This window comes from Lagenorhynchus albirostris, chromosome 18, assembly GCF_949774975.1.
Source record: "Lagenorhynchus albirostris chromosome 18, mLagAlb1.1, whole genome shotgun sequence".
NCBI lineage: Eukaryota > Metazoa > Chordata > Mammalia > Artiodactyla > Delphinidae > Lagenorhynchus > Lagenorhynchus albirostris.
In genome coordinates this window covers 74834147-74895094 of record NC_083112.1, presented here as the reverse complement: position 1 = coordinate 74895094, position 60948 = coordinate 74834147, and the positions used below count along the sequence as shown (strand labels likewise).

Sequence of the window (60948 nt, the reverse complement as noted above, 5' to 3'; positions counted from 1 at the left end):
AGTACTGTGGATTAAATGTGTGTCAGTTTGTAAAAAGAGGCTTTTGTACATTAGACAACTCCTAAGGGCACTTAAAAGCTCCAAAATGTATTCTCAGAGCCTGTTGTAGCAAAATTTCACTTTCATTTTAAAGCAATAATATTTTATGCTAAAATGAAGTAATTCTAAAAGTTGTCTCTTCCTACAGTTTATGAATAATTTCTCAATTCTCCATGGTGGAAGAGGACAAGCCATAGCAAGATACTGGTAGAAAGCCACAGCTCCTGGAAAGCCACACAAAAGGATTCGGGTTGTTTTCATTTCTCAATCCTCTGTATGTAGCACAATTTACAATATCATAGTAGGTGCTCAGGAGAGATTTGTGGAACAGTTTTATTTTGAATCCTTGAATAGAAATTAGGAGTCCATTGTTGATTTCTGAGTATGCAACTGTTTGTATTATGAATTATGTATTATTGTGAATTATGTATTATTTCTGTGTTAGGAGACAAGAGCTGACATCACAGTTGCACCATCATGAAAAACAAATAGGAAAGAACTGCCTTAGACAATTTTGCAGAAGCATATTTTTCCACCTAAATGAAACAGCAGACGATTTGGGAGGGAAGATGCCCTCCTCTCCCCTGGGTGCTTTCACAACCACGGAAATGAGTGATGGTACCACTCTTTACACATAGGGAGCAGAACTCTGAGAGGGTGTCACTTGCTAAGAGTAGCCTAAGCAGAGAGGCTCAGGCTCAAAGTCCCAGTAAGGAACCAGTGGACAAAGTATTTGGGGGTCTCCCTCAGCGACGAAATCCACTCTCGTGGGCCAACTTCAAAGAGCACCTGCTGCTGAGGCCAACCGGAGATGTGTTGGTAACCACACTGTAACCCCGGTTCCCTCTGGGCCTCTGCAGCCCAGCAAGGTGGGCGGTCCTCCCAGTGCCTCCAGAAAGGTACGGCGCCTGCGCACATCATCTCCCTGACGTCACAGCCTCTGGGCCCGCAGGTGGCGACGGCGCTCGCGTACAACGGCAGCGTGAAGTCAGGGCCGCTCCGTCCGCAGGAAGCGATTGCGCCTGCGCAGGGAGCAGCTGGCGGAACCGGCCCTCGGTGCTCCCGCTTCCGGTTTGGCGGCGGCGGCGGCAGCAGCTTCAGGCCCGGTTGGCGGTTTGTGTGACGGCCCGGGAGGGGCCTCGGATTCCACGGAGGATCCAGAGGTGGAGTCTGGGCAGGCGGAGGCTGGGTAGGTGTGGCCGAACAGGAGGGGGCCGTGTAGCGTCTTCTTAGTCCAGGAAATGCTACAGTCTTAAGAGTTCAGGTTTCTTCTTCGTCCTTCGGTTCATCCTCATCGGGTCCCCGGGTGAGGGCACCGACACCCTGGCGACCCGCCGCGTTAGAAGCCCGGTCCCCGGTTCGGGCTCTTGCTCTGGACCCCCCCTCCTGGGACGTGGGGCGAGGGGCCTGTAGTGTCCCCCGCCTTTGACGCTCAGGAGCCGTGTTGGCTGCTTGAATGGCCTGATTCCGGCGCCCGCCCCGCCAGCTGGAGACCCCTGGACTCAGAGGTAACGGTTTGCCCAGGGCCAGGGCTCCCCCGGCATCCGCTGATGAGGGTAGTGTGGACTGTCCATTGATTTTGCGGAGAGGGAGTAAGCTTGTTTCTCTTCTTACACCTTGTCTTTCACTAACTTCCTGCCTCCCACAGCTTTCTGGCTTTTTCTCACCACTAATTTCTTTCTCCTGAGGTTCTCCCAGAATATCACAAAGTGCTGTGGAAGGTGGGCTCCTGTCAACCCTTCTGTCTTGTCGAGGGTTGCACGGAGGAAACTTCACCTGTGCCATTCCTTTCTCTCCAGTAGAAGAGCATTGAATCATCTCCCATATTCACCGAATAAAACCTTGCTAGTGTGTCTTGTATAGAGACAGCAGCTGAATAGATGATGAGTCATTATTGTACCAATTATTTGTATATATTCTCTTGAAAGCTTTGCTTACCCTTGTCAAAATGAATCGTCCCCCTCTCTTCTTACCGGCTTAGTATTTTGTAATATTCATGTGTTCAGTGTCTTTTGGGTCCACAAGCATTATAGTACTAAAATCGATCAGGGGCTTATTAAATGCCAGGTACTGTGTTAAGCATCTTATGTGAGTTGTCAGGGATCATCCTAATTTCTACATAGTTATCAACCCCACTTAACACTTAAGGAAACTGAAACTTAGAGAAATTAAATAGCTGCCCCATATCACACAGCTATGAAGTGTTAGACTCCACATTTAAACTCAGATTATTGGACTCCAGAGCCTGAGCCCTCACCACAGACTTTTTTGTATTGCTTTTTCACAATTCAAAAGCATCAGCCAGAGTCCTCAGAATCCAGAAAATAAAATGAGAAGAGTATGTAAAAAGCAGTGGAAATGGTAATATTCGACTCGTTTGTACTATTTTAATAAGTAAAAATATTTGAAGTCTATTCATTTTATACTAATTTTGGAATCCTTGTTATCTATGGAGCAGTTTTACGATGCATATATATTTACATCATTACGTGGATTTCAACATTAGTATAAAGTAATTTGAGCCTTTGCCTGAGACTTGTTCAGGGAAATTTGGACTTTGAGACTGTAATAGAATCTACAGATAAATCAGAAACCCTATACCAATCTTGAACATTCGAAGAAGTATTTCTTAACGTACTTCGTTTGGTATATATTATATATGAATTGTAAGCAGGGCATTATATACTGTAATATAGGTGGAATATACTGTAATATATATACTGTATACTGTATACTGTAATATAGGTATACAGTATACAGTATATACTGTAATACACTGTAATACTGTAATTATATACTGTAATATAGGTTGAGGGAGCATGTTTTGAGAGATGAGAGAGTGAACAGACCTAACCAGGTGGTGCAGTCAGTTATTCAAATGAGACGCAGCAAGGGGAAGCAGTTCCTGTATTCAGAGATAAAAGACTCAGGATTGTGGTATCTCCTGGGTTTATCTCGGCCTAATGGACTCTGTAGACATTGGATTTCCTTTGTCAGCAATTAGACTGAGAGGTGAGGTTTTTTGCCCCATAGGCCCCCAAATGGATTTTGTTAACCTTCCCCAGAGTAGTCATAGCTGCTGGGTGTTTTTAACCAAACTACCCCATCGCTCTTGTGTGTGTGTGTGTGTGTGTGTGTGTGTGTGTGTGTGATCAGCTCCTGGCCTTCCCTGGTGTGCTTTTCCAGGAACTCAACTGTAGGTTTCAGTAATTCATTCAACAAACCAACCTACTATGCGCCAGGAGCTAGTGGCACAGATTACAACATGATTTCTAACCTCCAGAGACTGACAGTTTAGTTAACGTGGTGTTGTAGTTAACCATGTGATTTCTCCTGCTAGATAGTGTAGCCTCGTGCTGATAATACTGTGTGATTCTCTTTTGTTTGCTGGGCCGGGAATTTCATGGACTCTGCACCACAAGAGACCTCCCCACTCCCCAGAAGCTGCTCTGACTTCCTGCCCTCTGGGCTACATGGGGATATGCCAGGAGGTATCTGAAACCACAAGATAAAACATGGCTTAAATTCCTAGAGTACACATCTTACTTGAATCTTTTTTTGGAAAAGTTAGTATATTTTAGTGTTCCATTTAAACCATATTAGTTCTGATATCTTATAGATTCTAATAGAACTTGCATGATTATTTAAAACTTCAAAGAAATTTTATGCTTGTGGTGACCACTTTAGCAAATATTCTAGACCCTAGTCCAGGGTCTAGAATAAGGCCTCCATTATTTCCTCTTTGACTTTCCAGAGATATTTCAGTGAAAAGCTCTGTCTCATGACATTTTACTTTTGCTATATTTTTGTTAAAGCCCTTATCATTTTATAGTTGTTCCCATTACATCTCTTTTTCATTGCAAAATGTACTCCTGAGGCAGAAACATACTGTATTTGCCCATAGCACAATGCATGTCCCATACATAGTCAGCAAGTGGTTTGGGGATTACTGGCATGGGATTATCGGCCAAAAAAGTACACTAATGAATTTAAATTTATAAAACTGTAAGTAACTATGATAATAAGAGATAGGTAACGCGGGGGCTTCCCCGGTGGCACAGTGGTTGAGAGTCCACCTGCCGATGCAGGGGACACGGGTTCGTGCCCCGGTCCGGGAAGATCCCACATGCCGTGGAGCGGCTGGGCCCGTGAGCCATGGCCGCTGAGCCTGCGCGTCTGGAGCCTGTGCTCCGCAACAGGAGAGGCCACAACAGTGAGAGGCCTGCGTACCACAAAAAAAAAAAGAAAAGAGATAGGTAAAGTGAGAATTTCATGGGGAGGATGTTTTGATTTGGGTTTTGAATGCTAGAGTGATTTGTCATAGCAGTGAAGAAGTGACAGTAAACATAGTCATAGGCTTTGTCTGGAAGAAGAGGGTACTTATTTGGGGGAAAGGACCCTATCTACGTAGAAGTGCAGTTCAGCCAAATTCCAATTCAGTGAGCTAGCGCTTTGTTAAAAGCATGATTTTAGGAAGTTTTTTTTTTTACATACAATGGGTAAACAACAAGGTCCTACTGTATAGCACAGAGAACTATCTTCTCTATCCTGTAATCAACCGTAATGGAAAAGAATATAAAAAAGAATGTATACATATGTATAACTGAATCACTTTGCAGCAGAAATTAACACAATATTGTAAATCAACTATACTTCAATAAAAAATAAAACAATAAAATGGGGAAAATTGTTTGTAAATTGAAAAAAAAAATTTGTTTCTGGTGCTGTGTGGTGGTGGTCTGAAAGAAAAAGAGGAGAAATATAAGAAAAGACCTCAGGAGCCCAGAAGTGAAATGGGTTTGAAACAAAATAGTTGATTATCATTCAATGTAGAGGTTGAAAAGAGACATCGTTTGTAACATTGGTCTGTTTTCATTTAACACACATTATTAAACATTTATTATGAAGCAGGCACTTTCTGTAAGGTCTTTACATTAAAATTTAGTTGAATTTTATCCTTCACAGTTATTCTCTTTTTGCTTTATCAGATAAACCAGAAGATTCGCCGTCGCTTCCATGGCTGCCTCGCAAACTTCACAGACTGTTGCATCTCACGTTCCTTTTGCAGATTTATGTTCAACTTTAGAACGAATACAGAGAAGTAAAGGACGTGCAGAAAAAATCAGACACTTCAAAGAATTTTTAGATTCTTGGAGAAAGTTTCATGATGCCCTTCATAAGAACCAAAAAGATGTCACAGATTCTTTTTATCCAGCCATGAGACTTATTCTTCCTCAGCTGGAAAGAGAGAGAATGGCCTATGGCATCAAAGAAACGATGCTTGCTAAGCTTTATATTGAGTTGCTTAACTTACCTCGAGGAGGAAAAGATGCCCTCAAACTTCTAAACTACAGAACACCTACTGGAACTCGTGGAGATGCTGGAGACTTTGCGATGATTGCATACTTTGTGTTGAAACCCAGATGTTTACAGAAGGGAAGTTTAACCATACAGCAAGTAAATGACCTTTTAGACTCCATTGCCAACAATAATTCTGCCCAAAGGAAGGACCTAGTAAAGAAGAGTCTTCTTCAGCTTATAACTCAGAGTTCAGCACTTGAACAAAAGTGGCTGATACGGATGATTGTAAAGGACTTGAAGCTTGGTTTTACTCAGCAAACTGTGTTTTCTGTCTTTCATAATGATGCTGCTGAGTTGCATAATGTCACCACAGATCTGGAAAAGGTCTGTAGGCAACTGCATGATCCTTCAGTTGGACTCAGCGACATTTCTATCACTTTATTCTCTGCATTTAAACCCATGCTGGCCTCTATAGCAGATATCGAGCGAATTGAGAAGGACATGAAACACCAGAGTTTCTACATCGAAACCAAGCTAGACGGTGAGCGTATGCAGATGCACAAGGATGGGGACGTGTATCGGTACTTCTCCCGCAATGGATATAACTATGAGGATCAGTTTGGCTCTTCCCCACAGGAAGGTTCCCTGACACCGTTCATCCATAATGCATTCAAAACAGATGTTCAAAACTGCATCCTCGATGGTGAGATGATGGCCTACAACCCTGATACACAAACTTTTATGCAAAAGGGGAGTAAGTTTGATATTAAAAGAATGGTAGAAGATTCTGATCTGCACACTTGTTACTGTGTTTTTGATGTATTGATGGTTAATGATAAAAAGCTAGGACAGGAGACACTGAGAAAGAGGTATGAAATTCTTAATAGTGTTTTTACACCAATACCAGGTAGAATAGAAATAGTGCAAAAAACACAAGCTCATACTAAGAAAGAAGTAATTGATGCTTTGAATGAAGCAATAGATAAAAGAGAAGAGGGGATCATGATAAAACATCCTCTGTCCATTTACAAGCCAGATAAAAGAGGTGAAGGATGGTTGAAAATTAAACCAGAGTATGTAAACGGGCTGATGGATGAACTGGACATCTTAATCGTGGGGGGCTACTGGGGGAAAGGTTCCCGGGGTGGAATGATGTCTCATTTTTTGTGTGCGGTGTCAGAGAAACCCCCTCCTGGTGAAAAACCATCAGTGTTTCATACTCTCTGTCGTGTTGGCTCAGGTTACACCATGAAAGAACTGTATGACCTGGGTTTGAAGTTGGCCCAACACTGGAAGCCTTTTCATAAGAAAGCCCCACCCAGTTGCATTTTGTGTGGAACAGAGAAGCCAGAGGTCTACATCGAGCCTTGGAACTCGGTCATCGTTCAGGTTAAGGCCACAGAGATTGTCCCCAGTGGCATGTATAAAACTGGCTGCACGTTGCGTTTCCCACGAATTGAGAACATAAGAGAAAACAAAGAATGGCACGAATGTACATCTCTGGAGGACTTAGAACAACTCCGAGGGAAAGCCTCCGGAAAGCTTGCGTCTAAACACCTTTATGTGGGTGACGATGATGAACCACAAGAAAAAAAGCGGAAGGCTGCCCCAAAGACGAAGAAAGTTATTGGGATTATTGAGCACCTCAAAGCACCCAACCTTTCTAACGTAAACAAAGTCTCTAATATATTTGAAGATGTGGAGTTTTGTGTCATGAGTGGAACCAACAGCCATCCAAAGCCCGATCTGGAGAACAGAATCGCAGAATTTGGTGGTTACGTAGTCCAAAATCCAGGCCCAGACACATACTGTGTGATCGCAGGGTGTGAGAACATTCGAGTGAAAAACATCATCTCTTCTGATAAACACGATGTTGTCAAGCCTGAGTGGCTGTTAGAGTGTTTAGAGACCAAAAGCTGTGTGCCATGGCAGCCTCGCTTCATGATTCACATGTGCCCGTCAACAAAACAGCACTTTGCTCGGGAATACGACTGCTACGGGGATAGTTACTTTGTCGATACAGATTGGAACCAACTGAAGGAAGTGTTCTCGGGAATTAAAAATGCTGGTGAACAGACTCCTGGGGAAATGGATCCTGTGATTGCCGATTTGGAACACCGGTATTCCTGGGACAACACTCCTCTTAGCATGTTTCGACACCACACCGTTTTTTTGGACTTGTATACTGTTATTAATGACTTAAGCACTAAAATCGAGGGGGCAAGATTAGCTGTCACAGCCCTGGAGCTTCAATTTCATGGAGCAAAAGTAGTTTCATGCTTAGCTGAGGGAGTGTCTCATGTCATCATTGGGGAGGATCAGAGTCGGGTTGCAGACTTTAAAGCTTTTCGAAGAACTCTTAAGAGAAAGTTTAAAATCCTACAAGAACGTTGGGTAACTGAATCAATAGACAAGAGGGAATTACAGGAGGAAAATCAATATTTGCTTTGAAGCTAGCTTTCCTAGTGAGGGAAGGCCTCTGATCTGGCTGACTCATTAAACCACATTTTATTTTAATCTCTTAAAATCTGTGCTTAAACAGTATTATTAGATATAGAAACACAGTAATCGTAATTTTTGATATAGAAAAGACACCCAATGGCCCAATGTCAAGAAGGAAAATTTTCTAACAGTGTAGTGTTTGATTATTTTTATAACCAAGATGAAACAAAATGTTTAATGTTAACAGTCTCCTTATAGAAATCTAGAATTTTGACTCAGATATTAATAAAATAGATTTAGAAGCTTTTAGAGTCATTAAAAACAGTGACCTAACAGGATTTTCTGAAGTCAAATAAAAATTTTAATAATAGTTTTTGTCTAATAAAAGCATTGCAAGAAAAAAATCAGAATTGTTACAATTGGACTTGTAAATATATGTCTTTTTAAGTTGAAGGCTAAAATTCCTCTTTTAAATGTGAAATGTGAACAAATTTATTTTTTAAGGTTAAGTCAAGCTCATGAATACATACCTTGTTAATGATGTCATTAGCTAAATCAGGGGAAGTTGAATGAGATTTAATGGTCTAAAAACTTAAAGTTGGATCAGTTTGAGTTTTAAAATCTCTTGCAATTTTAAAAGTACTTGGCCCACACTTAATGTTTTTTTCTAAAATAGAGCGTGTTTTAAAGAAAATACTTTTATGTGAATTTGTACTTCAGTATAAATAGTATCCACAAAGAGTGATTTTCTTAAGTATAACCCATTGAATGTGTCAGAATGGCATGTGTGTTATAACTTTCTTTACAGAGAAGTACATTGCTTTGACTTTTTAAAGTGACTTCTATTTACCCTTAGGTTATGTAAAGTTTGTATAGTATGTGTATGTATTTATATATATATATTATGTCTGGATTTATATACCAAATATATAAATACCAAAATATACCAAATTTTGGAACGCAGCCTGTACATTTTGAAAAATATGTTTTTATGACATCAGTTAACTACTTGGAATTTGGTACCTGAGAAACTGTATGTAGATTATTTGTAAGTAGTTAAAAATTTTATCGAACCCATGGAACAAATGTATGTTATTTTGTTATATTTCTTAATTTAAATAAAATATTTAATGTACTATTAAAATAATTTCTTATCTTTATTTTCAAACAATTCATAATAGTTATTTCAGTCAAATAGACATTATGATATTAATATAATTTTTGATTCAAGTCAGTTCCTATTTCAGGTCCTTTGAATTTCATATTACTGAATGAGCTTCATTAAAATTTTTAAACTTGTATATTTTTATATAATGTCTATTGAGAAAAATTACAAAATACAGGTATGTGTAGTGAGAAGAAAAGTACATAATTTTACCACCAAAGATAACATCTATTTTAGGTTACCGATGGTAAGGAAAGCACAAAATGCATATTTGCAGTGTAACAAATAAATATAAAATAAGCTATAATGCTTTCTGTGACTAGCTTTTCTCACCTAATAAATTGTGAGAATATTTACAGGTCACTAAACTATATCTACATCATTTTTAATTGCTGCACAGTATTCCATTGATTGGTTTGTAATGTATCCAGCTGGCCCTTATTGTCTGGCTTTTAGGTTATGTCACTAAGTCACCCTCACTTCTTTACTGAGCTTTGTAATCAGTTGTTTACATTTGTAGAAATGGAATTACTGATTCATAGTTACGTATTTTCCAGTGACTTGAGACACATTGTAAAATTCTGGCAATGATGCCTTTCTGGTTTTTCTTGGAGAGTCCAGTTTCTTAGTACTAGACCTGTTCTCTCTCCTTTCAATTCATAGGCGTTCTCATCCTGCCCAGTGGTTTTAAATATGCTAATAACACCCACTTTTTTTAGCCCCGATTTCTTTGCTTAACTCTAGTTCACATATCTAACCATTTACATAACATCTCCACATGAAGTCTCATGGGCCTCTCAAACATAATGTGTCCAACCGTAACTTATTTTTTTAATCATAGAAATAATTTTAAATGCAACCAGGAGGATAGCATAATGAACCTGCATGCACATCACCCATTCTCAACAATTATCAATGATTAATCTTTTTTCATATTTATAGACCTCTGAATTATTTTGAAGTCATCTTACATCACATGATTTCATCTAAAGATGTTTTATAGTAGAATTCCTGACTTCTCAAACAAACATGATCTTTTTTTTTTAAATTTTTATTTTCTGTTGGAATACTGTGGGTTAACAATGTTGTGTTAGTTTCAGGTGTACAGCAAAGTGATTCAGTTAAACACATGGATGTATCTATTCTTTTTCAAATTTTTTCCCATTTAGGAAAATGTATCTGAGTTTCCTCTTGCATAAAATAGGGTAATAGTGGTAACTGGTTTATCCGGTGGTTGTAAGGACCCTGTGTGTGTGTGTGTGTGCGCACACACACATGTGCATACATATTATGACTGTGTAGAACACTATCTTATCAGTTATTTTTGTACGTAATGTGAGAAGGAAAAATAATACGTGCAGAGGTTCTGTGATACATGATAATAATAGAATGTGAATTGGAGAAAAGAACTGTGTTTGTAAGGGAAAACCCTGTAATGGGCATTACCAAACTTTTTCTGGCCCTTTCTCCTACGAAGTGGTTCACAGCTGGGGAAGATTTTTGCCCTTCTGGGGTTTGGCAACATCTGGAGACTTTTTGATTGTCAAGACGGGGTGGGGGGGCGGGGGGGAGGTGTGACTGGCATCGAGTGGGCAGAGGCCAGGTATGCCGTTAGATATCCTACTGCGAACAGAAAAGCTCCCACAAGTTACAATCCAGACCAAAATGTCAATAATGGTGAGGCTGACAGAGTCACCTGAAATGTAACGAAAGAAGACCTTATATTACTTATGAGTAACTCCAAAAGACCGTGCATAATCACAGCTTTGTTGCGAGCCAGTTTTTCATTCATAAAACGAAAGCTGATTCCCGCTTCTTCCTTTAAAAGCGTAAGTGGGTTAATTAGTGTTTGCAAAGTGCTTTGAAGATGTAAAATCGTATGTAAACGCTATGTGTTATTAATGACCATTCTGGAAGACCGTGCTGTGATCCTTGCTCATGACCACAGCCAAGCCTCAAAGGCCTAAGAGGCACTGCGTGATTTTTGACAAGCTGGAACATTTATAATGAGAAAGATGGGCATCAGGACCTAAGCCAGTTTTCAATGGCTGGGATGTGACTGTATATAACTTGGCTCATTAAGACTAAGAAAACTATAGGTTTTGCTTTGGGATATGTCTGCTAAACAGGAGTAAGTTTCTTCCAATTTCACAGCGCTGTATGCGGGGTGGGGGAGGGGAGTAGCAAGAATCCATAATACAATTTTAATTATTATAAAGAAACAATTAATTTATAGAAAAATTCTACTATTTATATTTATAAACTGGTTTTCTCTGGCCTGGGAGTCACTGTGTAACTCGGGCTGGGTCTGATAAAATGAAGACAATAAAATGAACTGCAAAAATCTGAAGAAACCAAGAAACTGAGTATAATACAGTATGCTTTTTTCTCTAGGTATGAAGTGTAAATCATGTCCCATAAATATAATTTTATCCTTTGACAGTATAAATGTCTTTAAATTTCAATATGGCTCTTGATTTTATCTAATGTGACCATTTTCCTGTTAGGAGGTAGAATCTAACCTCTAGATTTAAGTAACAATGTATCTTTAACTCAGCTTCAATCTGGATGAAGTATCTGTAGTGACATACTGGGGTAAATAATTCTGAGCTGTGAGATTTGGCTTTGCCAAATTCTGATGGACACACATGTGAACTTCAGTGTTTAATAAAGGTGACGTTTCATGTCAATGAGGGGAAACATGGATTATTTAATAAGTAGTTTGGAGACAACTGTGTAATCATCTAGAAAACAAACCCTCTCTTATTGCTTAAATACATCTCAGATAAAGCAGATATTTAAAAGTAAGAAAACAAAACCACACAAATAATACAAATCTAGGAGAAGGGTATTTTAAGTATCGAAAACAAAAATGAAAATAGAAGCCAGAGAAGAAAAGATTGCTAAATTTAATTTATATGATTGATAAAGATACTCTACAGTGATTGCCATAAGTCAAAGGTGGTGACACAGGAAAAATATTTGTACCAAAATAGCAGGAAAATGACTTTTTTCTTTATTATATGAAGAGCTCCCATAAGAAAGGCTATCAACTAGATAATAGATAAAAATAAAACTACATGTAAAACTGTTCAAAAATATAAAAAGATACAAAGATACGTCAAAGAAAACACAAGGCTTTTGAACTCATAAAAAGATATCCTCCCCATCCATTACAAAGACAATCTAAAGTTGTATTTTTTTTTGCTATCACAAACCAAAACTTTGATAATAAGTTGTGCTCATAAGAATGTGAGAAAAAAAAGTTATCCTCATGCTTTTTTGATGCAAATATTTATATTGTGTATATACTGATTTTCTGTAGGGGGAAATGGCAACATCTATCAAAATTTTAAATGTATTTATACTCTAGCCAACTTAATGAATTTTCAGGGATTTATCTTTCAGAAGTTGTTACCCACATACAAAACCATACATTTATAAGCATAGCATAGTTACTGCAAAACTACACTATAATGAAGGAGAGGGATTAAATTAAATGTAACAGACGTTTGGTTAAATAAATGATGGTATATCAGCCCATGATAACATAAAACTATTTTTAAAAAAACAAAGATACTTTCCTACTGTATTTACCAGTAGGGAAGTATCTTTCAGATACATTAAGCAGAATAAAACAAGAAATCTGCAGGACATGGTGGAGATTCTTTTACCATTCTTTTTTTTTTTAACATCTTTCTTGGAGTATAATTGCTTTACAATGGTGTGTTAGTTTCCGCTTTATAACAAAGTGAATCAGCTATACATATACATATATCCCCATATCTCTTCCCTCTTGCATCTCCCTCCCTCCCATCCTCCCTATCCCACCCCTCTAGGTGGTCACAAAGCACCAAGCTGATCTCCCTGTGCTATGCGGCTGCTTCCCACTAGCCATCTACCTTACGTTTGGTAGTGTATATATGTCCATGCCTCTCTCTCGCTTTGTCACAGCTTACCCTTCCCCCTCCCCACATCCTCAGGTCCATTCTCTATGTCTGCGTCTTTATTCCTGTCCTGCCCCTAGGTTCTTCAGAACCATTTATTTATTTACTTATTTATTTTAGATTCCATATATATGTGTTAGCATACGATATTTGTTTTTCTCTTTCTGACTTCCTTCACTCTGTATGACAGACTCTAGGTCCATCCACCTCACTACAAATAACTCAATTTCGTTTCTTTTTATGGCTGAGCAATATTCCATTGTATATATGTGCCACATCTTCTTTATCCATTCATCTGTCAATGGACACTTAGGTTGCTTCCATGTCCTGGCTATTGTACATAGTGCTGCAACGAACATTGTGGTACATGACTCTTTTTGAATTATCGTTTTCTCAGGGTATATGCCCAGTAGTGGGATTGTTGGGTCATATGGTAGTTCTATTTTTAGTTTTTTAAGGAACCTCCATAGTGTTCTCCATAGTGGCTGTATCAATTTACATTCCCACCAACAGTGCAAGAAGGTTCCCTTTTCTCCACACCCTCTCCAGCATTTATTGTTTGTAGATTTTTTGATGATGGCCATTCTGACTGGTGTGAGGTGATACCTCATTGTAGTTTTGATTTGTTCATTTATTGAAAAAATGCACACAAATGATACCAGTTTAATCATGGAGAAACATTACTGGAGTTAAGGATGTTATTTCATTGAAACAGCCTAGATGAAGAAGCCTTGACTATTTTCTTGACACATTTTTATAAAGGTTAATTTTACCTGGCATTTATGTTTGGCATGATAGCCAAGCTAAATTCAAACTATACTTTGTGTTTGTTTTTCAAGAATAAGTGCTAATTCTAAGAGACTTGTCTAATTACAACAGAGACCCACTGTTTTCTTTCCTTGTTTTTTTGCACGGACAATGAACACCCTTAGATATTGGTCCTTGTATTGTAAATACAGATAAAAAGATAAGATGTGACTTGTTCAAAATGGATACTTTGTAATTTCAGATGATGAGATGGAAAATTAAAGGGCACAGTAGGCGCCAAATGGATTTAGTCTCCACTCAACAGTGTTGTTTTCTCTGGCCAACATCACCAGAGGAAATGCCTGGAGAAGATACAGTTTTCTCCTCCAAAAGGTATCTCAAAATGGCTGTTCCCCAGAGTTTCCTGGTTTTCCTTCAATGTAAACCTATTAATTGAAGGAGTCTCTCCTTTTGTGTAGGAAATCCTCATGTAAAATCAGCTTACACTTTTTTCAGTAGAGAAATCTGGTTATGTATTTCTTATACTATTGTCTCCGAAGAATAAGTTCATTAGAAGATAATCAGCAAAATACTTTTTCAGACAGTCTGTTAACAGCCAGGCTCAAACGCCAGCCTTGGTAGGAGCAGCTGACAGACTCATGATTCACTGAACAGGACAATAAGTTTCAACCTTATTTGATTTTGTTATTAGTGTAAATGAGATCACTGTAGGAGCAGTTGCTAATTATCAGTTACCATCCAATACCTGATGGGAGAGGTAGGCATGATATGCATAATTTTAACCATACTCATTTATTTGAACGTAGTGAGAATGGAGGTTACATTTTTCATGATCTAATTCTTGGTTACATCACTCTTCAGTGTGAAATTCCATATATATGGAGAGACGTATGTGCAAGGATGCCTATCACAATACTATTGGTAATAGAAAAATTGGGGAACGATCTAAATGGGTAAGTAAAATGAAGTACTTCATATAATGATATGATAGACATTAAATTATCGAGGAAGATTTCATAGCATGCAATGTGTACAAAATGATATAAACAGTATGCAATTAAAAATACTTAATTGCATAGAAAAAAATATAACCTGTGGATAATATATCAAAATATGAACATCAGTTATATGTAAATGCAAAAATTATGAGTACTTCCCTTTCTTTGTGTTTTCCTAAATTTTTTAGTACTTTTGCACTGAGGGAAAAGTTCCAGGGAAATGAAATTGTTATGAACTTTAAAAAAATGAGACACTGAACACTGAAATCAGAAATCTTATTTTTCTCTCCTGGTGGAATTCATAAGATATGTCCTTTTTTTTTAAAATTTTGGCTGATTTAATTTTTCAGATTCCTTTCTAATGATTCCTTTATTCTTTCACAAGTTTTTTACTAATGGGAAAGCAGGAGTTATATTTTATTCTAATTGTACGTTGTTAGGTATAATCTGGTTCTAATTCATTGGTGGTGTTGCTGATACCAAATAGGGCCTGTAGTATCACAGACCCTCACTCCAGTCCTTCTGCTAATGTGGAAAGAGTGACTGGGCCCAGACTATAGAATAGAATAGAATTGAATACAATAGAATTGAATAGAATAGAATTACTAGAATATTATGAGAATGAGCCTTACATACACATTTTTCTGCGTTCTTTAAACAAAGAACTGATTTTGTAGCACAGTATATCAGAATAAAGTAAGATAAGAAGTAAAAATTCACCAGGTGTCCTTTGTGTAAATAATAGGAAGTATAAATTATGAAGCTGGAAACATACATCAAATGCATTGTACCAGAGTCATAGATTCTTGGTTTCCTCAGTCCTCTCTCAGGAACTTCTACTATGAGCTCAATGACAAGTACAGTTTAGCATTTCTGTGTTAATCAAAAATCTAGCTTGAAGATTGTGCCTATTAAGGACAACAAATAAAAATTAGAAGGGAGAGGGCAACTAGAAAAAATAATGTCCTGGGACTGAGAAACCACAGAATGCCATTTCCTGTCATTCTATGGAAGAAAGAATCTTCACTGGAACCTTCATTCTCTATTTATCAATAATCTCCATCATCTCTTCACCATAGCCTCCTCTTTAATGCTCAAATTAAGCTTCAATTTCTCAACATGAAATCTTTGTTCTAATCAACAGGCTTCCCAGTGGCCCATCAGTCTATAATAAATCATTTCTGTAAAAAACCAGGAAAGATCTATGTATCACTATTATATACACCCTTCCTTATGTTCACAGAGATGTTAGAGCACCCTTGACCCCCCTCTCTGCCTGGAAACACCCATCGTGTTTTATGTGGCTCACTCCTACTCTGACCTGCTCCATACACCAAAACACAGCCTAAAAGTTGCAAATTATGTTTTATTCAGCAGACTTTCTGAGGACTTAAGCCCGGGAGGCATCCTCCTAGATAGTTCTGAGGGACGGCTCCAAAGAGGTAAGGAAGGAACCAGGATATATAGGGGTTTTTGCAACACGGACCAGGTAGTCGGAACATCAAAAGATTGCTGTTAATTAAAGAAAACCAGACATCTCAAGTAAAGGAATTCAGTGCTTTTCTGTGTATGAGAAAATGCAAGAGTCTGGGCTCATTGAAATCATTCCTTTCATATGCACCTTAGCTCTCTGGGGTTAGTATCCCGTGTTTTCTCATCCCGAATCCCCTCAGGGCTCACCATAGGGGCCGCTGCAGTGACCCAATGGCTGCAACATACTTTGTTTACTGATATAGCAGGTGAGATTTTCATTCACAACAGCCTTCTCTAATCTTTCCTTTTCTCTGAACTTTTACTGTATTTCTAGCCTAAAAAAAAAAAAAAGTTACTTAAGCACTCTGTTTTATCTAGAGCTGTAGTAGTCTTAATAGTTCTTTCAGGGAAATTTAATCTTTTACCCCTATTTTGGGGGGAATTTTCAGTTATAATTTATATAGTAAACTCCTGTCATTAGTTAATTAGATATTATGTGCTATTATACTCTTAAATTTGTATTTTTATCTTAGTAGTGTTAGAATGAAAAACAGTAAGAGTGTCCAAAAGGTGCTAAGTAAATACTCCATAAGGTTGCTGATGAGTAACTGATGGAACTGATACCAGTGGAAGAGGAAAACAAGGGATGATAAAAAAAAAAATGCTATGTATTATTTTCCAGACTTTTGAATAGAAGTGGCCACAAGATTTACTGGGGAGAGTAGGGTAGACTTTTGTACCATTGAAGACTGTATTAAGTGATGACTATTATGACTCAACATTTCTTTGACTAAGAAAACGAGGAGAGGTGTTAAAGGGGATGGAATCTGAAATTGGGGGGCTGCAGCTCATGGGGAATGGGCTGGAAGAGAGAGCTTCAGATGACACTTGTTGGCTTTGGACCCGGCGTGGGTTGGGGGGCAGGGGTGTGTGTGTGTGTGAAATCTGTGTGCACAGGCAGCTCCCCTGTCCTGCTCAAGGTAAGTGTAGAGTAGATGCTGCTCGGGTCCATCAGCAGAATGAAAACATCATTTCACAGAATTGCTTCCAAAACAGTGGGAGGGGGTTTTGTCCATATTTTACAACAGTAAGAAACAGGTTCAGGGTGGTTGAAATGTTTCCTTACTGTGTACACAGAAGGAAAAGTGTAATGTTATGGTGGAGACACCTGGGAGACACTACCTCAGCCAGATAGATAATCAAGGTCCTCAGGTGGTCTTTCCTGGGTGCCTGTATCCTTCCTATCTGTGTATCCTCTCCAGATGAGAATGCCAGTATGATTGGATTAGACCCACCCTTAGGGCCTCGGTTGGACTTAATCACCTCCTTAAAGGCCCTTCTTTAAGTAGTGATAGTCACATTCTAAGGTAGCTTCAACGTATGAATTGGCATGGGGGGGGGACACAATTCAGCCCATAACAGCTACTTTCTAAATGTGGAGATAAAACCATGTATATTTAAGAATTATCTTTAAAGTGTTTCCATTTTACATCTAAAATGGGATGGACAATAGTTTGGGCACATCAACTGCAAGTCCCTGCTTTTCCTGAGCATTTGCATTTCCTGAAGGGCGCCTGCGGGCCCCTGGCTGGCATCAGCCTTGAATCTTCAGACCCTGTACTGCCTCCTTTCCCTCTGCACCTTGGCTTCTCCATCTTGACCTTCCATCTCTTATTTTGTATTGTATTCTCATCAGGCATCTCGCTCTTTGCCTGAACCTAACGCATCTGCAGATGTTTGGTTCTCCTTAATCCCAGCCCTTTTCTTTTTCTGGCGTGAGTTACAAACATGTTTTTTCATTCTCTAGAAAAGTCACTACATACCAGCAGTTTTAAAGAAACATCTAGAAAATTCTGTGATACTTTTATGATAATGTAACCTTCTTTTTCTTCCTTTTTCTAGGTTTGAATGTCTATCCAAAGATTCACTATCACTCAGTTTTAGAGGGAGCTAGAGGTTGTAGTAAATGGGTGCAATTTTTTTTTATGCTCTAACATTTTTTTGGAAATTATAGCTGCGAGAGTATGTTTAATACGAAATAGAAAAAGGTCGAAAGATTTAAAACAGTCAATCATAATTTGAACTGAGGAAGGTTTTAGTTAAGCTTTAAAATTATGTTATATAGATAAATTATATGGGCTTGAATGAGCTGTAAGATTTCCCTAAACATCTAAAGGATTTTCAAAGAGGGAGGATGCTATAATTAAAGTGGTAAATCTTTAAGTAAGCAATACTTAAATTATGCAGAAGCTCTTGAAGAACTTGCCAGAAATAAAGATGAGGCAGAGAGTTAGGATATAAATAGGTAATTATATATATATTTCATATACATATAATTTATATAGATAGGTAATTATATATAATATTTATAATAATATATAATATATTATTAATATTATATATAATTATATAAGTACATACTTTTTTGTTTGGATTGGTATAATTTTGAGACATTAAATATATTAAATATTTTTAAAAACTACTATAAGTATATTACACGAGATGACAAAAGAGATTAACTATCTTGGAATCATGGAGTTCCAAGGAGGCTTAGCAGTCACATAAGTTCTTACCCAGTTTAACAAGAAGAAAATTGAGACCAAGAGAGAGATACATATCTCAACACTAACAAATGTATTTGCAAACGTAAATGTGTTCCATCTTATGACAGTCAAGTGAAATGAAGAGAGATGCAAAGAAATTCAATTTGAATATATGACCAATTATAAGGAGGAAAAAACCAGTATAAATATTCCAGTTCTTCCTACCACTTAACACAAACACACAGATGTGCACTGGTTCCATGGTGTCCATCTGTTCTCTGAGATTAGGCAGCTGCGGGAGAGTCCAGATGGGTGCACGTTCCTTGACACTCGTCCTGTCCAGAGGAAAGCCTATTGCTCCTTCCCTGGAGCCTGGACTGGCCTGTCATGCTTGACTAACAGAGCGCGGTAGAAGTGATGCCCTGACAGGCCATGACTTGCCACTTTCCACCTTGATCCTGAAGCCTGAACCATCGTGTAAGATGTCCAGTCGCCCTGCTGAACAGACCATCTAGAGATGTCCTGAAACTGGGGGACAGCAGAGGGGCGCAGAGGAGCTCAGCCTTCTAGCCATGGCTCTAAAGGCACCAGACTTGGAAATAAAGACAGCTGGGACCTTGGAGACCAGACTAACTGAATGTTCAGGCAATGCCTGCCTGAATTCCTGGTGCACAAAATTGTGAGGTACAATGAGATTACTGTCGTTTAAAGCCTCTGAGTTTGGGGAGAGTTTGTTATGCATTAGTAGAATATTGCAGGTTGGATTAATTTAGGAAGAGATTTAACATTAATTTCAGGGAATGACTGTCTGCAAAAAATAATCGACATAATAGCTAAGTGTATTAAGTCAAATATAACTAAGAAATATTCATACCCTTAGGATTAAGCCTGAGGCCATCAGATACCTTAACATACAGGCACAGGTTATTCTTGTCCCGGAAGTGCTGGAAAGAATTGTGCTCTAGGTCCTGGCTGCTGAGATTGTGGTCCATGGTCCAGGACCTTCAGCCTGACCTGGGAGCTTGTTAGAAATGCAGGACCTCTGGCCCTACCCCAGACTCCCTGCATCATTTTTTTTTCTTGGTCATATGGCTGGCCAGGCTGTTGTGGTTTTTTTTCTAAACATCTTTATTGGAGTATAATTGCTTTACAATGGTGTGTTAGTTTCTGCTGTATAACAAAGTGAATCAGCTATATGTATATATATATATCCCCATATCTCCTCCCTCTTGCGTCTCCCTCCCACCCTCCCTATCCCACCCCTCTAGGGGGTCACAGAGCACCGAGCTGATCTCCCTGTGCTATGCAGCTGCTTCCCACTAGCTACCTATTTTACATTTGGGAGTGTATGTATGTCCATGCCACTCTCTTCATCCCAGCTTACCCTTCCCTGCATCATTTTAACAAAATCTCTGAGTGACTTATTTGCACTGTAAAAGAAGCACTAGTCTAAATAGTTTTATTAGAAGGATGGGAATTTATGTAAATAAATGTGAGAGGAACATTCTTTCTTAATTTTATTGCAGAGTGCCCCTTCTTCTAGAATGTTTGGACCGTGGTTAAACCTAAAGGGAAAATTGTTCACATTCATTTCTGCTTCCATGCTCAGTAATAATGGTTTCTTGTTTTGGGTAACTTCATCTTCCTCCAATATCAGGTTGTTATTAAAGGCAGAATTTCTCCAAATCCACACATATTCAGGAATAGGAAAGTATACTTTCAAATCGGGACATGTATCATATATGTATTCAAATTATAGCTTAATTAGATAAGAAAAATATATAAACACTTTTATCAGTTCTTTGAAAATAAATATTTTACAAGTTAGGCTACTGGGAAAAGAAGTCCAACAAAAATATTATTACAAATGGAATAATTAAACCAGTTCAGATTTCTGGAGCTGGAAAAAGGTGCAGCAAATTTGGAAGGCATCTAGACAAGAGCAACTAAATTTATATTAATAAATTTAATATATAAGGTGACTTCCTCTGGCAAAACTGGTAGCCCAACTCAGACCCCACACCAAAGGCTTCCTGGTCACCTCCCAGGGGTCATTCTTTTGACATTTTTCTACTGTTGCCATCTACTGGTCAAGAATGAATTCTGTTGGTCTTGCTGTTTTGACATTCATTGATTTGTATGTTTGTCTTTAAATAATTCAGAAGATATAAATTATGGGCCTATTATATGATAGGCACTACTGTTACAAAAATAAGACATTGTCCTTGTCTCAAAGAGTTCATGGTTTTGTTCAACAGAAAGACAAAATGAGGCCTTGACATCAAAGGGGTATATAGACAAGGGTGCAAAGGAACACATGAGAGACATCTAATCCTGTCTTGGAGGTCAGGGAAGAATTTTCACAAAGAAGTACAAAGAAATGGTTCAAATATGGGGTCCTAGTGTCAGAAAGGCTGTGATGTGTTTGAGAAGAAACTCAGGGAGGAAAAATAACTGAAATCTATATGACTTATTAAATTGTTAAAATTGAAGTATGAATCTATTGATTAAGCCATATTATGGTTTGTAGAAAACACACAGAAGAGGTGGTTTCAGTGTGAACCACAGAAAGGATTTTTAAAGAAGAGATTTTTCTTCACAAGAGTTAATCAAAGATGAGTAATTTATATCCTTTAACAAATTTTTATCAGGCACCAACTGTGTACCAGGCATGGTGTGTATGCTGAGGATTAAACAGTGATCAGGACAATGAGGGAGGGCTTCCCTGGTGGCGCAGTGGTTGAGAGTCCGCCTGCCGAAGCAGGGGACACGGGTTCGAGCCCTGGTCTGGGAGGATCCCACATGCCGCGGAGCAATCAGGCCCGTGAGCCACACCTACTGAGCCTGCGCGTCTGGAGCCTGTGCTCCACAACAAGAGAGGCCACAATAGTGAGAGGCCCATGCACGGCGATGAAGAGTGGCTCCCGCTCAATGCAACTAGAGAAGCCCTCGCACAGAAACGAAGACCCAACACAGCCACAAATAAATAAATAAATAAAATTTAAAAAATTTATTTAAAAAAAAAAGACAATGAGGGAATGTAAACTGATACAGCCACTATGGAGAACAGTATGGAGGTTCCTTAAAAAACTAAAAATAGAATTACCATATGACCCAGCAGTCCCACTACTGGGCATATACCCAGAGAAAACCATAATTCAAAAAGACACGTGAACCCCAATGTTCATTGCAGCACTATTTACAATAGCCAGGACATGGAAACAACCTAAGTGGCCATTGACAGACGAATGGATAAAGAAGATATGGTACATATATATGATGGAATATTACTCAGCCATAAAAACGAATGAAGTTGAGTCATTTGTTGAGACGTGGTTGGATCTAGAGACTGTCATACAGAGTGAAGTAAGTCAGAAAGAGAAAAACAAATATCGTATATTAACGCATGTATGTGGAACCTAGAAAAATGGTACAGATGAACTGGTTTGCAGGGCAGAAGTTAAGACACAGATGTAGAGAACAAATGTATGGACACCAAGGGGGGAAAACCGCGGGGGGGTGGGGATGGTGGTGTGCTGAATTGGGCGATTGGGATTGACACGTATACACTGATGTGTATAAAATTGATGAGTAATAAGAACCTGCAGTATAAACAAACAAACAAAAACAACTAATACTAAACTTTCTTGGGGTTATTTGTATGGAAATATGTTAATATAAATGGTTCAGACATTACATGACATTTCTAAAAATCTTATATGTTCTGGTATAATGTTATAAGGCATAATTCTAGTTATTACTTTAAAATGTATATCAGAAATAACTAAAATAATAAGTTTGAGCACACCTTGCACTCATTTGTCAGCTACTCCTCCTGACGCTCAGGATAAGTGCCCACTGAGAAGAAGCAGCCCTGCCCGTCCTGGGGTTCCCCTCACTCTCAGTCCATGTGTCCTCATACCGATCCAGGTCACCTGCAAATAAACATGGCTATGAACTTGAGGCATCAAACACAAGGAAGGCAGAGTGCTCTTATATGATAGGATGTGGGAGTCAGGCTCTCCCTCTGTAGACCTTTGGTCTAGAAATTCACCCAAAAGGGCCATACGTACAGGGGTGCATTGGGGATTCACAGCAGACCACTAACAGGAAGTTGGGAATAAATGGGGTCATGTATTTTACAATGAGGCTGTGAAGGATAAGAAGTACCAACTTATACTTAATGACTCAGACAAAGTTGGGATTGTGAGTGGGACAGACGTACTTCCCGACAAACGTGTGTGTTGCCACATTTATGCCTGGGTGCAGGTGCTCCTGCTATGCCTCAGGTAGACGTTCTGAGGCTTCAGAGGGAAACACACACAACATTTAAGTTGTCTCCGTCTTCCAGTTTCCCAGTTCCAGGAGCGTGGGTTCTCCTCTTACATACCTGCCTGAGTCAGGATTCTCCACAATACACACATATGTGTATACGATTTATTATAAAGATTATATAGACCACGCGGAGACTGAGAAGTCCTAAGTCCTGAAGTCACTTCTGAAGCTGGAGACCGAGGAGAGCTGATGGTGCACATTCCAGTCCTAGTCGAGCCCTAAAGCAGTTGGAGAGCCATGTGGCAGCTGGAAGACGGGGTGAAGTTGCCTCTCACTCATCCTCTTTGTTCTATTCAGGCCTTCAATGGATTGAGCGAGGACCGCCCACCTCAGGGAGGGGCCATCTGCTTCTCCTAGTCTACGGACTCAAATGTTAATCTCGTCCAGAGACACCCTCACAGACGCACCCCAATCACGTGCAACCAAATGTCTGGGTGTCCTGTGGTCCAGTCAAGTTGATACGTAACATTAGCCATCACGATGCCTACACTTCCTATTTGGATTTTAGTCCTGGAAAGTTCCTTACATAAGATACGGTCATGGATTCTTTACCCTTAAGCAATTTAAGAAAGAGATCTATTCAGGGATCTGGCAAGAGAGAGAGAGAGTGTGTGTGTGTGTGTGTGTGTGTGTGTGTGAGTGTGTGTGTGTGTGTGTGTGTGTGTGTGTGTGTGTGTGTGTATGTGAGGGATGGACGTGAGAATTTTTCCAGGAAGAGCTTCATAGCTTCCATCTGACTTTCACTCGTGTTCTTGACACCCAGCATATTAACCACCATGCGGTACAAACCCCACAGGCTATAGGTTAGGGTACTGAGCGGGGCATAGGTGTGCCCAGATGCACACACCTCTTCAGCAGAAAAACTAGGAGAAGAGCTGTCACATCGTCTCACCTGGTGTTCTTGGCCCTCACCTGTGCTCCTTCTAGACAGAATCCAGTATTTAATGATTTAGTGATTATTAAGGGATATAGGATAATTTGCTAATATTACTAAGTCTTAGAGATGTGTCCCAACACTCCACTACTTAGCATTTGTGAGCTTCAAGGGACAAGGACCACGTTGTCTTCACGCGCTTATGAGAGATGTCACATGTTCTAAGATTCTGTTTGGTGTTAAGAAATTTAAAATCATGAGATCTTATACTTTCTAAGCTTTATTTATGAAATTCTCCAATATTATTTTCTGCGCTTGCTTATGGATTTGTCTCTCACTTTGGCTCATAGCTTAGCCATAGCACATAACAAAAATATTACAGAACCCTGGACTCTGTGAAACAAAAATCTGATAACTACTGGAACTAATGGAAAAAAAATTTTAATATATTTTATATTCTCCTTAACATTCTGAATAGAGATTATTGATGTTTTATTTCAGTATCTCCTGTTTGTTTAATCATTTTCCTTACTTTATACTAAAGTATTTCTAAATAACAAGAGGAAAACAGTTTTATGATATCAATAATTTAAATTCACTTAATTTAAAAAATACAATCTTTTAAATGTCACATTTATCTCACATTCCACTTTTCATTAAAATGTCCCCTGAAGTGTGGATCTTATAGCTAAGAGAGCATTTACCGTCGTTATCATAACTATGAAGATGCTCATAATCACATTGGTGTCTTCTTTTCACAGACTACATGCCTTTCTGAGCGTTTTAAGATCACATTTAGTTATTCACAGAGCCACCCAGCGAGACCAATTGCTCAGATGAATATTGGATGACTGAATGCTTCGAGTAATATATTTTCCTTTATTTTGTGTAAATGTGAAATTATTTCAAACAGCATGGCAAGGTTCACCTCCTCTTGAGGGGAACAATTCCCGAGAGTTCCAGCAGGTGGCAGCATAGAATATCGCAAAAGGGCCGAATCGCCGCAAACAATCCAAGCACCAGCACGCTGTTCACCTTTTACCGTGACTGAGTCCGCCCCGCGACCTTTAACGTGAAAGTAACATGCGTGTACATGCTAACAGTGAAAATAACTTTTCAGTATGGAGATAACATACCATGCTAAAGACAATCATAATAAAAATAGCTAAACTATATCGAGAGCTAAATCTACGCTTCCCACCGTTCTAAGCACTTTATACGCGGCATTTATGTATTACTCACACCAACCTTTCTGTTGGTATTATTACTGTGTCCATTTTACAGGCCACAAAACCGAGGCAGGGACTTGGCCCAAGTTTTCACAGCTGCTAAGTGGAGGTGGTAGAATTTTAAACCAGGCCATCTGGCTCTAATGGCCAGTCTTTGAACCACTGTCATGCTGCTAATTGTGGGAAATGCAGTAACTGATGAGAATTCAAAGGACTAGGAAAAATACGATGAGTTTTCAGAAGAGATACCTGAGTATTAAAGGTAATTGTTAAAAGGTGGAGAAATTACTAGGTCATTAAAGAGTGTTTCAGTAAGAAATAAAGAAATGAATGAATAAAACTAGAAGAGAAAATGAGGTTTCAAGGAGGCCTGCAGTTAATGGTAAGAATCAGAGCACTCTGATGTAGGGCAAAGAGAGGTAACACGTAAGGGCAGGAGAGAGAAGAGAAATTCGTGTGGGCACAGAAAATGTCACAGGGGCACACGGGGCCGTGGAGAAGGCTCTGGATCGGGATGGAGCATTAGCCAGGGAATCAGTCTTGACTGTGTCCTGTGCTTCACCCTGCCCATCTAATTCCAGGATGAGGTCTCCATCACCTCCACCTGTGCTGTGGCCAGAGCACATAACCCCTCGGTGGGGGAATAGGACAGAGTTTACAGAATATCTGTACTTACCCATAATTTTTCCTTTGTGTGATGATTAGGAAGAGTAAGGAGATTTACAGATGACCTTTGATTTAATGTTTTTATTTAGTTAATTACTGTCCTATCTACTAACGTCTCTCTCCCTGAAACCCTACTCACCGTGGGGTACTGGCTATTCTCTGAATACATCCCTCACTTTTATACTTCTGTGGGTTTATCTTGTTTCCCCAAACGTGGAGGAGCCCCATCTCCCAGGCCCCTGTCAATAATGGTTATTGGACTAATGTCAATATTGACCAAAGGAGAGGCAGAATGGACAGGTTGGAGAAATAAGGGCAGGGGCTTGTCAGAGAGGCTGGGGTAAATAGTGGCTCGTGTTTCAAAAGCACTGGGATGAGAAGCCTTCTCCTGGCATTGTCAACTCTGGTGTCACCGTGATTTCTCCAACCGGGTGGTAAATTCCTTTCAGAGGTGGAGCCACCTTTTGTTTACCTTCAAGGTCCTCCCAAACTTAGCTGCTAATACCTCACACCGTCCTTTGAGTCCAGTAGGAATCAGTGGCTAGTCGTAGAGGGTGGAGTGGGGCCAAGTCCAGCTAGTATGGCGCCTGTCTTATCTTGGCTGGACCCAAGCACCTCTTACCCAGATGTCTTAGCAGCGCTGGGCCAACAGGGAGCTGAAATCAAGCAGAGATTCTTTTTTCTAATTTGGGAGAGAGAATAAACAGCTATAAAATATGGCCACAAAGACAATAACCAGGTTGTCTAAGTCACGGTTGACAAAATGAATATGTTCAGGAAAGCTCTGTAGGAGGTACACTCTTTCACTCCCAGGCTGGAAAGGAAATCAAAGCACCCCCAGGTGTGAGGGATCTGTCCACGTGTAGCACAGCCTGTGTCCAGGCTAGAAGAGGAGGCTGAGTGGGTAGATCGTCCTCTTGGAGGAAGGCTGTCAGAAGCTGAGTAGGACTCAGGAGAATCCAGATATTAACTAAAGACCACCTCTTAGTACCATGGCACTAGGGGCTGGGATCTCAGCATATGCATGCAGGGGGTACATGACATTCCATCCACAATGGATGGGGTAGTCCCATCCCTTGGAGAGCCATTGCTTTACTCTTCTTATGTCAGGGTGAGACTTCCGGTGGGTGTTTCTTTTACTCTACCCTGTTAAATAGTGTCTTATTTTTTTTCTTTCTACTCATGTGAGTTCTTCTAAGGCAGGTACTGTTTCTCTAACAGTGCTTGAATATTCTGAGATGAATTTACATGTCCCTTAAAACTGAATAAAAGTGCAATTATAACTAAAAGTAAAACACACTAAGCAAAATGAAGCCACTGATAATATCACCTAAAGAGAGCCACCGTGATTACAGGGGAGTTACAAAACTGGCGTATACTGTAAGTCTTTGGCAATGTGTTTTTTCACCTAAAAATGTTTTGTGCTGGTAACACCTGGGCCTACTGATCAATGAAAGATATCATTAAGAGCAGGCTTGAGTACTCCGAAGTATTTTTGTTAAAAACCTAATCATAATCAAACCTCTATATCTAACTTTCAATTTACAAGTTATACAGGGATTGGAAGATAAGTTAAATGACAGGAATGCAATCAACAAAATTCAGAATATGGGAAATTTTATATGAAAATGATTACTTTTTTATTATAAATGAACATGAGATAAAGCAGGGGATCGTTATAGACTAAAAAGAGACATCAACAAAATACAAAGATTGGGCCTCATTTGCTTCCAAATTCAGGAGATAATTTTTTTTGAACATTTGAACCTAGACTTGATATTTAGATTATATTATTTATTGTTATTTTTATAACAGACTTGTGTTAAACTCATTAAACATATCATATCTGCTAATAGTACATATTGAAGCAGTTACAGACAAAATGATACTGTAACTGCGAATTGCTTTAAAATATTCTAGCAGATACTTGTGTTTCCAGCTAATGAGGGACTAGATTCCAGCAAAGCAAGCCTTCTGTATCCTCCAAAATTAGAAAAGCAACACCCAAAACAATACTTCTCACCTACCTCCCCACACCCACCCCCCAAAAGAAAATCTGTTCAGAGACATCAGAAAGGAGCCAAGGCAGCCAAAATTGAGGGTCCAAGCTCAGAGAGGGAAGAGAGAGTCGAGCCTGACATTCCTTGCTGCATTTCCCCTGAGGTGTTTGCTGATATGTAAGTTGGACAGGAACTGAGAAACCAAGGAGAAATCTAAGCAGAGAGCAGCGACTGCGCAGAGCTTGGCTATCTCACAGCACCAGGAGAAATTCAGGCTACCATACCAGCTAGGACTGGGGAGGCCGGTTCCTCAGGGGCTGAGGAGTAAGCAGGGGTTCGTAGGTTTCACGAGCTAGAGACAAGACTCTGAGTCTCAGGCCTGCAAGGACAAGGCACTCTATCAGACATCCCATGCTCTTAGCTTGGATGCTGGAATACCAGAAGGACTGCATCCTCAGGAAAATGCAAACCAGAAATCACCCATGACCTCTAAAATCTGCAGCCCCAAACCTGCCTCAAAACCAGGAGGTATACCCTTGCAGCCATAAACTGGAGAGAAAATAAAATCATATTCGGTTGGAAGACACAGATGCACATGTTGCAAAACTTAATTCCAGGTTGGATTAGGAGGATCTTTCTCTATTCCAACTGCTTGTCGAAAGCTAAGTGTTCACACAGATGCTCTACAATTATTTATACTAAATATCCAACATTAAATCTATAATTCTCTGGTGAAATTCTCCGTGTTGTCATTCTCTTCTTGAACCTGACAAGCACTCTATTTAATAAGTTATTGCAAGGACTCTATCTAATAAGTCCAGTGTCTGGCTCACCTGTAGTTCTGTTTCTATTGTTTGTTTCTCCTTTTCTCTGCTTCTTAACAGATTCAATCTAATCCTTATCAAAATTCCAGCTGCCTTTTTTGCAGAAATGGACAAGCTGATTCTAAAGTTCTTTGAGAAAGCAAGATATACAGAAGAGCTAAAACAAATAATATTCTTTGCTTTTCAAAAATAGTTTAGAATATTTATCATATAGGTCTAATAATTTTCTTATTAAATTTATTCCTAAGACTTTTTATAATTTTTTCCATATTGTCAATTTTTTCTGCTGTGTCCTTTTCTAGGTTCTTATCAATGAAATATACAGAATCAATTGATTTTTTGTTGTTATATTTTATATAGCTACCTCCTCAAGTGCTTATTAATTCTAGTTGTTTCATACTAGAATCTTGGACTTTTTTTAGCTATGTGATAATGTCATTAGTGAAAAGAACAGTTTAATCAATGTAATATATAGTTTAATTAATATAATCTACCACATCAGCAGACTAAGGAAGAAAAATCCTATGATCCTATCCATTTTTCTGTGAACAGGCAGGAAAATAATATTTGAAAAGTACCCAAACTGATTCATGATAAAAACTCTCAGCAAATTAGGAATGGATGGGGCTTCCTCAATATGACAAAGAACAGTTACCCCAAATCCACAGCTAAAATCACACTTGATGAAAAATGATGTGATCTCACTACATACCTATAAGAGTGGATAATGTCCATAAAACTGACAAGACCAGAGTGAGGACCTTCTTCCTGGCTTGATCAACTGCCTTCTCCCTGTGTGTTCACATGGAGGTTCCTCGGTGCATGTGCACAGAGAGAGAGAAAGCTCTGGTGCTTCTTCCTTTTCTTATAAGGGCACTAATCGCATCATGGGGACTCCGCGCTCCTGGCCTCACATAAACCTAATTACCTTCCAAAGGCCCCACCCCAAATACCATCATGTTGGGGATAAGGGCTTCAACATACTGATTTTAAATGTATACTAATATTAAGTCTGTAACAGTGAATTTGCAAAATAAGTAGCTCAGCATTACTGCTGCATAAATTGCAGGTGGAGAAGAGAGAAAGTAAATGCATATTAAAAATTGGGCAATACTCTATCTTTAAAGGTCTCACAACAAGGTCCTACTGTATAGTACAGGGAACTATATTCAATATCCTGTAATAAACCATAATGAAAAGGAAAATGGAAAAAAAATCTTGCAAGGAAGTTAGATTTTATTGTGTAAGTTATGGAAAGCTATTGAAGAGTTTTACATGGAATAGCAACACAATCAGAACAACATTTTAGGCTTAATCAGGTAGTAGTATTGTAGATGGATGGGTGATAAGTAATAATGTCAGGGGGGGACTTGTGAAAAACATATAATGAGAGTCTGACCCAAGGCAGCACTTGACAACGGGGATGGAGGGATGAGAATAGTTGTGAGATGTACAATGAAAAATCTGCAAGAAAACTTAGACATGGGAGAGAAAAGAGATGGAGGTTGGACAATGTCCCAGACTTGGAATGTAGAACCACAAACTCAACCTGGCAAGGAAAAAAGAGCAAGGGAAGAAAATTCAGTAGTTCAGTAGTAGAGGAAGTTGAGCTGATTGAGAAACAGATATTTGGGTTCATTGAGTACACATTTAAATATATATATATATATATATATTTGGATTTGGAAGACAGCATTTTTTAGGAGAACATTAAAGTGTCAAATTCTATAGAAAAGTCCAATAATATAAGATCAAAACATCAACCATTCAATTTAGCAAATGCATAGCACAATAAATGGGATGCACATGGTCCTTGCCAAAGTTCACACTATTTTAAAACACATATGAACACATAACCATGAAAAAATTTCAAAATATTTATCCCAAAGTGTTCCATGTGGGGGACAGTTTACTGAGAAGTAAACTGACTACTCTCTACTCAATTAGGTAACATGAAAGGGGCTAGTTATGTGATCTTAGACTCAGTAGTCCCTGCCTCACATCAAAAATTTTAAGTGATTGGATATAGTTCAGTTATCCTTCCCACTATTAGTTTTAGCTTTTAACTTTTAGCTACTGTCATCCCAAAATAGATAAAACCAATGTGACTCCTAAAGGTCATGGCTAATATCTACATGAAGTCTCTAAAACAGTAAAAATTAATTTATTTTACATCTAAGCTTCTTTCCTGTCTACCTTGGGAAAAGATTAAACATAATAAAATTGAAGTTAATTTAACTATATTCTTGTTGAGATTTCCTGGGTTTCTTATTAAAACTCTAATTGAGTATCTTTGCTTTTCCTCGGAAAATACTTTTCAGTTGCCAGTTCCCTTGCTGGCTCCATGTGCATTAACAAACAGTGACCAGTGGGACCTCTGAGTAATTCAATATCGAGGTGCTGAGCAATCTGAGATGTCAGAGCACCCCACAGGAACGCAATTATTTCCTCTGCAGATCTCATCATTCTCAAACTGGGATGAGGTCTGTACGAGTAGAATTGCCCTTTCCTTGGGAAAATATGACTTTCTTTGCTGTTAATATTCTATGTACTTATGTTCAATTAGAGGAGAAAAATTCTGTTGTGGCTGATCTGAAAACACTTTTGCTAAAAATTACAGGTGGTTTGTCTAGAAAATTAATGTTCATCCATATTTATTCAGTTTTGAGATATTTTAGGGCACAGGTAAATGAAGTGCTGATAACTTTGGCTTAATGTGTGTATACTCCACTTCTGTTTTTCTTTGAGCATCTATGTTCCCCAGGCTAGGTGTGGTCACCAAACTAAGATGGGATTTTGCCTACACACAACCCAAAATCTTGTTTCAACACCTGCTTTATTAATGTCTAAAATATACTTAGGAAAAGTGTTGAAGTCTTAACCTATATGGAAACATTAAAGAGATATTTCCATTTTATTTGGAAGGAACTACACTTTTGAAGCATGAGAAGTAACTGTCTTTGTTTTTACCACCACTTCCCGTGACCAGGGTAGTTAATTTCCTGCACAAAAAGACCATACAGGTTTAGTTTTCTCAACATCTTTGCTGACCAGCAATACAAGTATTTTGTTCCTGGTTTATCTGTGGGATTTCCTTTTGAATTCCAACTTCCTTTTTCACTTGAATTTACTTTTTCAGCCTCAATAAAATAAGAGGCTGAAAGCCAGTTTGCTGGGATGAGAAGTTGTTTATTCTTCTTGGTAGGCACCAAGCATTTGCAGAGGGTCTGCTGAGCATTTAACACTGGGTTAACATGTAAGAACAAAAATTTGAATGAAACACTTTCTGTCCCCAAGAGGCTCCTCGCCCAAGTGGGGAGTGTGCTGAAGCGAGCACAGTGAACTGTGTGGTAAATCCTTTGACATAGGAATGCCTGAAGAGCTGTGGGTAGGAGAGAGAAAGTGGTTCCAAGTTGAGAGAACACGGGCTAAGGTAGGCGTGAACATACCACATGCTCCATCTGGGGATAGGCAAAGCAAAAATTGCACCAGACAAATGTAGACAGGCAAACACGACTTCATTCCAGGCTATTGTAATAGGAGAGAGAGGCCGGAACTCAGTCTGACCTTAATTCCACTGAAATAGGGCAGGGGGATTTTCAAAGTCAGGATTCATCAGCTTCACCAAAAGAAAAAGCAAACCTTCTTGTACCCTTGTGACAGGAGTTAGTTTTCCAACTTGGAGCAAATCCCACCAATTAATTCCACACCTCCGATAGAAACTGGAAAATGGGGTGCTATCTCCCTGGACGTTTATACTTCAAAGAGATGTCTCCAAGCCCTTGACAAAAACAGTCCTGGGCTGTAAAACTTGCAAGAGTCTCTAAAAAAGATTTGCATTCATTACAAAGAGGCAGAGAAAAAATTTACAAGTTTTCTAAAGTAACTGCTCTAAGAAAAAGGAGGTCAGGGTCTAGAGTAGGAAGAAGCCTGATTAAAGTTTGGTGACACAGAAGGGAACATTCAGGATTCATGCCATCCAGGGCAGGATCTAGACTCTGGAGCACATAGACCCTGGAGTGACCAAGTGACAGAAAGTGAGAAGGTGGTCCAGGGCCAGGTCAGGGGTAATCTTGGAAGCCCTGATGTGGAGTTTAGGCTTCATTTTTTAGAAACAAGTAATCATTGAAAGATTTTAAGCTTGGGAATAAAATGATCAATTTTAAAAGCAGGGAAATATGCAAATTTTTATGAACAGAGAATTGAAGAGGGTAAGACAGGTCATAGGAAGAATAAAAGAACATAGAAGGAATTATCTTGCTTAGTACTCAAAAGTCTATGATGTGGACACTTATTCCACTTTCATGTGATAAAGCAGAGGCTCAAAGTGTTTAAGTGATTTTTCCAAATGTTGTAGCTTAGTTGTACACTTAGTACACATGGGCAGTGTGTCTCCCAATAAGCACAGAAGCTTCCCACTTGACAACAGGGCTACTGAACCAGTGACCATCAAACAGAATATGCTGTGTGTTTGCTTTGTGAGAGATGGGTGACCGGTGAACGATAGGGTGTGGTAATTATGGATGGATGGTACTTGCATGATGATGGAGAACAGAGAAGTGGGTCAGTATCAGTGTCAAAAGGGTTGAGACGGACATCAGCTCTTCCTAAAAGTACCCTCCTGGGATCTTGGCCAACATAAGCTTCTTTGGGTTTCCTAGATTCAGTGAGATAATACACACCAAACAGCTTTAGAAACTGTAAAATCCTAAGAGACGAAGGCTATTACTTTGGGAGGGAGGCTCAAGAGGGAGGGGATGTGGGGACATGTGTGTGCATATGGCTGATTCATTTTGTTGTGCAACAGAAACTAACACAGTATTGTGAAGCAATTATACTCCAATAAAGATCTATTAAAAAATTTTTTTAAAGCACATTAAAAATTATAATATTGTACCTAAAAAAAATAAGAACATAAAATATTTATAAGTCAGTTTCTATCTTAAGTGCACTAGGGTGGATTACATTCATTAGAGACCCATCATGAATTTTTTATAAAGTGAGAAATTATTTCCTGTTGTATTCCTGTTGTTTTTCATACGTTTAAGGCTCTCTGTGGATGACTCAAAAACCCTCCTTGAAACTCCAAAAAATGCCTTGAGAAAATGTCTACTTAAATATGCATCATTTAGAATATTTTGTGCGGCACGTTGTAGAAAACCCAACTCAAAATGTTTTAAACGACAAAGTTAATTTACTGGGTTTGCAACTAAAAATCTGGCATCAGGAAAAGAATCTTTATGTAATAACTCAAGCTACATACCCAGGGCCGTGATTCATCCTGATTCTTCCCTCTGCCTCACTCAGTGCTGGTTTCATCCTCAGCCTGTAAGGGATGCGCCGTCTCCCACCACTCTCCCCTGCAGTCGCGCCTCATGTAACAGCAAAAGGGCCTCAACAGTTCCAGACCTCAGTCCTTACATTGTGTACTTCATAAGAGGAGACAGGATCACTCCTAATAGCTTCTGTGGAGAGAAGAGGAACTGTTCCCTTCCCAGAAGACCTTAGCAAGTATCTCCTCACATCCCATTGTTCTCCTTTGGCTTCTGGATTTTCCCCGAGCCAACTGCTGTGACCAGGGAATGGGGCGTCATTGCCTGGTGTAAGGCGATCGGAGTCTCCCCTGACCGCCACAGCAGAGCTTGGCTCAGTCCTGCCCCACGCACACGGGCCCAGGGGTGTGGTCCCAGAAGGATGGGTAACTGTGCTGGGAAGCCCACAAGTCTCACTGTAAACCACCTTTGTGGTTGGCTTGGTGTGTTCCATTGGAAACATCCAAGCTTAAATTCAACCAGTTTCACCAAATAGATCTATTTGGGGGGATTTCTTTTTGAGTTATGCGGAAGTTAATGGGATCCTCCTCCAATAGGTTTGTTAAAGACCTACTTATATTTTCCTCAAAGTATTCTATGGATTACTTAATAACTTAGTGTTTTGATTAGTGGAGTCTTACTGGAATTTGTCTGGGATCTATTTTGGCATGATGTTTACGTGAGGATCCAAGAAGCCTTTTTTGGGGGGAAAATTGTTCTAAGATCTCACGGTCTTCCTTCCTGTATCCCTCCTTCACCTGTGGCCACAAGTCCTCTAGGTCTGCAGCATGATTTTCACTGTACTCACTCATGTGAGCCCAATCCAATTTATTTTATTTTAGGTTTTGGCTAAATAGGCCAGGCCTTATTTTCATAACTGAATTATCTTATTTGCACTCATTTCTTCCCATACCACTGGAAAAATCAAGTACAATTCTGACCAGCAACTTCTCCACACTTTTCAAGATGGAATCTGTGATAATTATTTTTAATTTCTTAACTAACTCCAGGCATTAAAGGAAACTTTCTGAGATGAAATTATATTAATGTCTTCGGAATAAAAAGACATTTAGGGGGCTTCCCTGGTGGCGCAGTGGCTGAGAGTCCGCCTGCTGATGCAGGGGACACGGGTTCGTGCCCCGGTCCGGGAAGATCCCACATGCCGTGGAGCGGCTGGGCCCGTGAGCCATGGCCGCTGAGCCTGCACGTCCGGAGCCTGTGCTCCGCAACGGGAGAGGCCACAAGAGTGAGAGGCCCGCGTACCGCAAAAAAAAAAAAAAAAAAAAAAAGACATTTAGGAAAATATATATGAGGTAAGATTATTCTAAAAGAAAACAAAAGAACCTTAGTTCTTTTTTGGGCAGCAATCAGTTCTTCCGAAAAAAAATGCTATTAGCTCAGAATTTCCTTTTAATAACTGGTGTACTTTTCCCATAATATACTTTATTCTGCAAAAATTGTCAGAATGACAATTTGAATACTGCTTAGTTCTTTCTGAGTTCATCTTAAAGAAGTTTTAAAACCTCTGATATAATGGACTATTGATATCTTTGGACAGATTATTAAATTTCTGAGGTCAAAGGGAATTTATAAATCATTCTCTTATTCAAAAAGGTTCATACACTTCTCATTTTAGTGGGGCATTTACCCAGCAGAAACTATTGTGTATACATGTAGTATACATGTGTTGTATGCATACTCTTGGTGTGCGTACACACCTACACCTTTAACAAGTCTGTAGAGAACCCACAATGATTTTCTGCTCACCAAGCAATTCTTGGTTCCTTTACACTCCTTAAATGTCTTGTTTATTGCTTCTCTTTTGTTGACATTTCTTAAGTCCTTCTCTCCGCTTATTCACTTTTCCCTGCTTCAGGATCATACCTAGAAGTATTAAGTTAGGAGGGTCAGGAATTTCATTATAGATTCGGAAAAAGGGGAAGCCCTAGCTGAGTGTGTGAGGAAGGAGGGTGCAGTAGAGCTGGACTGACCAGGGTGCCGGGCAGAGGTGGACGGGCAGAGCTGCCGTCCCCGGAAAGGAACAGCAGGGGGCACTGTGGGGGGGGAGGTAGAGCAGCCCCTGCCCTATCAGTTTTGTTTGATTACGGACAATGGGATCATTCTTTTCCTCCCTCCCTCCCTTCTTTTCTTTCCTTCCTTCCTTCCTTCCTTCCTTCCTTCCTTCCTTCCTCCCTCCCTCCCTCCCTCCCTCCCTCCCTCCTTTCTTTCTTTCTTTCTTTCTTTCTTTCTTTCTTTCATAGCAATTAGGCAAAAGTCCTCAGAGCCACTTCAGGGTATAAAACTAACAATATAATTACCTTTTATTTTAACAGTTGGATTTTAAAAATGGTCTATAGTAACAACAGCCATTTCTGTCCTGTGAAGTTTTACACAAAAATGTCATCTAATCTTTTCAACAGCCCTACAAATCTTATTATTGGGTCCATTTAACAGATGAGGAAAGAGAGGCTCAGACAATACGAATATGTATTCCAAGACTCACACAGTGGTGGAGGAGGTGCTCTCATCCAGGTCTTCCGATTCTAAACTGTGTTCTCTTAATAACCCCACTCACTAGCAACCATTCTATTTGAACAGTAAAACTTCATAAATTATTAGGAAACCTAGGGAAGTTCCCTTTGAATTAGCATAATACTTCAATAATAGAGCATCTAAAAGAAGAATGGAGTCGCGTCATGTGAAAACTTTTCACAAAAGCATCAACGGGTAGTTATTTTTAGGTTACTTGCTCTATTGAAATGTTAGAGTGATATTAAATTAGCAAGAATTCATCTAAAATATCTATGTAATTTAAATACTACTCTTATGTTTTATGATTTAGATCACTGCACATGTATGAATTGTTTATTTATATTTATTTAGTGTTTCAATTAGTTTGTTTATTCCCATATATGCTTACTCCACAGATTTTCTACAAGATGTTCTACAAGGTGTTCTATCTACCTGGCTAATTTGGTTATTTTAATGCTGATTCCTTTTTAATGTATGGGGGCCTGTCTGTGGGGCTATTACTAAAAGCCTTATAAAGGAATTTGTCTGGGAAGACAGATCTAGAGCATGTAGCTCAGAGCCACACATAGAAAAGTCTGAGAGATCATGGTAATGGCTTTTACTAAATTACCAACTGCCAGTCAGCCTGCTAGGCACTGCTCCTTTCTCTTCATTACGGTGATATTTCAAACCAACCCACTGTAATATGTGCAGATGTCAAAAACTGAACCCACCTTGCAGTATTGTAGATATTTGAGAATGTTTACTTTCCTGAGCTAGAAATTACAAACATTAATTGTATAATGAACTTACACAGGCCACTGTCCAAGAATGCTCTGTATTATTGAAAGATTCCACTGAAAGCTTCATGTAAAAGGTTAAATAATTTCTGAAGACCAAGATCTGAACAAATCCTTACCCAAACACCACGTATTTTTTGCCTTGCAATTTAATGGGTGCCTTTGTAGATGGGATATCAAACAGATGAGGGATTTTAATAAAAGTATATGCTCAATACCATATTCTCCCTTTGAGCAGGAAGCATTTTCCTCGACAAGCTTATGGGAGACCAAATGTACAGTGTGCATCTGAGTGTGGGCCTCTCCATCAGCAGCTTTTGGGAAATATGTCTCCTTGAAGAGCAAAATGAGCAGGAATTGCAGAGTGAGAGTCACCAGTAGTGAAAACAATCCTGTGCCTGATTAATCATCTAATTATCACCTACTCTTGATAGAACTATATCCTCATAGTGGAGTCTCTGCAAAGGAATTTTGAGTTCTATAAATTACATTTCACTCACAAGAGAGCGGGTATTATCCTGCTGCGTGGAAACAACAGGCTGCGTGGAAACAACAGACAGCAGGGAAATAACATGTGTTGTCATCTTGGTGACTTGGTTTCAAACCTATTTCTTTCTCTTAAACTTTTCATTGAAATATAGTTTATTTACAATGTTGTGTTAGTTTCAGGTGTACAGCAAAGTGATTCTGTTATACATTACATATATATATATATATATATATATATATATCCTTTTTTAGATTTTTTTCCATTATATAAAACCCATTTCTTTTTTTTTGGCCGTGCAGCTTGTGGGATCCCCAACCAGGGATCGAACCCACGCCCCCTGTAGTGGAAGCGCGGGAGTCTTAACCAATGGACAGCCAGGGAATTCCCTATAAAACCTATTTCTAACAGTTGTTATTTTTATGGTCACATGCATCATTTCACCCATGATTAACATGATTTTAGATATTTTTAAGAGATTATTTCCCTATTTGACTATTTCTGTTAAATGTATGTTACGTATCCTTTAATTCAGGTTTCTTCCCTCAAGTATGCATACATTTTGTTTGATGTATAGATGCTCTGTTGTATTCCTTGTTCTTTTGTTACAGGATTACGCTGTTTTAGAGAAGGAATCATATGTTCCCAAACCTCCATATTTGCTCTTATTTTTCTCCAATGGTCACCTGACAAATAAGCATCAAAAAAAGTGGAAAATTGAATTTCATAGGGCTGATCTGTCGAGTCCTAAAGTGACATAGCATTAAAACTAGGAGGCATCATAGATAAATGTTAATGATTGCACATTTTCTGCAATATTAATAAGCCTTTAATCTTGTCATTTTCAAGGGCTTTGTGCCCTTTCTAGGGTGAATTAAGCCTTGTTCTTTATCACAGGATTTGAGTAAAACTTTAATTATTGATATAATACAACCCTATTATAACATAGCTCATTATTCAAGTCAGGTCTACTAATATATATTAAGCACCCATTTTCTATTGGAACTATGCAAGGTGGCTGGGGACACAAATTTAGAAGCAAAAGACAAAATGTCACACTCTTTGGGGTTTTTAAAGTATCCCTATATATGGTAGCCCAGAGACTACCCCTTGAGATATTATAATCACATATTACAAAAATCTGAAATAATATAAAGAGCTTATAACCTGATAGAAGAGAAAGGTGTAGAAAGAGATAATTTTAATATTGTAGAGTTTTTTTTCTCAGTTGGTGACTTTCTCAGGTGATGTGAAATGGCACTCAATCCATTCTAAGGTTCAGGAAGTCATCACTGACCAAGTGATGCCATATCTGTATCGTGAGAGAGTTTGTGTGAACAATGAAAGTTTGGAAGACTTCCGGGGAACAATGCCACATGAGCAAGATGGATATAGCGTGCCCATGGGTGCAGAACTCTAATTGTGCAAGATAGAAGGAAGGTGAAACGGTTGCAGGTGAGGATGGAAATCTGAGGCTGACCTTCTGAGCATTCATTGAATTTAACTGGGCTTTGTTGTGGTAACACTTCCAAATATTGGTCACTTGACCTACTACAAGTTAATTTCTCCATCAGGTAAAGTCTGCTAGATACTGTGGCAAATCACCAGCATTGTTACAAAATACAGAACATCACACTGCCGTTCCAGGCTTATAATGCAAAGGATAGACACCAGAATATAGGACCTTAAGAAAGAAACAGATTTTTCTAATGGAGACTCATCCTTATGGGAGGGCACATTGTCCAGGACACACAGATTGAACTGCACACGGGACCGAAGGAGGGCCCAGTTGCCAAGGCCATCACAAGGGCTTGCAGTGAGAAGGCTTATGAAGCTGTAAACCGCCCCTCTTCTACCTCTCCAGTCCCGCCAAATATCAGTGGAATCGCAGGTAAAACTCCTTAGGAATTTGAAATGGGTTTTAAGTCGATTTAACCTGAATTTCAGGGATGACTGGGTTACTATTAACACAATGCCATGCTTGAAGAATGGTCTCAATCAGTGTTAGTTTTCCCTCATGCTCGACCCAATCATGGTTGGAGAAAAGAACACTCGCTAGGGGCAACCTAAAATGACAGTGACTCCAAGGCACAAGCAAACTGTGTGTTTGATAATCTAGGTTTTAGGGAAGGGAGTAGCAATTTTGTGCATTCCATGTTAGCCTGAAGGAATTCTTTTCTTTTTTACAGAGGACCTCAATAATTTTTATTTTTAAAATTCATTAAGTGACTAATTGTATCTATACTATTAAAGTCAACTGTTTACATACTTCATGATTAGGGCTTATATTTTAATGTCTTATTTCTAACTGTGGTTGTAACTTTTTCAAATTCAAGAGTCTCGTTTTATATCCATATCTTTGCCATAATGCAGAGACGTTAGTCACACTCCGTAAATCTTTGGGCATGGTGATGATGATTTGTGAACAAGAGTCTCGTTTTGCCTTATCTATCACTTTAGGTGCTATAATTGTTTTCCTGTTCACTTTAGCCCTCTTCTGAATTATCATCAACAAGAACTTGTCCTTGAAATTAAGACTATCTGGGGACACACGTGAATCATCTTCTGGTTTGAGCTGTAAGGGAGTGGGACACAGTTCAGTGTACTTTAATGGCATTATGTGTTTAAAAGATAGGGGAAAATAACAAGGAAATTTTTATCCTAATCATGAATGACCCTTAATCAGAACCCTACCTTCCGCGGCATGTTAACATTGGATAGATGGAACAAAGAATTCAAAAGTCAGACCTCGACCTCATTAGAGAATAAAAGCAAGAGGAAATGATGTCAGTAGCCAACTGTGGGATGCAGGATGAGAAAGCTCATGAAAATGAAGCTGGAGGGAATGTTGAGAAAAGGGGCACCACACACTCGAGGCCCCTCAGCAGGACCAGCGCTAACAGAACGAAGAAAGCGCCTTGATGTCCGCTGCCTCTCCACATGTGCTGATTAATTTCATAAGCTTCCGGTTTCATAGAATGGAAGCACATTTAACTGGAGATAGTTAAGGAAAGAATAATAACATTAAATAGATTAAGAATTTGTTTCCTTTTTCAGATGCACGAGCTGTAATCACTTTTAATCACCTCACATCTTTTAGCTTGGGAATATAATGGACACTTAGCTTCTTCATGTTTTAGGAGTAGCAAAATGGTGAAGTGAATTACTCATTAGTTTCCTTAAGCCTTCGTGTTTCTGCGCTCCTTCCTGCCATGTCTTTTCTCTAGGTCTCAGTTGAAATGTCTCGTCTCTTCTGGATCATTCTCTGATCTGCCCAGAGTCCACAAGTAGCCGGCCCTTCCTATTCATACGCACACAAGTGTCTCTATTGTAGTCCCGGTCATCTAACACCAGAGGTACTCATTTATGTTTCTCTTCTTTCTGTGAGGCCCACCAGGGTAAGGATGATGTTCTGTAGTTGTTTTGAATTCCCAGGTATTAGTACAGTGCATAAATAAACTTAAGAAATATGTGAGAAACATGAACGAGAGAAAGTCAAGGTCTTGAACACCAGAGGGGACTTCAGTCAGCGCTACAGAGGATCAGCTTCATTTTGTGACTCTCATTTGTCTGCTGATTGGATTGATAAATCGTGAGGTTGTGATTTAACACCATCAGGCTCCTTTCCCCTAAATTCCCGGGGTCTGAGAGGAGAACCTACTTTGGGCTCAGAAATGCAGGTCTTGTGGTGAGGGGGAAGTGGACAGAGAGACTTTGGTTTGTCCTTAATTGAGGCGGGGGATGGATTTAGGCACAGCAAAAATCCACCCTTTATTCGAATGTGTTCCCTCCTCCTCTCGGTCCTCAGATGACCCCTTCCGGTTTTGCTGACCTTGCCAGAAAGACTGTCCTAACGGTTATGATCACAGCCCGAGACAGTATGTCATAAAATAGACGTTGGTTCAATTATGAATAAAGAATAAGAACCACAAATGAAACACAGACAGCAAATGAAACCAAATACTGGGGGAAACAAAGAAACCAATTTTAAACAATAATTGATAACATCTCAGTATGTAAGAAGATTGGAACAGCCCTACAGATATTTATGTAATATTATTCTCCCACGATTTCTCAAACAAGAGCAAAATGCTTTTGTTATTTGTCCACAAAACCACCTTTGGCTTCCTTTGCATTAACACGTAGAATAAATGTTTGTGTGATCTTTTAAGGCTTAAATGAGATTTTGCCAATACCCACAGTGTGTTCCCTTCATCTCACGAACCTCCAGAGCTGCAGAAAATTACTATTTGAAGCCAGGTTGTATTTCACATAGAGGGTTGAAAATGCACGCACAAAAAAGACATGATCTCTAGGTGAACTGCTTCCTGGTGCTAGTAAAGTTATCCATTCTGTTAAATAAGCCCCCGAGAACTTGCATTTGCCTGGGTCCTAAATTTAATAAATATTCAAATGTTACTGATTGACCAGACACAAAAGGCTTACTCTGTGATTCCAATTATATGTCCTTCTAGAAGAAACAAAACTCTAGTGATGGAAAGCAGAACAGTAATTCCCGGGGCGGGGGGACTGGTTGCAAAAGGGCACGAAGGAACTTTTTGAGGTGATAGAAATGTTCAATATCATGATTGTGATGGTGGTTAAATGACTACACATTTGGAAAATTCATCAGATTGTGCATTTATAATTGGTCATTTTCACTGTAGGTCAACCATACTTGGATAAAGCTGATAAAATTGATTGACCGAGTGCATTATAACCTGTGATTCTTCTAAGTCATCACTGCAATTTTCTTATGTTTCAGAGTTATGTTCTGAAGAAATTTAGAAAATTCAAGTGTTTCTCACTCTATTGCAGGCAATATTATGGGCTACAATTGGGCTAAAACCAAGTCAGTTTCTAGATTAAGCAATTGATGGTGGGGCATAGACAGGATCAAGGAAGTGGGAATTAGTATGGTCCCTGCCTCATGTTCTGGGATAAGAGTTGATGGTATTATTAGTACGTTACCCTCTGGGGTTACTGACTTTCAAAGCTTTGTTTATTGTATTGGTTGATTCATTCTTAATCAATCATGTTGTGTGTGTGTGTGTGTGTGGTGTGTGTGTGTGTGTGTGTGTGTGTATGTTCACATATGCACATGCTCAAGCATTGTGTGGTGGAAAAAAATTAAAATGAGGGTTCCAGTTCTATCACTTACTAGCTGTATGACCTTGAATAAATCACTTACTTTAATGAAATTAAAAATAAAACGCTAATATTCAATATAGTAAGGGGTTCAAAAGGTATTGTTACTTTAACTATCAAAAGTAGTCACGAAATCAACCAAATTCCATGAGAAATTATCGCCTTGCCATAGAGGTAGCTGTTGAAGAGTTTGCAAGTTCATTACCTGCCACCTTCATGAGGACAGGTGGGAGGTAAACCCATGCGGTGACATTGCCACTGTCTGTCTGATTGTTCTCACAGCTAGTGACACATTTTACCAATCTGTCTAATGACTTCAGGTATTGATCTTCACGAAATTATCCTTCTATCACTCTTATTCTCTTCAAATAAACAATTAGCAGTATACAAGGTTGTTAAAGAATGAGCCAGTTCTGAACTCATCTGAACAGAATCACCAACAGAAACATCTTTGTTTCTCAGAGGTTAATATTTCAGTTTGCAGAATAAAAGCAAATATAAGAATAAATATAAATAGGAAATGTATATATAGTTTCAATTTCTCAATCTAATATCACAATTCATTCGATGTTTTGCCCTGTCTTCCTTCCCTTTTAAATGGCCCATGTTTCAGATAACTTACTGGAGTTACGATTTCTCATCCTGATATGATACAGAGAGCAAGTTTATGATGTCCACGTCTTGGGTCGGGAGGGGCCCTGAGGACGGGCTTTCTGACAGGTGATCGATTATCCTGGTTTGAGGGTAATGAGGAATGCCGAATTTATTCTTTGCACAAGTTTTCCAAAGGCAGCACAAACTCAGAATTTTAGAACCAAAGGGACACGATCGATCTTCATTTCTCAGAAGAGAAACTTGAGACTCAGGTCAACAGATGTGCTGCAAGTCGTACAGTGACATAATGCCAGATCTGGATGGAGCTGAGACATAAAGCAGGATCTGAATGCTGCAAATCACGCATTTAGTCTAGATGGCCCTTGGAAACATTATGCCAGGCATAGCGTGTTTTTTCATGATTTTTTTCTCCCTTTATCATCCACCTACCTGGTGTACCACCCCCATCTCCTCCCTCCCCATCCCCATTTCCTCATCTTATATGGCCATTGGCTGAAAGTGACAGGATTAATTGAGGATTGAGGTACCTGCTGAGGAGATAATCCTGGAAACTTAATGTGGGGTTTTAGAGACAAAAATCTCTCTTGTATTCAATGAACGGAGATATGATCTGAAATGACAAGGATGACACCATCACCTGTAGGTATATGGAAGGTAGAAAATATACCTAATTTACCAGGTGATTTATCCCAGGGGGTTTTCGACCAGGGTGTGTCAAGTGTTACCTGATCGCTCCCATTGCCTATTAAAAAAACGCGTGAGGACAAGAATAAGCAAAGGCTCTCAAAACTACAGCGTGACTTGCTAGTTTGGAAGGCTCCCAGCCCTCCAGATGCTAAAATTAAAAATGGCTTCTGAGTAAGTATCTAATCCAGAGCACTGTCAGGAAAGCTGGCATAGAGATGACGTCGAGAATATCACTGTGAAACGTTTAGTGACGCCTTGGAAAGATCGACCTTCCGTCAGACCAAGGGCCCTCTAAGGCCATGTGGCAGGGGGTGGTGCCTCACTGTTCTCTACATCACACCAAACATTGGACTTCTAGGAAACTTAAAGGGGGTGTTTCTCAAGCTGGTCAGCAGGGCTCATTTTTACGCGATCTGGGTGGAGTGTTGCAGGATTCCGTGACTTGGTTCCTAGCAAGGGTGTTAATCAATGGTTAACCTGTGCAGACTCCCCGGCAGCCCTGGAATGTGTTTCTCTCTCTTAGAGACTCTGGCAGAGACAAGAGCCTGAAAGGAGGGAGTCCTAGGCTCCATCTCATTCTGTCAATGGTCTGTAAATGGTGTCCCCGTAGTTTTCTTTAGATTCAGGGGAGCTCAGCCCCTCTGCCCTCCTTCAAAACCCAGCACCTTACCTTTATGCTCTGTTGTTGTTTAACCTCCTCACGCCTGGTGTAGAGTGGATCCCTATCTTCCCAGTTTGCACGGATGCTCTAAAGATTTCTCTGCCAAACTATCTGGACAAAGAGGCAGAGAAAACAAACACAAACAATATGGGACAGTGACAACATTGTACACATTCACATCCACACATAGACTTCTTTCAGTGTCTGATATCCATGAGTCCCAGAACAAGAAGTCTCAAAGAGGATTCCAGGACTTTGAAAACTTTTGTGGACAAGTTCTGTGTTAAAGTTTAAAAAGGTTTCTTTTTAGTAACATGCCTTGAAGTTTTTAAAGGCAAGTGTTCGTAATGTATTTACTATTTTTAAAAAATTTTTTAAAAGTTAAAAACACTGTGTATATATAACCTGGTTTAAAAATATGTGTGTATATATACATATATATTTGTATACAAACACACATTATATATACATAAAACAAACCCTTCTCAAGTGCAACATAAAGCATTTATAAAAATTGTGGCAGGGCTTCCCTGGTGGCACAGTGGTTGAGGGTCCGCCTGCCGATGCAGGGGACACGGGCTCGTGTCACGGTCAGGGAAGATCCCACGTGCCGCGGAGCGGCTGGGCCCGTGAGCCATGGCCGCTAAGCCTGCACGTCCGGAGCCTGTGCTCTGCAATGGGAGAGGCCACAGCAGTGAGAGGCCCGTGTACCGCAAAAAAAAAAAAAAAAAAGAACTTTTGATGGGGGTTAGCCATTTAATTCCTTACGTTACAGGCTAGTAAAATGGGATTATGACTGACCTGGAAAAGGAAAGAACGTCATCCAGAGATGTGTCCAGTGATTGACAGGACTATGGGTTTCCCTTCTAAGGGAGTGTAAACAGGATGATGCTGTTTGAAAGCACAAATGTCCATGGGAGAGCATGTGTAGCTGTGGAGGACCACAGGACTGGCCTTCTTCTAGTGAGTTCCTTTGCAAAGACTTGAAATCTAAAAGCTGCATTTCCCAGCCATTCTCATCGATAGGGGTTCTGCAAGTGAATTAAATTCCTTCAATTACATAAACTTAATGAGGTCTGGTAGGTGGAAGTCAGGTGGAAGCTATACTTCTGGATGTTTTGGAAAGTCAAGTCAGGAGAGAGAGAGAGAGAGAGAGAGAGATAATATAAATAATATTATATAAATATAATATACTACTTTATAAAAATAATATATTATATAAAATAATATATAAATTATATATATTATACTTATAATATAAATATATATATATATTTTCCTGGATGAACACTCAAGATTCCACAACTGCATCATTTTCAAATATTTTATCAGTACTCAACACTCAATAGAGTGTTTTTATGCTTAAAATAATTGGAGTGGTTCCATTTCCTGTAACTGAACACTTACTGGCATAATTTTTTTTTTTTTTTTTGCGGCATGTGGTCCTCTCACTGTTTTGGCCTCTCCCATTGCAGAGCACAGGCTCTGGATGCGTAGGCTCAGCGGCCATGGCTCACGGGCCCAGGCGCTCCGCGGCATGTGGTATTGTAGCAAACCGGGGCACGAACCCGTGTCCCCTGCATTGGCAGGCGGACTCTCAACCACTGCGCCACCAGGGAAGCCCACTTACTGGCATAATTTTTAATGAAGAAATGTTAGAAGAATTCCCCTTAAAGTAAGAAAGGAGACAAACATGACTGTGCTTGCTAATTCTATTCACTGTAAAGAGTGGAGAAAGACAGGAAATAAAATTTAGAAAATTTAGAAAAGAAGAAATAAAACTCAGATGCTGCTGATAGGAGAACCAACTGGAAATACCTGCTATTGACTCAGCATGCATCTTCTCTTATCGCCTGAGGAATTCCTAATACTCACACAATACTGTCTGCCATGACACAGACTTGATTTTAAAAGTCAGAGATGTCCCGGAGTTAAAAATTCTAATCTTTTTCTTACCTATCAGCATATTGAACAAAATATCTCACCAATAGGCACGTTTGATTGGTGTGTACATGTTGCACGAGGGAGGCCTTTCCAGTTTCGTTCGGACAGCTGTGCTACTGAAGAAAAGGGCAAAGGTCTGCATTTCGACAGAGTGTAAACTCTCCAACCTCAAATTATTGCTTCAGCTTCACAAATCTAGGGTTAGTCCCTCTTCCATATTTAAACAGTGCATAATGATTCATGGTTTTCTCTTTTCTGGCTAAAAATTAAGCCTGCATTTATATAGTATAGTTTGTGGTTATCCTGAATTCTGGCTATTAACCTCCTTTCAATATGTTCATGTGTCTTGCTCCATCTTAACTTTCACGCTGAAAACATAATATGATATTCTTGGTGTGCACATGACAGTTCAAAAGTAGAGTAGTAATCACATATTTTATTCTAGATAATACATGTCTATGAATTTACTCTTATTCATGAAGACTGGGGTTGAGGGTTAGCCCATAGTGGCCATGTAGCACTGCTGATCCTATGTTCTTTTTTTTTCTTCCTTAACCTCGCTCTGCCAGAGGCCCTAGCTAACACAGCCAATAACACATTAATCACTTCCACCTATGAGAAGATAATTTTGCTGTTTAAGTTTGGCATCTCTTGTTCTTAGTGGGGATTTTTCCTCTGTTCTCCACTCCCCTATATCTCTAAGCACCCAACAGCCACTTACCCTCATACCCCATTCTATAATTTCCCAGCCCAATAACTGACCTCCCCAGACCCTGATTTGTACTTTGTACCTCGCTGGAGATAGGACCTCCGTGAACTCCTTTGGTTGTGGCTCTAGTAACCTGTCTATCCTTTGCAAATCTTTCTCCATGTGGACTGAAGTATGGCCTGAATTGTAGACCTTGTAAGGATGCTAGTTAATACCACTGGGAGCCCATGAAACTAGGAAATTTTACCTGCTTGATCAATACACCTCATCACTTCAATCAGCCTCTTTGGATAGTGACACCATCCCAGGGCTCCTCTTCTGTGGTCTGGTGGACTTTGCCATTTTTCTTTCCCATCTTGCTTCTCCATGAAGGAAGCCTGCTTCCCTGCAGAAGAAAAAAGCTCTGTGGCTATTCTAGTACCCCAGAACGAATCACCTTTCTCCCGAGTTCCCATCTTTTCTCCGCACCTAGTTATTTTTCCTTTTTATATACATAATCACTGATATCTTAACTCATTAGAGGACAGCCTGGGCAACCACGCACTCCTCTTCAAAGAGATCATTTTTCCTTAATAAGGTCGTGTGTTAGTAAATCTTCACAATTTTGTCATGAGAGCCCCCATCCTTCCTGAGTCATTCTCCCTTTTCAAATCTCTTGTTGTTGGAATCACATTTGCTCTTTGAAGTTTAGAGAGACCCTGAATCTTTCAATCCATTTGATTCGACCACATATGCTATGGATGCAAAAGCGAATAAAACCCTCTGCCTCTGAAGACTCAAGTCCAGTTAGGTTAATAGGCAATGCCTCACTATATGAATTGGGCAGGACTCTAGTCAGTGGTCTTAGCAAGTATGTGAGGGCACAGAGGACAGAACAGGATAATCTGTAGAGGTTTAGTAAAGTGAATAGGAATTTGCCAAGTACAAAAAAATGATGGAGCATTTCTGACAAATAGGGCAGCATATGTAAAAGCCCTGTTGTGTGAAAAGGCATATGTGTCCAGGGAAAAGGGAAGACATTGTTATGGCTGAAAGATGGTGTAGGACAGGGGAGGGATTTTAGGACAACAGGAGCAAGATGACGAAGAATATGTTTTCCCCGTTAGAGTATGAATCTCATATGGTAAGATCCACAGAAGTGTCTTCAACAAGGGAATGTGAAAATCCATGTTCTTGAAAAAAAAACCTAAGATAGAGTTAATTTGGGGGAATTCTAGTATTTCACTTTTATAGGCTAGGAGAACTGAAACAACTGTTTTCAGAAAGCACTTAAGCCCACTGCAGAGGCTGTTGGGCAACACTCGAATATGTAGAAAATTGCAGTGTATATGGTTAACAACTTCTAGGCATTTATCATCCCCTACGTCTACCTGGGTATTTCCCACGTCCATATTCACATTCCAAGTTTTGCCACAAGTAGCAGTTTGATGGACAGCAGCTGAAATTGCATTTTCAAATTTATTTTTGGATTGTGGAAGAGACTGGGTTGAACATTTTCTTCACTTCGTAAGAGTCTAGAGGATCCCAGCTTATCTTCCTGTGTTCCTTGGAGCCTACACAAAGGCGTGTTGTCTGTAAGTAAGGTCTGAGCGTAGGCGGTATCTTGTTCACTGTTGAATCACAAAGAGCTGTCACAGGGCCTAGAAACCAGCAAACTTTCAATAACGTATTAAATGAATGAAAGAAACAAACAGAACGGTCTCCTTGAACCACAGTACCTCCTTAGCAGCAGTTGAAGAGGAGTCAAATATGGAATTATAAAAGCGATATGAGATTCTAACAGGTTTGTGTCAGGCTGGTATGTTGTGAGCCCTAATAGTCCCCAAAACCTGATCTTGAAATATTCAGTTTCTTCTTCCTGCGGGTAGCATCAGAGACTCAGAGGGTTAGCATTACTGGGAGAGAAATGTCTAAACTCGTCAACTGATTAAAAGTTCAAACACAAGTTTAAAGATTTTAAAATGTTGTAGGAAAAAGTGACTTTCTACTACTTGTGTTTTTCATTCCTTCTTTCTTGTTGTATTTTACTTTGTGTATTATATACATATATTTATCTGAGGCATGGATGCATAAACACTCACAATGACTGAGGCTATAAGAGTAACATGTCTAAATGAAATATAGTACAGGACAGAGAGACAGGAAGTATTGACACTTTCTCCTTGTTTTTGGAGTCTTAGCCATTTTTGAAACATTTAATGTTCAGTCTCCTTTTCATTTATATACTAAGCAAGAATTTAGCACTTGATATTTGACATAAATTATGCTTAGGATTGAATGAAAATAGTTTTCTTCTTATATGTATGTTTGCCTTCTCAAATTCAGATCTCCCCCAGGACCCATCTTCTTACCTCACCACAATTGTCATACAGTAATTTTTTTTGATTGATTCTGTTACAGGTCAACGGAAAATGTGTAGGAAACAGCAAAGGTAAGAATCTTCTATTAGTGGCTACAGCATTGTGGCAACCCAAGAGCAACCTCTTCACCTACCTCCAATAAAGATGTAAGCCATCCACATCTCATCAGAGACTGGGAATGCAGACAAAATTAGGTAATGATATTATTTTACCTCTAGAAAGGCACTTAAAGGATATGTAGGCTTACCTGTGTTTTAATTAGGAGAAACAAAGATTGAGAGAAGTTACAGAGATGTGCCCCAAATCACAGGTCAAGTTGATATCAAAGTCAAGTCAGGTATCTTGTTATCCAGTGTTCTTTCTGCAATAGTTTGTAATGGTTAGTGTTATATGGGGGTCCTGGAGAACATGTTTTCCATGGCATATACCATCACAGAGCAGCAATTCATCACACGACTGCAAGCATTAATAATTAAGCTGCCATTTATTACGCACTTTTCTTATGAAGAGAACTTTATGCTCATACCTGGCCTAATATCTTTGTGGCAACCTCATATGATAGATACTATCATTCATATTATTTTATGAATAAGGACAATGACACTTAGGAAAAGTAATATCTTTACCTGTGGCCATGCTACAGTTAATCATGAAACTAGCACCCTAACCCGAATTTTATCTAACAAAAATTCCCGTGTCCCTGACTACTAAGTTATACTCTGTGAGTCAAGCTTAGCTCTGAAAGAAAGAGATCAGATTAGCCCATGTCTATCCTTCCTACTTTAATAATCAACAGTTTGATTCCAGGTACATTCATGGAAGCTTGTGTCTTAAAAAACAATCATTAAGAAACTCTAAGTGAAAAATACTGGGAATTCAGTGTTCTTAAAGGGTTACTGACTTTTCCCCCCACAGACTACAGTGAACTGATCTCAAGGCTCCTACGTATAAATAGATCTTTGTAGTTGTCACACAGAGAACAGAGGGCTGCTCTAATGGGAATGGCCTGCAGTTGAACCCTGATCATTTGTCCATTAACATTTTTACCTGTTTTCAATTGAAAGGATGGTACACCTACAATTTTCCTTTTAAATCATACAAGTCTCGTGCTGACAAACATTGATCTTTTCCAAAATACCAAAAATGTATAATTTAAAAAAATATTCTGTCCTATTATTTAATTTAATTATTTTTTACATCTGTATTGGAGTATAATTGCTTTATAATGGTGTGTTAGTTTCTGCTTTATAACAAAGTGAATCAGCTATACATATACATATGTTCCCATATCTCCTCCCTCTTGTGTCTCCCTCCCACCCCTCTAGGTGGTCACAAAGCACCGAGCTGATCTCCCTGTGCTATTATTTTAGAGGTACAGCCAGAACTCTGTGCCGGGGAACAGGTTATCCAGTTAGCTCATTTTCTGTGCCCTGGGGTTTCTCTGTCTCCTTGTTCTGTTCTCTTTGAAAGCATTGTACTCATTAGCATCACCATTGCAAGCTGAGGAGAGGCAGGCTTGAGAGAGGCTATGCCTTCTTCAAAGCAGTTGAGTAGATAAATAAGCTGAGTACAACAAGGATCTGAGAGAGTATCTGATGCCTCTCTCTATTTTTACTATTTCTCATCTACATCAATATTGGAAATCTCTGGCTGAAAGTTTAGCTTCACCTGCTGCAGGCTCTAATTTCTGTAAGAAAAGCATGGCAATAGATAATAGGATTAGTTAGAACCTTGATAAAGTATTAAGCTTCTTCCACTAGTTTCTTGATTTTAAATTTATCAGTTAAAAAAATGCATTCTGAGTATTTATAAGAGAACCTTAACGTTTTTATTAGCTATAATGCTCAGAATCGTATTTCTCAAACTGTGACCCCCTACGAGCCCAGGAAAAATCCCATATGAGCCCAGAAAACATTCTTAGAGGCTTTGAGGTCTTCTATATTATCACATTAAGTGTTTATCTTTAATGAAACATTCAATATAAGTATATTCTGGGTCATCGGCACTACTGCCTGGAACTGACTCCCAGCTCTTTATTTCTGCTACCATAATTACTTTTGTGTTTAACTTCACTCCAGGTAAAGACCATAAGTAAACATTTGCAGTACACTGTAGGAAGGAGGGTTTTGCAATCACTGGAGAAAAGTAATAGAGGAACTGAGCCGTGACACATGTCTCCCTGGCAGAGGCTGGGTAAGTTCAGAACTACCTCTACCATCACACATTTCCCATCTCTGTGTTGTGAGTTGACTTATTTGTCAATTTCCAACAGTTCACTGTCAAGATTTCTTCTGCTCCTGATAGCGGCAGTGATTACGATATATACTCACGCAGTGAAGGATTCGGGAATGCAGCTATGCAGACTTTACGTTCACGCAGACCACAGTACAGAATTAGCAAGTGAACCCTAATTAAACTTGGCATTAGAGAACTTCTTATGGCAGCATTTCATTAAAGTGAGAAGCCATATTAGCTTAAGTAGTCAAGTCTTAAAATTATTAATACTTTATAAAACGCATCAGTGCAAATATGCATTTTCTATATTAATATATTTAAGTCAACATGGGAGAAACTGTTAAAACAGAAAGAAACTCAGGGCAAAATCTTCTTTGTTGTTAAATACAAATTCTTTATTACTGAAGTCATCATTTGTAACTTAATTTCAAGAAAATAATTTAGTTGAATAAATAGTAATTTGAAATAAATTCACATTGTTAGTTTTGTTTTTATTTATTTTGTAATTTCTTTTGGTTCTCTGGATACATAGGAATATTAAGAGTAAGGGATTTACACTAGGTTGTGCAGATTTAAGTTACTATGTGATCAAAATACGGTACCGGGAAATTTTTATTCCCTGCAAAAAGGAGACAATACATTGTAAGAGTCTGAGAATATACTGTGATATGCTCTATAAATGGTAAACACTTGGTAGAATTTTTTCAATATATTGGAATTACAGAACTGGAAGAGAGCTTAGGTATCATTTACTCTAGTCCCCTTGTTTAGGCAAAACATGGACTCAGGTAGTTAGAACCCTCCTCCAAGGTCACTTAGAAAGTGAAGTCATTCAATCAAGAAATAATTCTGAGCACTTACTCCTAAGTGCTAAGAATATAATGTACACATGTGGTTAATGGCAGAGCCCCACCTAGAAGCTACACCTTTTATGGCCAAGTCCAGTCTGTTTTTATTTCTCCATGGGTCTTTCTAAGTCAGAACACCAGCCAGGAAGAAGACTGATGTCTTAAGCAGGAATCAAACAAATCACAGTGGCTTCTTCCATTCTGGGTTCTGCCTCCATTAGCATCACGATTCATTTTGAATTTAGTTGATAAGGTTGAGATTTTAGTCTCAGCTATAGAGAAAGAGAAGCAAGGGAATAAGTTAAAAAATTATGTATATGAGCTCAGGCTAGCCATACAAAGTAAACTGTGGCTTTTTCTTAATCAAAGACCAAGTTTTATTATTTTGATGAGGAGGGCAAAGCTTCATTATCATCTATTGGTCTTTCCAACTATGATAAGTGACAAACTAATGTGGAAATTTTGCAAATTATTGAGAATATCTATGCTGTTTATAGGCTCAGTCACTGGGAAGATACCAGGTGAGCTTGTTCGTGTCATAGGGCATTTGGTACAAATACCAAACTGCATTTACCGTCAGCTCTCTCTATGCTTTATTCTCATTCATGTAGCACCAGTATAATCCCAAGTCCCTAGGACCTGGGTCCAAGAGGCCTTGAGAATGTTGGGTATTTCCTTTTCCCTATTTCACAGTTAGCTCAATAAATAGGAAGTCCAGTTGTGTAATATTATGGCATGGTTTTTCTAAGAATATACAGCTTCACTTTCATTCAAGGGCCTCTGAATCAGTGTGAAAATCAGGGGAGGAGTTATGACTACTGGTTGGATACACTGAGGAATGTCTTTCGTAGGTGCATTAATACTGTTTCACCAAACATTTCCAATTCTCCTTCCTCCAAGGTTGGGGTAGGATGGCTCTTTGTGATCCCTCAAGGATCTGAACCTGCAGCGCATTCTCTCCATACCATAGCAGTTTCTTTGAGTGAAATCTAGAGAAGCAACTCTGATTAACTTAAGGAAGAAAGGGCCTGGTGCCTTTTCTTATTGGAAAGATGATGAGTAGCTTCAAGAGTTGGACAAAGGGGGAGGTTGAGGAGGAGAGGGACAAGAGCAAACACTCAGGTGTGAGCCGCAGAATGACGTCTGACCATCCATCTAGTTCATTGGTTTCGAACCGTGAATGAACCCTGGCTACACAGTAGACTCACCTGCAGAACTTTTTCTTTTCTTTTTTGGCCGTGCCTGGGGGCTTCTGGGATCTTGGTTTGCCTACCAGGGATCAAACCCGGGCCCACGGCAGTGAAAGCGCCGAGTCTTAACCACTGGACCGCCAGGGAATTCCTCACCTGCAGAACTTTTAAAAAGCACTTATGCAAAAAATAAAGTAAAAAAACTGGGGGCATCAAATTAAGGACCCCATGGATGAAATTAATTGACAGGTAGTGGTACAAGGAAAACAGTCTCAAGTCTATATCTGGAAGCTAATATCTAAATATGCAAAGACTGCTTGGAAATTCACAACAAATCAAAAGTAACCCTGATGTAAAAATGAGTAAAGGATATGAAAGGGTGATCTCTATAAGAAAAAAGAAAAGCCCTAAAGCTAACAAACTCATGAAGAGATACTCAGAATCATTGATAAATATAGAAATGAAAACTACAATAAAAATATACCCTTGGAAACGTTGGAATGAAAAAATTAACAAACTGGGTGTTGCCAAGGATTAGTGCGGATTTGAGTGTGTATATATATATATATATATATATATATATATATATATATATATAAAACTTCATGCCTTGCTTTGGGAGTGTGGAGTGGTATACCATTTGTAAGAGCAATCTGTCATTTAGCCAAATTACGCACATAGCACAGTAATTCCATTCTTAGCTATATACCCCAAAGAAATTCTCACATAGGTCTCTACAGGAACATGCTCAAAAATATTCATCACAGTGTTATCTGTGTTACAAAGAGTTGGTTTCAAGTTGGCTGTCCATCTCTGGGAGAAGAGAAAATTAAAGTTGATAGTTATAAACCAAGGAGAATTATGAAGCAGGTAGAAGAAGGAGTTAGAGGCAATGAATTAAATATATACATGGCAACATGGATGGATCTTAAAAGCATTTGCTTATGAAGAAAGAAACAATATAACATACCTAGCACAATACCATTAAGAGACTTTAATCCACATGCACACCAAATTAAAAAATACGCATTTTTTTCAAGACTACATTAAACATCTATCTATCTACTACAAGATACTAGAAGATGATTAGATAATGTTATAAAAATTAAAATAACATAAAAACGAATGGCTCTGCTCCTCCCCAGAACAATTTCTCCCTCTCCCTCTCTCTTTCTACTTAGTTTTGGAGAGCTCCTAGGTGATTACAGTGTGAGGTAAGAATAACTATTGAACAGAATATAAAATCCACAAAAAAAGAATAAAAAGTCTCCAGTGGCCTTTTCCTCTTATGAACGTCTTCACACAAGATTCCAATTACAGGTGAGAGAACCTGATTACTTAGTATATGTGGTATCTGTGCCCCTGGGCTCCTGAGATCAGAGCCCCTCCTGACTACATGCAGAGCCAGAGGAACTGTTTCCCACAAAAGGGGTGCCAGGCAGCCCCAAACCCTAGGTGGGCCTTACTCTACCCAACAATAATTAGCCTGGATGTTTGGAAGTTTCTGATTCTCAAAATATATTTAAGACAAGATGTTTGATTCCAGGATGATAAAGATTCATTAGTGCATGACAATTAATCACTATAAATTCAGGATTCAAATGATTCCACTTAAATAATTCAGTATTGCTGAGTGCTTTGTTTTTACTACACGAAGTACAGTGAATAAAAGAAAAAAAAATATATATATATTTTGGATCTTGCCAATAGGAATTCCAGGTTAGATGGATTTCGGTCTGTCATTAGTGCCATATAATGTCTCAGGATGAGATATATGTCAGATTTTTGTAAATGATTAGGAAAAATTACTGAGGAAATTATTTGTATGGGAATTTTAGGCAAAACCCCTTGCATATGCTCTAAAATTTCCTGTTGATTATTTTGAAATTCCAACACTGGATGGAACTCAATTCCCCCTTCTCGTACCTATTAAGGCAACAATGTGTTTACCATGAGTTTGGGCAAAGCTTCATTTTAATTACTGCACATGTATTCTAGCGATAGAAAAAGTTTTCGATCTAGAAGAGATCTTTGGATTCTTCTTATCTCCAGTTCTAGTTTTATTAAAAAAAAAAGAGGGCTTCCCTGGTGGCGCAGTGGTTGAGAGTCCGCCTGCCGATGCAGGAGACGCGGGTTCATGCCCCGGTCCGGGAAGATCTCACGTGCCGCGTAGTGGCTGGGCCCGTGAGCCATGGCCGCTGAGCCTGCGCGTCCGGAGCCTGTGCTCCGCAACGGGAGAGGCCACAACAGTGAGAGGCCCGCGTACCGAAAAGAAAAAAAAAAAAAAAAAGAAATTAAAGTCCAGCGAAATGAGTCCCTGGATCTAGGAGGTGGGAGTGTCGGTCTCATTTCAAGCTCTCACTCTGATGTCAGGACAATGTTAAGGCTCTTCCCAGATTTGTCTTCCCCAGTGAATGATAATCTTTCTGGTGTATTCATAGTAGATGATACCTAGTCATCCAGAACCTTGATGTCTGCATGACTGATACTAAAGTGCTCCGTCACTTTATTTTTTACAGCTTATTTCTTTAAAATTTGTTGGGTTAGTCAATTAATGTTTTTAATCATAAGTAACATAGTATTGTTGAGCCATTAAATGCATTTGTTCCAAATTTGTTATATGTATATATATATATATATATATATATACACACACGTATATACGTATATAGGTGTAGTACGTATGTGTATATGTGCTGTATATACATGTATCTATTTTTTATGTGCATGTATGTTTGTATATAAGTGTACATATATACCCTGCAATGTGCAAGGCACCATTCTAGACATAAGGAGCACCATGATGAAGGAAACAGATGAAAAAGTCATGCCCTCAGGGAATTATAGTTCAGAGGAAATCATTTCTATCAAAACGAGCAAACAAAACAGACACCAATTCAGAAGTGGATGTGGCTTAGTTGTTGCAGAGTTTTATGCTCATACGTGTGTGTGTGTGTGTGTGTGTGTGTGTGTGTGTGTGTGATGGAAGGAGAGAATGTGGAATAGGAAACGGGTTAAAAGAAATTGCGTATTTCTTTTATAAAGGTCTTAGAAATTTGAAGAAAATTATATTTGTCTGAGTGGCTTTATATGAATATTTTTATAGGAATACCTTTCAACTGCTGAAAATTACTGTGGGCTGCTTGTGCTGATGACGTGGAGGGGGGGGTTGCCACTTTCTTTTCCTTCCCGACATTTTTCACTCTAATCTAGGGCATGATGTACCAACTGATTCTACTCACTTTGTATTTTATGAGTTTGTACCTTTTCAGTTTTTCATATGAAAATATTTCCCCCATTCTTCCTAAGCGTGTGGGTGCTTGATGTTTAAGCACATGGACTTTGGGTAAAATGCAGGTTTCTGATTATAATACCTTCTTTAGTACACATTAAACTCTACTCACAGGAAACTGATGGCTTGGTTGATTTCCTCTCTTGACTTCTCCCCAAGTTGTCCTCAAATACGTGCTTTATTCTTCCTTGAAATGACACATCCCGGTGATTCCAACCAGTCCTTTATGCAAATAATTCCCACTTCCAGATCCTAACCCTTGGACTGTCTTCTGAGCATGTCCTTTGTCCATGGGCTAATGAACATCTCCAGCAGGCCATTGCATAGCAGTATATTAATTTTCCTGAAGCATAAACTGCCCTGGCTTCTTTGTTTCTATCCGTGCTAGAGCATTCTTTTAGTTGTTCAGGTTTGAGAACTTTAAAAATCATCTTAACTCATCTTGCACCTTCACTTCTTATAACCGCTCAGTCACCAGATACTTCTGATTCTTTGTTTGCCATCCTTCACCCTGATACGGAAAACGAATCAGAAAGTAAATTTACAGTGTTTTTCTAAGAAGAGACCAGTAGGTGGAGAGACATATATGGGAACTACCACTGGGAAAGATTAAGGTTGGGATGACTTGTACATGAGAATATTTTGAATGTTTTATTTTGGTTATGATTTTAAGGCCTAGGCTGGAAACTTAACTAGCTTTTATTTGATTTTCTGGAAAATATTTTTGAAGTTCCGAATATACAAATGGGCATGGGATAAATTAGGAGGATGGGATTAACAGATATATACTACTATATATAAAAGAGATAACCAACAAGGACCCACTGTATAGCACAAGGAACTATACTCAATATTTTGTAATAAACTATAAGGGAAAGGAATCTGAAAAAGAACATATATACATATACACAAATAACTAAATCACGGTGCTGTACACCTGAAATTAACACGACCTTGTAAATTGTTCAATCAAAAATAAATAAATCAAATGTGTTTGCAGGATACTTTGCTATGAATTACCTGTTACTGGTAACAAGTCTCTAGAAACCACCAGAACTTCCTCTTGGAAGCAGAGGTCAGCTCTTTTTTGTATTGGTGCTGACTAGTACCACGGATGCAGGCAAACATGCACAGCTTGGAGATGCGCTCCCGGATACGAGCGTGGCACTCTGCTTTGCACCCACGTCCAGGCAGTGATTACAGGGGGCTCGCAGTTCCAGCGCGGATCTGATGTTCACTTAGTAAGCTTGCAGAGACAAGAGATGGAGAGAAATGTGCTTCATTACTCTCCCCTCAGCTCAGAAAGGCACCTCTTACCATCAGCTGCTGATTCTAAGAGCCATTCTGTCTCCTCCAGAAGACAAAGCTTGGCAAAGTTAGGCCTGCCACAGAAATATTGTACAACCTCTGCTTTACGGTCTCCTCTTTGCGTGCATAAAGGTTTACTCTTCCAAGACTCAAAAATTTAAAAATCACTACTCTCTCTCTTTGCCCTATTTAATGCTTTCAGTCTCGAGCTTGGTATTGTTGGATGAAAACGTTGCCTCTGGAGTTTTCTTTTCATTTCCATTGCTTGGTGTCCCCTTGCCATTCACTCACGGTAAACCTTTTCTGTCACCTTGTTCTGTGGTGATTTCATAAGTGATAAAGAGCTATTTTTAGTTCTAACAGAGTCTGACATTCATTGTATGTGATACAACATTTTAACCCATTGACATTTTGATAAACCTACTCTAAATCTTTAAGTTGTACTTACACTTAAATATTTTATGCTGTTTTCTCTTCTTTTGCCATTTATCTTCATTTTCTTTATGGATCATTTTCCTTTTTCCTGTGAAATTGGAGTTTCCAGTATGCTTTCCAAACCTTGTTTCCATTTTATAGGAACATACCAACGTTAAATAATTTTTGCATGCCCTCACCTCAAATATTTACTTGGCATTGCCTTCCTTGCTCCAAGATGAAATCTTAAGAATACTTGTGAATTTCCTCAACTCTTCTTTGCTCTGAGAGAGTCTAAAATGATCTATTTCCAAAATACTATTAAACTCACTCTTACTATACATCTATTTTCCTTTAAGAAGCTTTACATAAAAATAATTTTGCAAATTCTCATTTTCACTATCATCATCCATTAGGGTTTAGCAATGCAAGATCCATTGTTTCCCCACTCTTTCTTCCTTAGTGTTCCCTGAGATACCTGCTCTGATTTCATGGTCATTTCTTGGAATACTTACGGTATTGAGAGATGATGTACGTGGACGATGCAGCAGGGTCTTGCCAGTGAAATAGGGCCCGTGTGAGACAGTTCAGTACGTGACAGGAAACTAGTGACAAAAGTGTGGGAAGAGAGGACGTAGCCCATTGATCAGCAATAGGAAAACGTAGCTACTTCCGTCAGGGCCGGAGTAATCAGGGAGCCAGGTGGTGTTGCCAGCACTGTGGTGGGAGCTGGAACCATAGTAGAGAGAGACAGTGCCAGCCAAAGACGCGACCTGATGCAGAGAGGAGAAGAAAAAAAGATCTCGGCTTCTCCTCCACTCCTACTTGCCAGTCTCCCGTCAGGGCCTCCTATTATGGGAAGCTATTGAGAAGCCAGCTGGCAAGGGACCTGGGACTCGGCTTGAGGACACAGACTCTGGGGAAGGGCAGGGCATGGGCTTAGAGCAGCAAGCCAAGACCCGCAGCATCCTTCCTCAACTCTGCCATTCCAAGACTATCTTCACGTTGCACCAGCAGATGGATGCTGTCTTGGCTTGCCATGTTACTCTTCATTCCAGTCTCAGCTCCTCCACAGTTTATAGTATTGCTCCACTGCCATCTTTCTACCAGGTTTGTCCATTAAAAAAACTGGATTTCATTTTTCTTTCTTTCCTCCATCACAAAGTGTGCATTATATTTTCTTTATTCTCTGAATTTCAGAGTTACGAAATTATCCCGGGATTTGGGGATTTTATATATATATATATATATTTATGAATCGTTCTTTGGTCTTTTTTTCCATCCTTCTAGGATTCTCATCACTCACGAGTTATCTCTCCAGTATCTTTCTTCCAGGTCTCTTTCATCATTTCCCTCACACTGCCATTACTACATTTTTGCCACACATATTTTTTTCCATCTGTTTCTCAAAACAAGTAATAAACTTTCTAGACTAGGATGACTTCAGCTAAAAAAATAATGCTGCACACATAAACATTTGGATTTCTGAGTTACCACCGGATATACAAACTAAATAGGACTCTTGCATAAAGGAAACGGAGGAATAGTGTACAAGCAAATATAGGCTTTTCAATATATATTACCTCTAATTTCTTTCTTCTTTAATTCAAAACAGGAAGCAATGGTACCCATAAATTTTCTTGAACATTGTGCTTATAGAAATATTTGTGTTTCATGCCTCAAGTAATAGCAGAACAAAACCTTTTGAGCTCTAATTTTTTATTTAACCATTTAAAATGTTACTCATTTTGCTTTTTTGACTGGAGATAAGTCTAAAAATGCTATTCTAAGGAACAATATTTTTAATGATGCATGAGGCTAGA

General features: G+C 39.1%; 1 protein-coding gene and 1 long non-coding RNA gene across 4 annotated transcripts; one reads left to right on the top strand and one right to left on the bottom strand.

The window, feature by feature from the left end:
* The first annotated feature begins 1116 nt into the window (after positions 1–1116).
* On the top strand, positions 1117–8856 carry LIG4 (DNA ligase 4). 3 transcript variants are annotated; one of them, XM_060128791.1, is made up of 2 exons: positions 1117–1228; positions 5028–8856. In XM_060128791.1, the coding sequence occupies exon 2, from the start codon at positions 5056–5058 to the stop codon at positions 7789–7791; it is 2736 nt and encodes a 911-aa protein (XP_059984774.1). In that variant the 5' UTR covers positions 1117–1228; positions 5028–5055; the 3' UTR covers positions 7792–8856. The 3 variants fall into 3 exon arrangements, with proteins under 3 accessions (XP_059984774.1, XP_059984776.1, XP_059984775.1); XM_060128793.1 differs by lacking the exon at positions 1117–1228 and adding an exon at positions 1417–1547; XM_060128792.1 differs by lacking the exon at positions 1117–1228 and adding an exon at positions 3927–4044.
* Positions 8857–22468: 13612 nt separating this feature from the next.
* Positions 22469–44934, bottom strand: LOC132509025 (uncharacterized). The gene is made up of 3 exons (XR_009536855.1): positions 44830–44934; positions 26286–26455; positions 22469–22611 (listed from the first exon to the last, which is right to left on the bottom strand). It is a non-coding gene; the product is annotated as an uncharacterized LOC132509025 (long non-coding RNA).
* Positions 44935–60948: the final 16014 nt, after the last annotated feature.

Excerpts from the sequence above, each read along its gene's own strand:
- LIG4 (XM_060128791.1), top strand. The coding sequence starts at position 5,056 with ATGGCTGCCTCGCAAACTTCACAGACTGTTGCATCTCACGTTCCTTTT.